Source organism: Nuphar pumila, chromosome 7, assembly GCF_984573655.1.
Source record: "Nuphar pumila chromosome 7, dmNupPumi1.hap1.1, whole genome shotgun sequence".
NCBI lineage: Eukaryota > Viridiplantae > Streptophyta > Magnoliopsida > Nymphaeales > Nymphaeaceae > Nuphar > Nuphar pumila.
In genome coordinates, this window is record NC_143255.1 from 109892609 (window position 1) to 109964697 (window position 72089).

At 35.7% G+C, this 72089-nt stretch overlaps 5 protein-coding genes across 5 annotated transcripts; 2 read left to right on the plus strand and 3 right to left on the minus strand.

Moving 5' to 3' along the window:
* The first annotated feature begins 1129 nt into the window (after positions 1 to 1129).
* LOC149832895 (uncharacterized) lies at positions 1130 to 1885 on the plus strand. The gene has a single exon (XM_090013332.1). It carries the CDS (start codon positions 1130 to 1132, stop codon positions 1883 to 1885), a length of 756 nt encoding a protein of 251 aa, XP_089869458.1.
* Positions 1886 to 8864: 6979 nt separating this feature from the next.
* LOC149832896 (uncharacterized) lies at positions 8865 to 9383 on the plus strand (the record flags this gene model as incomplete). The annotated part of the gene is made up of 1 exon (XM_090013333.1): positions 8865 to 9383. A coding segment is annotated over one exon (519 nt), but the record flags the coding sequence as incomplete, so codon positions are not given.
* Positions 9384 to 21853: 12470 nt separating this feature from the next.
* LOC149832897 (endochitinase-like) lies at positions 21854 to 24150 on the minus strand. The gene is made up of 3 exons (XM_090014766.1): positions 23491 to 24150; positions 23022 to 23175; positions 21854 to 22349 (listed from the first exon to the last, which is right to left on the minus strand). The coding sequence occupies exons 1-3, from the start codon at positions 24080 to 24082 to the stop codon at positions 21980 to 21982; spliced, it is 1116 nt and encodes a 371-aa protein (XP_089870892.1). The 5' UTR covers positions 24083 to 24150; the 3' UTR covers positions 21854 to 21979.
* A 7769-nt stretch (positions 24151 to 31919) lies between these two features.
* LOC149832898 (endochitinase-like) lies at positions 31920 to 34155 on the minus strand. Its single transcript, XM_090014767.1, has 3 exons — positions 33641 to 34155; positions 33191 to 33344; positions 31920 to 32424 (listed from the first exon to the last, which is right to left on the minus strand). Exons 1-3 carry the CDS (start codon positions 34035 to 34037, stop codon positions 32055 to 32057), a joined length of 921 nt encoding a protein of 306 aa, XP_089870893.1. The 5' UTR covers positions 34038 to 34155; the 3' UTR covers positions 31920 to 32054.
* Positions 34156 to 59800: 25645 nt separating this feature from the next.
* LOC149832899 (endochitinase-like) lies at positions 59801 to 62006 on the minus strand. The gene is made up of 3 exons (XM_090012630.1): positions 61501 to 62006; positions 61051 to 61204; positions 59801 to 60305 (listed from the first exon to the last, which is right to left on the minus strand). Exons 1-3 carry the CDS (start codon positions 61895 to 61897, stop codon positions 59936 to 59938), a joined length of 921 nt encoding a protein of 306 aa, XP_089868756.1. The 5' UTR covers positions 61898 to 62006; the 3' UTR covers positions 59801 to 59935.
* Between the last annotated feature and the right edge of the window lie 10083 nt (positions 62007 to 72089).

The window sequence follows — 72089 nt, forward strand, 5'->3', positions numbered from 1 at the left end:
AAAGACTTATCATTCTATTTCATTGCAAACTGATCAATTTTATGCTTCCAGTTTATAAATGACTCTACTTTCAAGCTTCCTCTTCACAACAATAAAAAGAAGCCGACCGATGCTAAAGAGTGCCATAAAATGTCCATAGACTTTGCATAAATGGAAAGACTTCTTGGCAAAATCCAATTCAAGTGATAATAACTTTTTAATAAAAAGAGCAACTTTTTTTAAAAATTTTATTTTTTAGATTTTCAAGATTTTTAATTTTTTTAATTTTTGATTTTTCAATTCTTTTGGCTTTTTGAATAATAATGTATGAGATCTAGGTCAGTATCAATTGCCTGGTTTCTGGGTATGAGAACCCCATTGCTAATCCTTTGAGGGTCCATGATTTTTCCTGTTATTGGTGAAGATTACATGGTAGAATTTTGTGCATCAAGAGAGAGATCAGAAAAACATATTTCCAAACCTAGGGTTTCAAGATCCGAATCCCAAGAGGGATTCAACCAAGACATTAGACTCACTAGACTGTTGGACCGTCATGAGGATATGATATATTCCTTGAAAATGATCCATCTCATCAGAGTTGGTTGGGTATTTCTCTCAATCCCTATACAAAACTTGAAAATTTGATAGGGTCACTTTGTTCAAATGCCTTTGATGAAACTTGACCCATTCTTCTCCAACATATTCTGACAAGACTTCTCAAATTTCATATTCTGCCTCAACTTTAAATTCTAATTCCAGATCTCCAATCCAATTATGATATGGCATCATTATCAAAAGTGATGACTTCAAGTTGGATATGGGCTCAGAAGACTACGGCTGGGACAGGTTCCTTTGATTCATTAGCTCAGTGATGTAACCCTTTTTTGCATACTAATCAAGGAATGGTGCAGCTTAAAATGGCCCCCATCTGACCTCACCTAGCTGGGCCAAGATCGGATTGGTTCAGCCAGACATTCGGCTGATGCCTAAGCTTTGTACTCTTACTCTTATTGTTTTTGTTTGATGGCTCAATAACCTTGGCTTTTCGTTATGTTGTCACTGGTGATGACTTGTCGCCAGTGCTGTGCTCTATACTTCTTCCCATCTATTAATACATAACGACAATTTTTCTTTAAAAAAACAAACTACAATGCAAGTTACTCCTCCCATCGTGCAAGTGCAAGAGTGCCTCCATTTGGTTAAGGCTTGGGAAGCCTCCCCTACAAGGAAGGCACAATTGGCCACTGGACTTGTTCACCTCAAGGATTTGTTCAGTTCCATTAAGGACTTTATCCAATTCCCTCTCACCCAACAGGCTCTATGTGGCAAAGAGAGCTTGGTGAGAGAGTTGTTGGATGACTTCCTCAACCTGTTGGATGTCTGTGGGATGGTGGACTCCTTGTTGCACTTGATGGAGCAACACCCATCCCTTCGTTCCATGCTTCGTAGAGGTGATGCTGGTCTGGAAGCTGGCATTTGTGCCTATCAGTGCTCCAGGAAGAGAATGAAAAAGGACATGATCAAGTGTCTAAGATTATTGAAAAGTATGGAAAAACATGTATGCTCTTCAAATGACACCCTTGACATGGTTGATCAAGTCTTCAAGGATGCAATGGTTGCTGCAGTCTCCATCTTCAGCAGCCTTAGCTTGATCACCTCCGGTCGAAGGGCAACACAATCCATTTTCTCAAGATTGAGATTATTGGGTTCCAAGGGCCATGAAGATCAGGAAGGTGATCAAGATGACACTAGTGAAATAGAGAGGGCAGATATGGCTATACTCGCACTTTATAGCTATTCATCCAAGACAGTGAAGAATGACAATGTTCAAGATGCACAAAGACTAATGGAATCATTGGATCTTACCTTGAGGAAATATGAAGTAGAGTTGGTGTTGGAATTATAAGCTAGACTCTTCGTATTCCTCCCTCATTTTTGGGAAACTCATTTTACTTTAAGGCTTATTGGAATTATAAGCTAGACTCTTCGTATTCCTCCCTTATTTTGGGAACTCGTTTTACATTAAGGCTATTTGCATTTTTCTATGCAACTCTTTGGGTTCCCCTCTCATTTAATTTTTCTCCTTGAAAATATAATAGTCTTTTAGTTTTCTTATGGTAGAAATTTACTATGTAATTAAATTCTGGTTGAGCTTGAATGCTATATATATAACAGCCATGTATCATCATTTGGACAAGTCATTGGAATGTATTGAAGCCTTTTGTAGCCTTCTCTTTCTCTTGCACCATTTCTGTGTGTTTTTTATTCTAGAGAACAATCTTCTTCTCTAGTTTATTGTTTTATTTCCAACATAGTGGTATCAAAGCTAGGATGACTTCCAACAATATGGTGCAACCACAAGTTCCTTGCTTTGCTGGGAAAAATTACAACAAGTGGAGTATTCAAATGAAGGCATTCTTTGGTTCTCAAGATCTATGTGACATCGTTGAAAGTGGCTTCGATGAGATGGACAATATGGAGGGCATCACTCAACGACAACAAACTGAGTTGAAGGAAAACCGGAAGAAGAACAATAATGCTTTGTTTTATATTTATCAAGTTGTTGATGAAGTCATTTTCGAAAGGATATCCTCGGCGGAGTCGGCAAAGGTAGCATGAGATACTCTCTATACAACATACAAAGGAGAAGACAAGGTAAAAATGGTGAGACTACAAACTCTAAGAAGTGAATTTGATTCTTTAAGAATGAAGAAATCTGAAACGATTGAAACTTTTTTCAATCGAGTCTTCTCCATTGTTAATCAAATGCGAGTAAATAGTGAAAAACTTGAAGATCAAAGAGTTGTTGAAAAATTATTGAGGAGCTTAACTCGCAAGTTTGAACATATTGTTGTTGCTATAGAAGAATCCGAAGACTTATCCACCTTGTCCATTGATAGTTTAATGGGATCACTTCAATCTCATGAACTTCGTATAAAGCAATTTGATTCTCCTCCAATCGAACAAGCTTTTCAGACACAACTCTCTATTCGTGGTGGTGCTCGAGGACGAAGTGGAAGGGGAAGAGGATATGGAGGTGGTAGAAATCAAGAAACGGAAGAAGATGATTGTGATTCATCTTATTCTATGCGAGGAAGAGGTCAAGGTAGAGGTCGAGGTCGTGGTTGCTCTCTCTCACAAGTTCAATGCTTTCATTGTCAGAAGTATGGTCACACCATAAAATTTTGTAGAAAGCGATTGGCAGAAGAAAACCAAAAGGAGGTAACTTTCATGCATGAGAAAAATGAAATTCTTGATGATGATATTCTCTTTCTTGCTTGTGATACCAAAGAAGAAACACATGATGAAGTATGGTATATTGATAGTGGTTGTAGTAACCACATGACTGGAAACAAAAAATTATTTGTAGACTTAAATGAAACGGTTCAAACTGAAGTTAGAACAGGTGATGATAATAGGCTTGCTGTCAAGGGACGTGGTGATATTCTTTTTAAAACTAACCATGGCAGCAAACACGTCGCCAATGTTTTCTATGTTTCAGGCCTCAAACACAATCTTTTGAGTGTTGGGCAACTTATTCTAAAAGGATATGATCTTCATTTCAAAGGAGAAATATGTGAAATCAAGGACAAGAAGAATATTCTCATAACCGAGGTGAAAATGACTCAAAACAAAATGTTTCCATTTACATTTCAAAGTGTTATTCTTCCTTGTATCAATACTATTATTAAAGATCCACCATGGTTATGGCATCTTCGATATGGGCATTTGAATTTCAGTTCTTTATCTCTCATGTGCAAAAAACATATGGTCAGAGGCATGCCTAACATTCATCAGCAAGACAAAATTTGTGAAGGTTGTGTTCTTGGAAAACATCACAGAGACTCTTTCCCTGGTGGCAAATCTTGGCGAGCATCAAAACCACTTGAGTTGGTTCATTCTGATCTATGCGGCCCTATGCGCTCCACATCTATTGGAGGTAATCGTTATTTTTTAACATTCATTGATGACTTCAGTCATAAGACATGGGTTTATTTTCTAAAAGAAAAATCTGAGGTGTTTAAATATTTTAAGCAATTTATGACATTTATTGAAAAGCAAAGTGATCTTTCTATTAAAACCTTGCGTACTGATCGTGGGGCTGAATATATGTCCAATGAGTTCGAGGAATTCTTGAAAAAGAAGGGCATCCGTCATCAGTTGACTACTCGGTACACACCTCAACAAAACGGCATTGCGGAAAGGAAGAATCACACGATCATGGAGATGGCAAGAAGTATGTTGAAATCTAAAGGCATGCCTAACATATTCTGGGTTGAATCAGTGGCATGTGCTATCTATCTTCTTAATCGTGCCCCCACTAAAAGTGTTCAAGACCTAACTCCTCCAAAGCTTGGAGTGAGCAAAAACCATGTGTTGCTCATTTGAAAGTATTTGGCAGCATATGTTATTTTCATATTCCCGATGAACGAAGGAGCAAGCTTGAAGATAAATCTGAAAAATGTATCCTTGTTGGGTACAGTGAATGCTCAAAAGCTTATAAGCTTTACAATCCAATCACCAAGAAAATTATCATAAGTAGAGATGTAAAATTCATTGAAGAGGAATCTTGGAATTGGGATGGCGAGAATGAAAATAAAAATTCACATTTCATTAATAAGGAGGAGAGTCATGAACCAAGTGGTGATGGAGATACTTCACTCTCCTCTCCATCTACACATTTATCACCATCTTCCTCATCTTAAAGGAGTTCTGAATCTCCTCCTATGAAGACAAGAAGTCTTCAAGAAATTTATGAAACATCAAGAAGAAATCTTGAGGAAGACTTGGTGAATTTTGCTTTATTTGCGGACGCCGATTCAATTACTTATGAAGAAGCATCTCAAGAAGAGAAGTGGAGAATTGCTATGAATCAAGAAACGGACTCCATTAAAAGAAATCATACTTGGGAGTTGACTAAGCTCCCAAATGAACACAAATCTATTGGCGTCAAGTGGGTATATAAAACAAAATTCAACTCAAATGGAGAAGTTGAAAAATGCAAAGCTCGGCTGGTGGTAAAAGGTTACAAGCAAAGGTATGGCGTTGATTTTAATGAAGTTTTTGCTCCTGTGGCTCGCCTTGAAACAATTCGCATGGTGTTAGCTTTGGCTGCTGAAAGAAAATGGAAGGTCTTTCAAATGGATGTAAAATCAGCATTCTTGAATGGTCTCCTTGAAGAAGAAGTGTATATTGATCAACCTCCGGGTTATGTAAAGAAGGGTGAAGAAAACAAAGTGTGTCGATTGAAGAAGGCTATATGGGCTGAAACAAGCGCCAAGGGCTTGGTATAGTCGCATTGATGGATACTTCTTGAGGAATGGTTTCAAGCAGTGTCCTTTTGAGCATACTCTGTTCATTAAAGAAGGCAATTAAGGGGAATTCTTAGTCATATGCTTATATGTTGATGATTTAATAATTACTGGCACTAATGCAACCATGTGTGAAAATTTTAAGAAGGATATGATGCACGAATTCAAAATGACTGACATGGGGCTTCTCCATTTTTTTCTGGGCATTGAGGTAAAGCAAGCCGAAGATGAAATATTCATATCTCAAAAAAGGTATGCTGAAAATATATTGAAGAAGTTCAGAATGAAAGGTGCTACACCTCTTAATACTCCCATGGAAGTTGGATTGAAACTTAGCAAAAATGATGGTGAGAGAAAGATCGATGCAACTCTCTATAGAAGCCTTGTTGGTAGTCTTATGTACTTGACTGCTACAAGACCTGATCTTATGTTTGCTGTCAGCATGATTAGCAGATTCATGGAATCTCCTTCTAATACTCATTGGGACATAGGCAAAAGAATTTTGAGATATGTGTGTGGCACTATCAATTATGAAATTCATTATAAATGTGTCAAAGATTCAAAATTGGTGGGTTTTTGTGATAGTGATTGGGGTGAAAATAGAGATGATAGTAAAAGCACTTCAGGTTTCGTTTTTCACATTGGCTTAGGTGCAATCTCGTGGGCATCGAAGAAGCAAGCTGTTGTTGCTCTCTCCACATCCGAAGCTGAGTATATTTCATTGGCTCTTTCTAGTTGTCAAGGTCTTTGGCTAAGGTGGATTCTTCATGAGCTGAAGCATCCTCAATGGGAAAGCACTCCTTTGTTTTGTGACAATAGTTCAGCCATAGCACTCACCAAAAATCCAGTTTTTCATGGCAAAAGCAAGCATATTCAAATCAAGTATCATTTCATTAGAGACTTGGTCAAAGATGGAGATGTCAATGTCAAGTTCTGCAAGACCCAAGACCAAGTGGCTGATATCTTTACAAAAGCATTGAAGAATGAAACTTTCAATAAATTGAGAGAGAAATTAGGTGTCGTTATAGTCTAGCTTAAGAGGGGTTGTTGGAATTATAAGCTAGACTCTTCGTATTCCTCCCTTATTTTGGGAACTCGTTTTACATTAAGGCTATTTGCAGTTTTCTGTGCAACTCTTTGGGTTCCCCTCTCATTTAATTTTTCTCCTTGAAAATGTAATAGTCTTTTAGTTTTCCTATGGTAGAAATTTACTATGTAATTAAATTCTTGTTAAGCTTGAATGCTATATATATAACAGCCATGTATCATCATTTGGACAAGTCATTGGAATGTATTGAAGCCTTTTATAGCCTTCTCCTTCTTTTGCACCATTTCTGTGTGTTTTTCATTCTAGAGAACAATCTTCTTCTCTAGTTTATTGTTTTATTTCCAACAGTTGGAGGATGTTTTCAGGTGTTTGATCCAAGCCAGGGTCTCCCTCCTTAACATTGTTACAGGGTGTTGAGCCAGACTGCTCGTTTGCTCAATTAAACCTTGGCATCTGCATTTTACAAGATTGCTAAGGAACACAATTGTGATTTTTGTAGATTCACAAGTATATGAAAACATTACCATATTAAAGACATAATTTGCTTCTTTTACTTATTCTGCTTTATAATGAGTGGATCACACGTTACAAGTATGTGCTTGGATAAAAAAACTTCAGTAAATTTCTTGAAATTTGTTCTCTTACAACGTATTTTCAATAGACTTGATGTTCTAATTGGTGGATGGAAGACATATCTAATTAGATTGTTGTATGCGTGGCCTTCCATACTATGCGGCATAAGTGTCAAAATTTTAAAATAGCACATTTTTGTTGCCAAGATTTTCGTAGATATTTTCGTAGAGATTTTCAAACTTTTATTTTATTTCAGTTTTATTGGTACATTCTCACAAAAAAAGGTGTATGAAAAGTGCATCAAAAACAATATATTTGATAAAAATTTTCAAAAAAATAATTGGTACAAATTTGAATTGAAGGCTTTTCTGTGATATTTTACTAATAAAAAATATCATGATATATTCATATTTTAAGATAATAGATTATATGTTGATATTATCGACATTTTTCATGTTTTGAAAATAATTAGGTATTTAAAAATATCACAAACATATGTTGCCAAGGCTCAGAATACTATCGAATTTGGAAACAACATATAATTAAGGCATTTAAATTAGGGCAAGATTGGTGTCTAAGAATCTCAACACATCAACCAATACTGCACCACAAACTCCACCCATACAATTAAAGAAAAACTTAAAAAAAGAAAAAAGGGGGAAGAAGCTCAATTGCCCCAATTAAATAAGCAGGCAATAAACTTGGGAAAGAAAGAAACTGGGTCCATGATATTTCTTTATCCTGATGACGTTCTATTTGGAATTAAATTTATTGCCATGGGCTCCTCTAAAAAAAATGCAATAGGCCCTTCCTAACTGCAAATTTTTGTTGGCATTGTTGACGAATCACATGGATATGAAACCGATGCAAATGATGCACATGGAGCTTTAGGAATATGCCTGATAATGAGGAAGGGAAGTCAGATCAAATTGTTGGCGAGAAAAGTTGTAGATGCCTACCATGAGTAAATAGGTGTTTTTGGGCTATTTTTCTCAAATCTGACCTTATTGTGTCGGTTTGCTCAGAAACAATACTTGGATCATGTTTTTTTGATAAAAACATATGATTTTTTAAGCCTTGAATATTTATAAGAGTTTTGGACCATCATTTTTAAACCTTATAAAAACCTACCTTTATGTCAGAATCAAACAATCCAAGAGTCTATTCATATTGGATCAAACATGTAGAACACATCTATATGACCATATTTAAGGAAAACATAGAAAAAACCTTTCAAAGCCTGGTAGGCTTACAGTAGGCTAGGAAAGTGGTAGGCAGGTACCACCCATTCGTTGTATGTGACTGCATCATTGGTTATATTTAATCTCCACCACAGATCGCAATTGATGGGGATGCACATGGGCCCTACTCTCTCAGTTATCATGTGAGTTTTTTCTTGCCCCCGCAAACTTGACGGAACTTTCAAGATCCGTGATTTTTCATTTGATTGCTAGCCCTCCGATCAATTTAATCTCTATGCCTAGTTAAATAATTTTTTTCCTTTATTAAAAAAGGGTTGATTTAATGGTCAGTTCCTTTTAGAGATGATTCAAAAGTAAGACCACACGAAGCAGTCTACTTTGAAAACCAATGATATGTTAATGGACCAATGACTGATGGGCCCCATTTGCTTTAATAGTCGGTCACGTATTGAGAGAGAGAGAGAGAGAGAGAGAGAGAGAGAGAGAGAGAGAGAGAGAGAGAGAGAGAGAGAGAGAGAGAGAGAGAGATTCTGCCCAAATTACCACGTCTTGCTAGATTATTTTTTTTTTAGAACCTGTAAAGAGGCCAATGAGGCTTGGGCCTCACGGCCCCTAGGCCCAAAAAAATTTTACGGACCCATTTTTAAGGCCCGATCTCCCCATTTGTTTAGAAAAGGTTCGGATAAAGGATTAAACGATGTAACACTATCAAGTGAAGAATCTTTTAGAGTAGAATAATTTTTGTTTATAATTGATCAAGCTCGATCTTTCCTTCAACTCCGGTTTGAACAATTTAAACAATATGAAGAGACTTTTGGTTTTTTGTTAAACTTAGAGAAGTTGAAGACTGAAGATGATCCCTTAAATAGCTTAAAGAAGTATTGTGAGAAGCTTGAGAATTTTTTAAGCCATGATGGACGTTCAGATATTGATGGTTATGATTTATCTATAGAGTTGATGACCCTGAGGTGTTATTTAACCACTGAAAGAACGACAATTGATGTACTACATTATTTGGCGAAACTGAATGGTTTATTCCCAAATGCTTATAAGATTTTGCTAACAATACCAGTTTCCGTTGCATCAGCAGAAAGAAGTTTCTCAAAATTGAAGTTAATCAAGAATTATCTTAGATCAACTATGTCTCAGGACAGATTGAATGGATTGGCTATGTTGTCAATTGAGAAAGAAATGGTTGAACAACTTGATTATATTGATTTGATAAATATTTTTGCATCTAAAATAGCTAGACGAGTAGTGTTTAAGTAGTTTATATAAATATTTTATACATTGTTATTTGATATAATATAAATATTTAGAATATCATATTTGTTTAGTAAAAATATAAATCTTATCATTATTTGAATGATGATACTATCAGGTCAGAGCCGTACCTGTGTTTTATGGGGCCTGAGGCAGAGAGAAAAAAGGCCCCCCTATTAATAGTAGGAGTTCAGGGGCATCCCCTTTGAATTTTTTTTAAAGAATCAAAATGACAATAAAATTTGCATTCACATTAAAAAAATATAATATTCCAAATATTTATATTATATTAAATAAAAATGTATAAAATATTTATATAAACTACCTAAACAATACTCGTTTGATTGTTTTAGAGGCAAAAATAGTTATCAAATCAGTTTAATCAAGTTGTTCAACATTAATTAATAGAGATTAACTAATACAAATATTTATATTATTTTTAGATTTAACTAGCAATAACATCAATTAACATAAATTAACTAACAATAATTAATAGTAATTAACTAACAAAAATTAATTGCTAATATAAATTAGAATTCAGAAATCAGAAATTACAGTGAAACAAGAAAGTCAAGAGAATAAGACACAACCTGATAGTATCATCATTCAAATAACGATAAGATTTATATTTTTACTAAACAAATATGATGTTCTAAATATATATATTATATCAAATAACAATGTATAAAATATTTATATAAACTACTTAAACACTACTCGTCTAGCTGTTTTAGATGCAAAAATATTTATCAAATTAGTATAATCAAGTTGTTCAACCATTTCTTTCTCAATTGACAACATAGCCAATCCATTCAATCTGTCCTGAGACATAATTGATTTAAGATAATTCTTGATTAACTTCAATTTTGAGAAACTTCTTTCTGCTGATGCAACGGTAACTAGTATTATTAGCAAAATCTTATAAGCAATATAAGCATTTGGGAATAAATCATTCAGTTTCGCCAAATAACGTAGTACATCAATTGTCGTTCTTTCAGTGGTTAAATAACACCTCAGGGTCATCAACTCTGTAGATAAATCATAACCATCAATATCTGAACGTCCATACAACAACAACTACGCCTTCATCCCAAAACAATTGGGGTCGGTGATATGAACCAAAAAAGGAAATCATTCTGGGTCTTCCACATCAATCCTTCTCCTCCAATCATTTCTATCCAATGCCATGTCCTCGGTGAGGTTCAAAGCATTCATATCATTTCCTATCATCTCCATCCAAGTCTTCCTAGGCCTACCCCGACCTCTTTTAACTAATATATTTTCCCATTTCTCCATCCTTCTAACTGGAGCATCATTAGGCCTTCGTCGAATATGTCCAAACCACCATAAACGATTCTCTCTCATCTTATTTTCAATGGGTGCAACGCCTACCTTCTTACGTATCTCCTCATTCTAAATCTTATCTTTTATTGTATTTCCACACATCCATCTAAGCATACACATCTCAGCTACACTCATTTTTTGAATATGATGTCTCTTGGCAGCCCAACATTCCGTACCATATAGTAAAGCAGGCCTAATAGTCGTCCTATAAAACTTTCCCTTCAACCGCAATAGCATTCTACGATCGCACAACACTCCAGTTGCACTTTTCCATTTCATTCACCCAACCTTTATCCTATGATTTACATCTCCATCAATTTCTCCATACTTTTGAATGATAGATCCCAAATATTTGAAACAATCATCCACTGGTATTTCTTGCTCACCAAGCTTTACTACACTCCCATCACTACTTCATTGCTTACTAAACTGACATTTCATATATTCTATCTTACTCTTACTAAACTTAAAACCTCTTGCTTCCAATGTCTGTCTCCATAATTCTAACTTAGCATTAACCCCAACTCTAGACTCATCAATCAAAACAATATCATCTGCAAACAACATACACCATGGCACATTTTCTTGAATTGATCTCGTAAGCTTATCCATCACAATAGCAAATAGGAAACAACTTAAAACAAATCCTTGATGTAACCCAACCGTTATAGGAAAATTGGTTGTCACCCCTCCACAAGTGTGAACATTGGTTACTACTCCTTCATACATATCTTTAATTATACTAATGTACTTGAGAGAAACACCTTTCTTCATCATTGTCCAGCAGAGAACGTCCCTAGGTACTCTATCGTATGCCTTCTCCAAATCAATAAAAACCATATGCAAATCTTTGTTGTTCCTCTCTCTATATCTCTCAATAAGTTGTCTAAGAAAATGTATAGCTTCCATAGTTGATCTTCCAGGCATAAAATCAAATTGATTCTCCGATATCATGACAACCTTCCTCAACCTAGACCCAATCACCCTCTCCCAAAGTTTCATAGTATGACTCATGAGTTTTATACCACAATAGTTTGTGCAATCTTGTATATCACCTTTATTCTTATATAGAGGCACCAAAGTATTCTTCCTCCACTCACTAGGCATCTTATTTGTCCGCTAAATCTTGTTAAAAATATTTGTCAACCATTCTAAACCTTTCTCTCCCAAGCATTTCCAAGCCTCGATAGGTATACCATCTAGGCCAACTGCCCTTCTTGATTTCATTTTCTTCAAAGCCTCTGCAATTTCTTTCTTTTGAATCTTGCGCATGAAGTCACAATTTATCTCATGAAAATGAATGGAGAAGTCTCCAAGATCCTGAGCATGACTTTCATTAAATAGCTTATCAAAATAATCTTTCCATCTCTCCTTAATCTCCTCATCTTTGACTAAAACCGTTTGTGTTTCATCTTTAATACATCTAACCATACCCAGATCCGTCGATTTCCTATCTCTCATCTTTGCAAGCCTATAAATATCCTTCTCGCCCTCTTTGGTATCCAACTTGTCATAAACATCCTTATATACCTTATCCCTCGCATTTTGAACTACATTTTTAGCTTCCTTCTTTGCTATCATATACTTCTCCAAATTCTCATTATCACGACTCTTAGATTTCTATAACACTCTTTTTTAACCTTAATAGCTAAATTGACATCCTCGTTTCACCATGATGTATCCTTACCTAGCGATGCACCGCCTTTAAACTCACCCAATACCTCCTTAGCCACCTTTCTCATGCCACTCGCTATCTTATTCCACATTGATTCTGAATCCTCCTCGAGACACCAATCAGCTTCCTTAACTACCTGCTCTAGAAACATTCCTTGTTCAGCTCCTTTCAGTGCCCACCACTTAATTCTAGGATCTATCTTATGTCTATCCCTTTTGCGGCATTGTCTAATTCTAAGATCTAAAATTAAGACTCTATGTTGTGTAGCTATACTTTCTCCCGGTATAACCTTACAATTGATGCAACAACCCCTATCTCTCTTTCTAAGTAGGAAAAAATCTATCTGACTCATATTAACCCCACTTTTAAATGTTACTAGGTGAGACTCCCTCTTCCTAAACCAAGTGTTTGCTAAGATCATATCATAGGACAAACCAAAATAAAAAATCCTTTCTCCACTTTCGTTTCTTTCTCCTATACCATAGCCTCCATGGATACTCTCAAATTCATCCCTACTAATGCCTACATGTCCATTAAGGTCACCACCGATGAAAAGCTTTTCTCCATAAGATATCCTTTGTACTACTCCATCTAAATCTTCCCACAATTGATGCTTAATGGAATCATCTAAACCTACTTGAGGTGCATAAACACTAATAATATTAATAATATTCGTACGCAATACTAATTTAATAAGTAAAATCCTATCGCCCTTCCTATGGACCTCAACTACATTATCTATAAACTCACGACTCATAACAATCCCTACTCCATTTCTATTCCTATTTATTCCTGTATACCAAATCTTATATCCCCAAGGTTCTATCACTTTTGCTTTCTCACCTACCCATTTGGTCTCTTGTAGACATAAAATATCAATCATATCTGAACGTTCATCATGACTTAAAAATTTCTCAAGCTTCTCACAATACTTCTTTAAGCTATTTAAGGAACCGACTTCAGTCTTCAACTTCTCTAAGTTTAACAAAAATCCAAAAGTCTCTTCATATTGTTTAAATTGTTCAAACCAGAGTTGAAGGGAAGATCAAGCTTGATCAATTATAAAAAAAAAATATTCTACTCTAAAAGATTCTTCACTTGATAGTGTTACATCGTCTAATCCTTTACCCGAACCTTTTCTAAACAAATGGAGAGCTCGAGCCTTAAAAATGGGCCCCTAAATTTTTTTTGGGCTCAGGGGCCCTGAGGCCCAAGCCTCATTGGCCTCTTTACAGGTCCGACTCTATTTCAAGTTGTGTCTTATTCTCTTGACTTTCTTGTTTCACTGTAATTTCTGTTAGCAGTTAATTTTTTTTAGTTAATTACTATTAATTATTGTTAGTTAATTTCTGTTAATTGATGTTATTGCTAGTTAAATCTCAAAATAATATAAATATTTGTATTAGTTAATCTCTGTTAATTAATGTTAAACAAGTTGATTAAACTGATTTGATAACTATTTTTGCCTCTAAAACAATCAGACGAGTATTTTTTAGGTAGTTTATATAAATATTTTATACATTTTTATTTAATATAATATAAATATTTGGAATATTATATTTGTTTAATGTGAATGCAAATTTTATTGTTATTTTGTTTCTTTAAAAAAAATTTGAGGCGCTGCCCCCGAACTCCTACTATTAATATGGGCCCCATTTTTTTTTCCTCCGCCTTAGGCCCCATAAAACACAGGTACGGCTCTGACTTTATTGTTCATCTGCAGCTATTGGATATCGTAAGATTTACTTGCTATGGTTTTGGAAAGCATATACACTGCATGAATTTGCACACAATTAGATGCACTAATTAGATGTTTATTAACGCCCATAGGTTCTACATATTATCCTTGGAGGCATCCCCAAATAATAATATATCATCTGCAAAAAGTAAATGAGATAAAGATAAATTGTTCATCAATTTCACCCCTCTAAACAATCCTTTAACTTCTTCCATTATTAGCATAGAAGTCCCTCCATGGCCGTTATGAACAATAACGGTGAAAGGGAGTCTTTTTGTCGAAGGCACCTCTTCGGTTTAAAGAACTCACCAATTTTTCCATTGATTGTTACCGCAATTGACCCACATCAATGATCCCTGTAATCCAAGTAGTCGACCTAGGTCTTAGACCAAACATGTCAATAAATTGAGAAGGAAACTCCAATCCAAAGAGTCAAAGGCCTTCTCAAGATCAATTTTCAGAACAAAAGCCATTTTCCCCGAATTCTTTATAGAGTGAACGGCCAATACAAGTGAATCGTGAAGCTGTCTTCCCAGAATGAATGTATTTTGATTTGGTGAAATGAGGTCCCCGATCACCACCTTCAACCTCCTTGCCACTGACTTCATTATGATTTTGAAGATTGTCCCAAGAAGTGTGAGAGGTTTGAACCTATTGATGTCTTCACACTTGCTTTCATTGGGGATAAGAGTGAGGAGTGGTCCAAGAATTTCGTGCAATGAAGTCATGAACATAAATTAAAATTCTCACCGATATTTATGGCTTTGATCCTACCTGATTTCGGCTAGTATTCAATTATTCATGCTTTGAAGACTTTGGATATGGGTTTGAAGTATTCATACCAAGGTTGGGACCAAATTGAATTTGGATCCTATGCTAACCTAACCGAATAAGCTTATTAAAGACCCTAGGGCTATAATGGTTTCTGACTCTGCATGGCCCCAAGCGAGTCAAATTCAATCACTATAATAGGCTCTATAAGCTAAGATGCAATAATCTTAAACCATAAGCTTGATGAAAGATAATTGAATATTGGAAAAAAAAAAGGCCATGTTGTTTTTCTTTGAGAATATATAATAGCCATTCATCTCCACGAGTTTCGTTCAAGAAGTAGAAAAAAACAAGAGTGAGTGTTCAATGAATGAGAATCAGAGAAGCATCTTTTCTTTGGTCAATGACTCAATTGGGGAGGGGGGTGGTACTTCTTTCTCTAAATGGCTTGACTTGTTAGTGGCCTTTTCTGGCGTGGCTTGTTGGGAAATACTTTATAGGAGGCTAAAAGCAATCCTGAGTCCTGACTTAGAATAGGGTTGGATAATGTTATCCATTGTTTTTTATGAACTTTTCATGCATCAGCTTTTCTTACACTTTTTTATTTTATTTTGTCGTGCTGGCTCAGCCTGCCATACCTACACTTTTTATGCCGGCAGCTTAAAAGTCCGAGGCTAGGACCCCTACCTTCGGGACCTATGCAAAGCATTGGTTTGGGCAAAAGGGCGATTCCCATGAGAATCGAACCTTGACTGCCTGTGCAGCCAAGGCCCCCACCCCACTACTTTAACCACGTAGTGCAGTCCCCGTTGGAGCAGCTTTTCTTACACTTGCTTTAAAATATTATATGCCTCAAACATAACAACCACGTAGTGCAGTCCACGAAAGGGTAAATTAATGGAGTGAGCAACAAACAGATGCAAAAGGGTAGACAAAAGTAGAAATATGATAGACTTGGACGAAAAGAAACATCATTTTTCTAGTTTACACTTTACATAAAACAATTTTTAATGTGCTTTAAAACAATTTTTAATGTACTTCAACCACCTTTTTTTTGTTAGATATTTGCAAAACACATCTAATTCATTAATTGCAACTATACTCTAGAAGTGGTAGTAAGGACACTTGAAAAATATCATGTTAGTAACATACTGTTCTCTTTCAATATGGAGTTTGGCCACATGGGATATTCTTCTATACATAGTATTTAGATGTTATGCTCTAAAAAAAAAGTATTTAGATCTTTTTATTTTTTCATCATTGACTTACTGCAATGCATTGTTTTCAATGAAAAAAAAACTCTAAGGAGCTGTGTGGGGCCACAAACACAAACAGTTTCTTCCACTGCAGAGCTCCCCCCTCCCTAAACAATTGTTTTTAGTGCTTATCCTGATATCGTTGTTCTGGCCTTGGTTTTTAGTGCACATGGATCGATCACTAGATGGGATTATAAAGCTCTCTCCACTATGTCAGTTGGGACTATAAAAGGTTGTACCACTACACTAGTTGCTCCTCCCACTTGCAACTAACATATCACCAAATCCACATTTCAGGACCAGAAGCCTTTACAATGGGCCGGAGTCTTAAGGTGGTAGGTGCATGAAAACCAGAGAGAGAGAGAACAGGGAAACCGAGTTTTACGTGGTTCTGTGATCAAACTTACATCCACGCTGCAACCGCTATTTATGGTTGCAGTGCTATGTTTCCTTTTTTGCTGTGTTGTGGTGAGAGATTGATGTCTTTATCTTATCTGAGTTTCTATATCAGCAGCAGTATGTGATACTTTATCACTGTCTGTTGGTCTGTATTTTGCTCTGTATTTCTCATTTTCATCAATGAGACTTCCATAAAAAGAAAATACTTTCACACCAGAATGTTAAAGATTATACAAGTCCAGTTCCAGTTCTATCGAAGAGTCCAAATGAACCAACATCAAAGAATCCTAATGATACAAGGCTGTGCAAAAAGATAGGATCGACTATGAGGCAAGTATACATTGTTGAAAAGGATAAAGATAAAGAAGATAAGGTAGTTGAGAAGGATAGAGAGACCTGAAAAACTGGTTCTACCTGTAATGCCTATCAGCTAAAAATGTGGCTTCGTATCTGGATATCTAATCTTCAAGATAGATCTCCCTTGATCCGGTAAAGACTTCATTTTATAAGGAAACCTCCCTCTCATAAAATCGTTGAGAACAAGAGTATTGTGGATGTAGGCTTTAGCCGAACTACATTTAAGGCTTTTTTGTTCTGTTTTGTTTCTTCCTTATTGTGTTTCTCTGTTTGGCGTATTTGAGGAATGTTGGGTGATTGTTCACACCCTTTCATGGTATCAGAGCTAAGGACGTCTTCTTCCTCAGTTCCCTCAGGACCATTGGTTACAAATCAGGCCATTCAATAAAACACTTTCTTGAGTTTAGTCTTCATCAAACGCGATCGCAACAACTATATCTTGTGCAAATCTCAGATCCAGTTTGTCATGTACTCTCAAGATATGATAAAGCATGTGGATGGGATGTCTCAGGCCCCTCATTTAAGGTTCTGACTCCTCTTAAAATCCTAATCTGAAATATGCTATGTGGAAGAGAGCAAATCAGCTTGCTTTGAGTTGGATCAAAGCCACAATATGTGAATATGTGCTCTCTCAAATTATTTGCATACCTTCTGCTCATGAGGCATGGATTGCCTTGGAACACTCATATGTGTCCCACTCAAGTCTACACATATTGCAACTCAAGCAAGATTTACAAAACATTAAGAAAAATGACAAACCCATGGCTGATTATCTGAATGAGATTAAGTTCCTGGTGGACTCATTGTGTGTCGTCGATGAACGAGTGTCTGACAATGATCTTTTTAGCTATACTCTTAATGGAATGTCATGACTATGGTCACCACTATGACTCATCTTCCATGTTTTGTTGATATTTATGAAATGCTATTGAATAAAGAAAAGAGACTTCAAATCCTAGCTCCTAAGCTTCATGTTAATAACCAAAATTCTAACACGACTTTTTTCACGCAAAGAGGAAGAGGTCATGGTAATTTCTACCACGGTCATGATCATGGTCATGGTCATGGTATAAATAGGAATTTTGGCCAAGGAAATCAAAACTTTTATCAAATGATGATGATCAACAAGCTTGAACTAATGGCAAAAATCATGGCGAGTCTCATCATTTGCTAGTTCAGTGGAAGAAGAAATCACACTGTGCGACAGTGTTATGACATACCCAAGGCCTTTGCAACTATGGCCATGAATAACACAATATATATGAATTGGTACCCTGATAGTGGAGAATCACATCATATGATTGCCAATGATGCCAATCTGACCAACAAGGAAGATTATCATGGCATGGATGGTATAATGGTAGCCAATGTCAACAACTTAACCATATCAGAAATTAGTAATGTTCTCTTACCTTCCAAGAATGATTGTTTGCTTTTGAAAAATGTGTTATATGTGCCCAGTATTAAGAAAAATTTGATCTCGGTTTCTAAGTGTGCCATAGATCATAGATGTTTTTTTGAGTTTCATTTTCATGGTTCATATACGAAGGATTGTCAGAAAGAAAGAATAATTCAAAGCGGGCTGATTAAGGCTGTCATGCACGTATGGCCAACATAAAAGGACATCCCTCATTTAATGAACACAACATATGTGGCAGAAAAACTCACTTCTTCAAAAGTCTGGCATGCTAGGCTTGGCCACCCTGGATACAAAACTTTATCTGTTTTGAAGCAAAACAATTATTTGAATTTTATTGATGATAATAATGATAATTTATGTTCTACATGCATGATTATGAAAATGCATAAGATTCCTTTCGATAAGTCTGAACATGTCTTTGGTACTCCACTAGAGATCATACATGTCGATCTTTGGGGGTCGACTCCAATCCCATCAAGACAAGGGTATAAGTATTATTTTCTAATGATTGATGATTTTTCAAGATTTTCTTGGTTATTTCCTTTGGTTAAGAAATCATTTGCTTTCAGCTATTTTCAAAACTTCAAAAGTATAGTTGAAAAGTAAGTAGGACACTCTATCAAAATCTTTCAAAGTGATGGAGGAGGTGAATCTGTCAATAGAGCTTTTCATGAGTTTTTAAATGATTGTGGAATTAAAAGAAGGTTATCATGACCACACACACACTACAACAAAATGATTGATTTCTGGGTGAATGTCTTTAGATATGTTGTTCATTTGATTAATCATCTACCAAGCCCTAATACGAAGGGAAAGACACCCTATGAACTGTTACTTGGAAAATGTCCTAGCTATGATCTCTTGAAAACTTTTGGAAGCACATGTAATCCTTATCTTGTCCCCTATAATGATTTAAAGATGAAACCAAAGTCTAAGGCATGCATTTTTATTGGTGTTGGTACTTCATAAAAGGGTTTTCTATGTTTTGACCTGGTTTCTAAAAGAAATTATATTTCTTGACATGTGACATCTGATGAAATAGATTTCATGTATGCTGAAACTCAAACTCTGATGACCACTGAGAAAGTGTCAAGATGGTTGAGAAATGAGTCTCAACTTAGGTTTGATCGTAGTTTGGGGCATCCTCAAGGGTCGGTTAATGTTGATGACCCTAAGATCAAGACCAATCATGATGATCGACCAGTCTTTCTGCTCCCACCTAGATTTGATGCCTAGTTTTCTCATGATGAGTCTATTCAAAATATTATTAATGAGGAAATCAAGGTCTAGGAAATAATAAAAAGATTGTTGAATTGCTTAATGATAACAATATTGATGGTAATGAGGTGTTTGATCAACCCATTTAGAATCAAACTCACCCAATGGTAACTCGGTCTAAGGATAGTACTCTAAGACCAAAATTTACTAGTTTGTCTCCTTATATTTTTGGTCTTGGTCAGGTTAACCAATTTGTTCAAGAAAGTGAACCTATTGATTTTTATCAATCTTATAAGGAAGCAAAATGGTGTCAAGCTATGAAATAAGAGTATGATGCTCTTATCAAGAGCAATACTTAGACTCTTATTTTTTTTAAGAAAATGTTCAATATTATTGGATGCAAGTAGGTTTTCAAAATCAAGAAATATGCAGATAGAACCATAGCAAGGTATAAAGCTCGCCTTTTAGCTAAGGGCTATTGCCAACAAGAAGGGATAGATTATTTCAAGACCTACAGTCATGTAGTTAAACCCACAACTATTCACACGGTACTCTCTATTTCTATGAGTCATGGTTGGGTCATACATCAACTTGATGTAAACAATGCTTGTCTCTATAGACTTTTAAAAGAAGAGGTGTATTTGTCTCAACCCCCTAGTATTGAAAATAAACAAGTTCCTCACTTCAATTTCAAATTAAATTGTGCTCTTTATGAGTTGAAGCAGGCCCCAAGAGCCTGCTTTGAGAGACTCAAACAATACTTAGAGAAATTGGGTTTTACTAGTTCTAAGATTGACACATCTTTATTTATTAAAATTTTACATGAAGTGACTCTATATGTGTTAGTTTATGTTGATGGCAAAATAATAACAGGTAGTTCTCAATATATAGTTCAACAACTCATCAAGGAGTTTGGTGTATAATTTTCTATTAAAGATTTAGGTGCCTTACATTTTTTTTTTGGGTATAGAAGTTGTTATGAATGACTCAAGAATTCTTCTTATATATATGATCTTCTTATTAGAACGAGAATGGAAAATTGTAAGTCTCTCTTGACTCCTTCAATACCAAACATCCAAGTATCCAGATACGGAGGTGAGAAACTTAAAGACCCAACTCAATATCGCAGTATTGTAAGGGCTCTTCAATATATGACTTTCACTAGACCAAACTTGTCATATGATGTAAATAAGGCTTGCCAATTTGTGCATGATCCTATGGATATCCATTGGTTGTTGGTGAAGCGTATTCTTAAATATCTCAAGGGTACCATTAATTTGGGTCTTCAAATCTCCAAATCAAATAGTTGTATGTTGTCCACCTACACTGATGCCAAATGGGTCGTATGCCCAGATGATTGAAGGTCCACTAATGGTTATTTGTCATATCTTGGCTTGAATCTATTGTCCTGGAAGTTCTTTAAGCAACAAACTGTCGCTAAGTCTAGTACTGAAGCTGAGTATAAAGCATTAGCTGGAGTAATCTCAGAACTTCTTTGGTGGTATTCGAGAATCAATCAGAATCTCCAATCATATGGTGTGATAATCTTGGGGAAACCTTATCTATCTGTCAATCCTTTTTTTCATGCCAGGACCAAACACATAGAAGTAAATTTTCATTTTGTTAGAGAAAAGGTGGCAAAACAAGAAATTGAGGTCAAGTTTGTTCTTTCACAAGAGCAACTAACAAATATTCTCACAAAACCGTTAAGTGATCCAAGATTCAATTATTTGAGAGACAAGCTTAATTTTGAGGAGATTAGCTTGAGAGGGTGGGTTAAAAGATGATACAAGTCTGGCTCCATATGATGATTCAGTTTTATCAAAGAGTCCAAATGAACCAACATCAAAAAGTCCTAATGATACAAGGTTGTGCAAACAGATAAGATCGGCTATGAGGCAAGTATACATTGTTGAAAAGGATAAGGATAAAGAAGATAAGGCAGTTGAGAAAGATAGAGAGACTTGAAAAACCGATTCTACCTGTAATGCCTATCAGCTAAAAATGTGGCCTGGAGATCTAATCTTCAAGATAAATCTCCCTTGATCCTGTAAAGAGTTCATTTTATAAAGGAACCTCCCTCTCATGAAATCGTTGAGAGAAGGAGAGAAGTAGTACTGTGGACGTAGGATCTTGCCGAACCATATTAAAAGTTTTTTTTTCCTGTTTTGTTTCTTCCTTAGCGTTTTACTCTGTTTGGCGTGTTTGAGGAACATTGGGTGACTGTTCACACCCTTTCACAGAGAGAGAGAGAGAGAGAGAGAGAGAGAGAGAGAGAGAGAGAGAGAGAGAGAGTTGTAACATTCTTATTGCGAACTCTTATTAGAGTTTGCTACAAAAGCAGCAAGGAGTCGTCGGATATTATTTATCCTAAGTCATATGGACTATCCAAATCGGTGCTCCCGCCTTCACTATGAGGTGTTACTATGCGAAGGGCGTCTGGTTGTAGCAGTCAAGGTTGCTGCCATAGCTCGCCCCAAGTATGTCACAGTACCGCTTGTAGAATCCAATCCGATCTGCAACCCTGGAATCAGTTCCACGGCCACATTCCAGGCCTCCATTGATGATGTTTGTGATTACACCGTAGCCGGGAAGTCGCCCTGCGGCCGTGTCCGCAGATGAAGGAGTCCATTGCCCAGTGATGACAGCGTGTGATGAAGGCTTTGGTGATTGAGGAGTCATCCAGAACCATATCGCTGTCTTGAATGCAATTACTGGATCAGTAGCAACTGCATCAGGGTTGTTCAGCAAATCATTCCCTATTGCTGCCCCAGCAGGCCCATAGTTATAGTTGCTGCAAAATTGAAACAGATATGTTTTAGGCCGGGTTTTTTAGCTATCCCATTACTGACGTTAGGAGATAAGGCCCATCGATGAGAAGCCAAACTGGTCTTGGTGTCTATGAACCAGTTCCAATTTGGAAAATATGTGCATATATATTACCCATCCCAATATATAGAGGGAGGACAAGGTGCATTCTGATTGCACACTTTTGTGTGCTGCACATGAACACCTACCATCTGTGGGGGCCAACGACAGATGATGGGCGATGAAGTGCAGCAGCAGACTTAAATTGTGCAATCACATTGTAACTGATCTCAATTCCAATATATATTGGCCAACCTGTCCCCTTCGGAAGACGATAGATGTCTCCTTCCTAAAAGTGGCTAATCAGTACGCATAAGACTCGCTATGTCGAAAGGAGAGGATTTAATTAGCTAGACAAAAATACAATTTTCAATTATAAATCGCTTATCAAGCAAGTGAATTTTGCAGATCCGAAGTTTATGATATAACATTTAAGAACAGACGTGTCCCCATTTAGAGGGCGCGATCGCTTTTGAAGGTGATCACTCCAGTTACTGGACGCATATTCTATGTATCCTACTCAACTTTGAACTTCTCAACCTGTCTAGAATTATTTTTCAATATGAAAACTGAAGTCAGAACTTAGAAGAGGTCTTACTATGAGATTTGCATGGGTCCTCTGCCATAGTATTTCTTTCCAGGAGCACAAGGCCATTGCGTATTGGCAACACAGTAGTCGCCTGGGTTACCCTGCTCTTGGAGAAAGCAGTACCCCCAAGAGTAGGGTCCATCTGGTGCAGTTGCCCATCCACCTGCGTGAAGAATTTACAAATGTCATATTGGCCCTTGTATTACAAAAGATCGATCAAAAGATATGTCTACTTATGCAGATTTCTAAGGGAAAAATATTCGACTATAAGTATGGCAGGCTAAGACCAGTGCGACTAGGTCTCTAATCCCGAGTGTGGTTTCTTTACTAAACGAAAGAAAAAAAATCTACACCATGGTTTCATTCCAAAAGATGACAGATAAAGAAGGATCAGTCTTGAACATCACAAACTCAAGATTAGCAATCCTCATTAACTTGTGTAGCCATATTTCGGTTGGGGTCATTCATCTTCTCATACCTGTTGTTTCATGGGATGTCTGGCCAAGGAAGGCAGCAATTTCTCTTTTACGAGTGGCATCATCACCTGTAGTGCCAAATTGGCTAAACCCTTTAGCGGCCGTAATGAAGGCATTGTAAGTGTAGAATCCTTTAGCAGGACAAGCGGCATCATTCCGATGCAACAGCATCTGGTTGAAGGTAGCCTCTGAAATGACAGAACTCAAGTCACCACCACCACTGCCACCACCACCACCACCACCACCACCACCACCACCGCCTCCGCCACTGCCAGTGCACTGGCTCTGGCAACCAGCTCCACAGTAAGCACTGGTGCTGCCACAGTAACCCCACTGGCTACAACATAACCCTCCAGGACATACCGCACCTCCTCCTTGACTTCCACATCTTTGAACTGATCCAGTAGTCCCACACTGACTCTGGCACCCAGTTCCACAGTAGGCACTGGTGCTGCCACAGTAGCCCCATTGGCTGCAGCACGATCCTCCTGCACACACAGCACCCCCTGCTTGACGGCCACATTGCTGTGCTAGTGCAGGCAATGCACCTAATAACAGAGAAAAGAGGAACAATGGCGAAGGGAAGAACCTCATGACAGAAAGATATAGTAGAAAGAAGAGGAAAATCTGAGTAGGGAAGAATTTATCTTATTCTTCCATGCTTGGATGGGATTGATGACAAGGGGGAGCACCTATAAATAGACACCCTCCTCTTGTGAAATATCTGTATTTCGTAAAATAGGGTGTGTGCTTGACCCATCATGTCAACCTTCATTATCTTTGACCTCAATGGGAACACTTGAAGCCTGACACGGCCAAGCAACAAACAAACCATTTGTTTTTTGTTCTCAAAGTCTTCGGTTTGTGTGGTAATGACTCATTACTCGGTTTGGTTTGTCTATAGAGACGTGCACAGACTTGTGACTCTGAATATTGGTTCCCGCAATGATGACAGATTCAGCTCCTAAGTTCATTCAGGGAGAAACCTTAAACCACAAAATCATCATAAGAGTTATCCTTGAAGAGCCATCAAAGGAATTAGGCCTCGAGGGTCTGACATCCCTTTTCCAGAACACCGATCTACGTGACAACATGATAGCTACCTTCAGCCAAAAAAGCCAAAAGACAGAATATGTCTAGCCTTGATGGCACCAGGTGTGAACTCTTCATAGCATGAACTGGATACATTTTAGCAAATTAGAGACAGAATTAGATCTTAAGAATCAACATTGATGGACCAAATTATTTTGCTTCATTAACCCAATCAAAAATCTACTTCAGTAATGTGCTTGGATATCAAAATTAGATTGGGCAATATGATTTAGAATATGTGGTGCAAGCTAGGTTCCACAATTGGACTAATTAGGTTTGGAAGGATTTCTTTTTTAATTCTCTAGAAGAAACTGGGAAGAATATCTCCAGCAATGCATTAACCAAATGACCCAAGATGCGAATCGGTCGATAGTTCCCAAGAGAAGAAAACCCAAAGTCTGACCAAAGATCAGAAGAATTGCATACACATTGGGTCATACACATTGGACTGGCCATCCAAGATGTCAAGCCTTGGTGGAGGCAAATTCTGATCAATTGAAAACGAAAATTTGAACCCAATATAATGAGGACCTCATGGCCTTAGAATAAGAGTCTTACATGGATTGTGCACTCAGAGGCCAGAAACTTGAAAAAGATGAAGTCAAGCCTATCAGAAAACTCTAAGAATGACTTGATATATCAAAAATATCGGACTACATGACTTGGATGGTCCATGAAGGTTGTAAGATCGAAAGAAGTTGGCCCAAGTGTCAGGCCAGAAGTTAGAAACTTTTCAAATCACTTGGGCTATACTCACTAGGAGAGTGATTCTGAGCAAGAACAAATTGTCAACCGAGACTATGATGAATAAGAGGATCAACAAAGAGCATGATGAGCCCAAGGCATAATGAGAGAAAGTTCTTAAACCAAGCTCTCAATGGACTCTATCATGAGCAACAGTGGTACAGATCACTTGAACTCTTTCTTCAAGATCTATATAGTCAAAAGAGGTGGGCCAATTTTTTTTGGCCTGATGCTCACATGGATAATCATCTTGATCTCTTCTTAGAAGATCCATATCTTTGAATAATTGAAATTCCAAGAAAAATCAAAGAATAAAAAAAGAAGGAACCAATAGATGAAACCTCAGGTCTCCCATTTGAGCCTAACCCTCTCTCCAATGAAGCTAGTATTTGTGGCATCTATAAATAACAGTCTTATGGATTGACTTGTTACCTAGATATGGCTATCAAAATCCAAGCAAAATATGAGGAATGGGTCAAAGAGCAAAGAGCACAATTCACCACAAAGGTAGAAGCCCAGGATCACATCCAACAAGAATTTGATCGCATGAGGGATAAAAATAAGGAAATCCCTCTTCCCCCTTTGGATTTGAATGATCCTTGGATGGATTGACATCCTCCAGATCCCATGGATCCCTACGTTGTCCACTTGAAAACTCGAGGATGAAGCTGGGAACATATGCTTAGGATGGGTTTAGATCTAGAGGAAAAACTTCATAGGCTAGTAGAAGCCATCAAATTGCATTAGAGATAATGTCTTGCATTCTACAAAAGACTGACTGGTACACACATTTTGAGAACCATTGTTTAGCATATTCGTTCATCAAGGCTCTTACAATAGATAATGGAAAAGTTTACTAAGGCCCTTTGATTCATAATGGGCCAATTTTGGGATGCGTGACCTTTTCCAAATGGATTCTTCAAAAAATAGGACCTATCCCCATTCCACCTAATTAGATGAATCACAATTTCTTATTTCCTCAGGAAAACTCAGAAAACCAAGGGGATAACATGGTCATAGACTCAGATCTTGAAACCTTAGAATTGGATTCTATGTTTTCTGCTATGTCTTTTGATGCAGGTTCTCCTTCTATAGCTGGAGACTCCAATAAGGCGAATGATCATGAGCCCAATCAAGAACTGGGTAGTGATACCTAATTTTTAGGTAGGTGATTTTGATCTTGACTTTTTACCTTATCATTCAAAAACTCAAAAAAATTGAAAAACCAAAAAATATAATTGTTCTTTTATCTCGAGATGGCATAGACCCAATCTTTTTTCAAAGGTGCATCTTTGAAAATGGCATCATCCATCCCCTTTTCAAATAAAACATCGTAATCTTTTTTATGTTTTTTACCCCAAAAAGCTTGTCTCTGTCTTTGTCTTTTCAAAAGAAAGTCTATGCCTTAATAAAAAATCATCAGTCGTATTTCGTACAATTTTCAACGACAAGATACTTGTTTTATCTTTATCTAACCTCGCTCAGCAAAACTTCTCGCTCACAATCACCGAGTTCAAGGAAAGCCCTCGTGTAAAACAAGGTATTAGCTTAGTCTCCAGACTAACCTCGTTTGGCTAGACCTCTCTACCTATAAAACATGCATCACAGAGAGACCCTCATGTTGAGCTATATGCATTTAGCTATCATCTTGCATCATTAAGTCGTCTATGTTTTTGTTATTTATAAGATTTTTTTTTAAAGAAAACTTGGTCAGAGTCAATCTTTCACTCTTTTTCAAAGCTAATGTATCTACTTTTTTGTTATCAATCAAGCTTCACACACACTCGACAACAAAGATATGCATTTGTAAACACTTAATTTTTTACTGAGATTTTTTTCATACCAAAAATTCATATCTTTAAGGTTACTCCAAAATAAAGTTAACTTCAATTTGATTTTTGGCCTTTAAAATAACTTTTTTAGGTTTTTTTACCAAAAGAAGAATTAAAGAGAAGATTTTCTGCTTATTAAATAAACAAAAATTAAGTCAATTCGACATCAGGATCAAAAGTTATAGGGAAAACAAGCTTTCAGCTGCTAAAGACACAATAATTGTCATCATCACTGTCATGTTGAATTGTCTTCCGTAGTTAACCACTTTCTCAGAAGTGACATCAACATCTTATCGTCTGATGTAACACATTTGAACGATCTCGAAGAGGACGTTTTGAAGACATGTTCAGGAAAGATTTATCATCAAACCCGAATACGAAAGCCAAGCTCATGTCAGAATCAAACTTGTAGGACCAAAATGTTAATTTTGGGCTTCTAAAATTTATTTTGGCAACTCCATATATTAATTTTTGTTCAAAAATTATTATTTGAGTATCTAGTAAATATTTAGGATTTATGATAATTTTAGTAATTAAAAATTTTAACTTTTTGGTTTTTTTTGGATTCCCTCTGTGGACCCAGATTTGGCTTCAATATCATGTTAGGATCCATTTAGACTATTGATGGGTGCAATGGTTTGTCTGAGTAGATTTTTCTGTATTGGATTTGGGTATGTTTATGTACTTTACTATTCCGATCTCCTTGGGTTCCCAAAAATAGTTGTTGGGAACTAAGAGAGCTCATTAGGTCCAAAAATAGTTGTTGGACCTTGGATCCCTCTTATTGGCTCCAGGGGTGGCAACCCTAGTCCCCCCAAAAAAGAATGTTGTTCCTCGTCTCCATTGCTGCCTGTAAATAGTCAGGAAAGTAAAGAAGAAGGGGACCCTTCTTGCTTGGTTATTGTGAAATCACCAATTGAGAAATCGATTGCGTGGTGTCTGCCCCATCGGCTTCAGCTCTTTGGGAGTTCAACGTCGAGTGTGGACTGTCATAGGGAAGAATGGCCGGACGTCGACTATTGGACTGGTCCATCCGCATGTTGTTGAAGGAAGGTGTGAGGATTGAATCTTTGCCAGCATTTTCCATCGCCAGAGCTATGCTCGTTTAACTTTCTTCTCTTCTTGGTTGTTTATTATATTGTTTGATTGGAATGTTTTTTATCAAAACATGTATTGTTATATTAGCCGACTATTATACAACTTTATTTTGGCTTATGTGGAATGAAATATATGAATACCTTCTTAGTATCCCTGTTAGGGAAAGGGATATTGATCTTTCACAAATTTTTTGTGGTATATAATCTGGTCCAAGTGTTGTTCCCAAATTGTTTGTTGGTACATAATCTTTAATGCACACCAGTTGTTTGGTGAAACATCCCAACGACTCTGTTGATCCCAGTCAGTTCAGTTTTTGGACATTCTTTTCTTTTTATTTTGTCAGTGTTGTCACTGTTAATTTTTGTGCAACACTCCTTGGATGCCCAAAGCGTTGCCTATCCATTGATGTTGGCTATCGGTCCCGTGTCTGAATTCTATGCCTTATATTAGTCTGACATTGTGACTTAGTTGAACTGTTCTGGGTTTGATGACCGAAGCTATTGGTTGCCCAAAAGGCAGTGAGGAACAAGGACTGTTAACGCCTTGGATATTGAATTTACAATTTGATTATTGGCTGAAGATTGTTCAAAAAACTTACTTTGAATATTCGTCTAAGCTCCTTCAATTATCTTGTTATGTGCTTGACTACTTGATGAGGTCATTTTTGCGAGCATATTGTCTTTATGCTTGTACCCAACAGTCGTCATCATCATCAGCTATCACTAATGACAAATCACATTTGTCGTCAGCAACATTTGACGTCACAACAATTGTCGTAAGTAGTTTTCACTAGTTTCAGAAAATATGTCATCGACACCTTCCAAAGTCGGAATGGAATATTCTGAGTTCTAAACCTCTTTATAAAAATTAATCTCCTATTTTAGGCATCATGCCTTGGATAAATTTCAACCCTTAGTTAAAAAAATGTTCATTAGGAGTCGTTCATCAGAATATGAATCGGATCCAAAATAACAGATCTCAAATATGTAATAAATATATTTGGATCCGCCATAAAAACTATAAATTAGGGAGGCACCCTCCTATTTTACTATATGGAGTCCAAAACCCTAGCTATAGTCCTACTTTGCCAAAAAATCTCTGTACGACTAGCCAAGTTGAACCTACTTAGCTTAGCCTAGGTCCCAATCTCTTATCTAATCTCTTTTTGGAGCCCGTGCCTAGCTGAAGTGTCACTTGTGTTCTCTCGTGCTTATCAACAACATAGGACGAGCTACCTAAGCCCAAAGGTGAAAATTCGGTTTTCTTTATTGCTCATTTTGTTTATTAATTGTTGAAAGCCTTAACATTTGTATATTTCTTTATTTTCATATTTTTCTTGATCTTTGATGACTCTTGCCATTGAGCTCGCATTTTTGTATAGAATTCGCATACGAGGTACGAACACTTGCGAGCTGTCACCCCGAAACAAAGATTTGGAGCTTCTGGTTTGACTGATCTCTTCTCATTGGAGGAAGAAAAGCACATAACCTTGAAGAACATACCCCACAATTTCTAAAATTCAGATCCGAATTTTAGATCCTTTTCTAAATTTTTTTCCTGAAACCCCTTCTTTTTGGTTTCAAAAATTTTAAGGATCCACAATTAGGGCCACCTTTGCTAGCTTCTCATATGATTCAAGGTCACGTCATTTCATCTAGTGTGAACTAAAATCATGTAATTCCAAATAACAAGGTGGATAACGTCATTTCGAATCATATGATGAGTGGAAAAAATGATGCCAAAAGTGATTTTGAATTTTGCTACCTCATTGTCTCATGCTTGCTTGCATGTGAGAAATGAGTTAAATGGGAATCATTCTTACAACCACGAGAGAAGGATTTTCATTTGAGGCCAAGCAGACATATACGAGATAGAATTGCATGTGATTTTGATCCCACGAGATGCAAGCAAATCGTATGAACTTTTCACACGGATATTGTTGCTAATTGAGATCAGGCACAATGTGATTGCACACTTTATGTGTGCTGCACCTAATCACCCACCACCTGCTGTTGAGCCTCACAGATGACATGCTGTATCCCAAAGATGGCCAGTCATCAGGTACAACAGCACACTAAAAGTGTATGATCACATTGCACCTGATCCTCCCTCTACTTTTGCTATTAATAGATAGGTTGATTTTAAACTCAATTTGATCATAACGTACTCATTGTTTTAGTGAACCACATTCTAAGATTGAATGGATAGAAAATAAAAGAGTGGCTCCAACCATGATGGTCAATGCCATCTTACCAGCTTTTGACCAATCTACTTCTAGGTGATACCGAAAAATACTAGTGCGCCATAGTTTGTTAAACACAAAGTCCATATGAACATTTTCTGCTACACTCCTATCTCCAAGGCAGACTTTAATGATAAATTAAAGGAGCAAAATAAAGTGAGGGAACATGTTTTTTGGGTTTTTTCCATAATCATCCTCTTATCCTATCACTGATGAACAAATCCGCCCCTGCCTTGTTTCATTTCTCAAATTCATCTTTATCTTCCTACAATCATTCCTGAAACATCATAGATGCAGATTGACTCCCGTCAGAAAATCACATTGTACATTCCAAATGTGCTGCTGCACTTAAGCACCCACCATCTGCAGTTGGACCCCACAGTTGACAGGCTGTTATGGAAAAGGTGGAGGGTGCTCAAGCGGCAACACATAAAAAATGTGCAATATTTTTATGACCTTGATTGTTGATTGGCGAAATTGAGGAGTCTTTTGTGGAATTAGGATTTCTAATTGTTGGTGGTGAAAATTTAGGGTTTCCGGTTGGAATTCGAAGGGAGAATGCACATGGAAAGGAGTGTTTAGGTGTTTCGAGATATCTACGTGAGGTTTTTTTTTCCAACAGAGATATGGAGCATGTGATTGGTGGCATGTTTTGGCTCTGTAGAAAGATCAGAAGCAGATCTTTCGGTGAGTTTTATCTAGGCCTTAATATTCAAACAGGAGAATAAGTTGCTATTAAGTTGGAATCTGTGAAGACTAATTGCATTCTCAAATTCACTATGAAACTAAATTGTATATCCTTCTCCAAAGAGGAACGACCATTCCTCTCTGTTTTCCATTCTCTCTAGCTAGACACCACCATGGACGATCGATCGGAAGATGGACCGTGTTCGAATAAACTCATCTTAAAGTAGGCGATTGGGCTATCTTCTGTATGATTTGTTTACTTTTGAGAAATTCTTTGAAACTGGTTGATTCTTGCTTTTGTTTTAGAGTGAGATATGTAGTCATTTGCTAGGTGGTGTTGGATTGCACAAAATTTCATGAAGCATTGAGTTCGATAATTAAATGGAATGCATAGCTTTGACCAAAATATAAATTGGAGATGCCAAAAAACTCTAGGATGCCCTACAAAGTTACACATAAAACAATGAAATCTTGTGAGAAATAGCATGTTTCCTTCAAACTCCATATTGTCTTAAGACAGTATAATCAGAAAAAAAATTGGTTCAAATGCCAAGTTTCTGCACCTCGAGTTTGCGAACATGGTTATGGTACCCCTTGATTGAACACATCGTTTAGAGTCACATCCCATGGCCGATAAATTGCATGGCGTTTTAAACTTTTGTCACTACGTACGCTTGCACCTTTTATGATGTGGCCGTATATGTGTGTGTGTGTGTGTGAGAGAGAGAGAGAGAGAGAGAGAGTTAACATTCTTATTGCCAACTGTTATTAGAGTTTGCTACAGAAAGCAGCAAGGAGTCGTCGGATATTATTTATCCTAAGTCATATGGACTATCCAAATCTGTGCTCCCGCCTTCACTATGAGGTCTTACTATGCGAAGGATGTCTGACTGTAGCAGTCAAGGTTGCTGCCATAGCTCACCCCAAGTATGTCACAGTACCGCTTGTAGAACCCAATCCTATCTGCAACCCTGGAATCAGTTCCATGGCCACATTCCAGGCCTCCATTGATGATGTTTGTGATTACACCGTAGCCGGGAAGTCTCCCTGCAGCCGTGTCCGCAGACGTAGGAGTCCATTGCCCAGTGATGACAGCGTGTGGTGAAGGCTTTGGTGATTGAGGAGTCATCCAAAACCATATGGCTGTCTTGAATGAAATTACTGGATCGGTAGCAACTGCATCAGGGTTGTTCAGCAAATCAGACCCTATTGCTACCCCAGCAGGCCCATAGTTATAGTTGCTGCAAAATTGAAACAGATAATGTTTTAGGCAGTTTTTTTTAGCTATACCATTACTGACATTAAGAGATAAGGCCTCTAGATGAGAAGCCAAACTGGTCTTGGTGTCTATGAACCAGTTCCAATTTGGAAAATGTGTGCATATATACAACCCATCCCAATATATAGAGGGAGGACAAGGTGCATTGTGATTGGACAGTTTTGTGTGCTTCTGCACCTGAACACCTACAATCTTTGGGGTAACAGCCTATCTGCTGTGGGGCCAACAGCAGATGATGGGTCCATCAGGTGCAACAGCAGATTTTGCAATTGATCTCAATAACAATAACTATATATATATATATATATATATATATATATATATATATATATATATATATATATATATATATATATATATATATATATATATATATATATATATATATATATAGGCCAGCACTTGTCCCCATCGGAAGCCGATAGATGTCTCCTTAAAAGTGGCTAATCAGTACGTATGTGACTCGCTAGGTTGAAGGGAGAGGATTTAATCAGCTAGACAAAAAGAGGCTTTTCAATTATAAATCGCTTATCAAGCGAGTGAATTTTGCAGATCCGAAGTTAATGACATAACATTTAAGAAAAGACACGTGTCCACATTTAGAAGGCGTGATCGCTTTTGAAGGCGATCACTCCAGTTACGTATCCTACTCAACTTTGACCTTCTCAACCTGTCTAGAATTAATTTTCAATAAGAAAACTGAAGTGAAAACTTAGAAGAGGTCTTACTATGAGATTTGCATTGGTCCTCTGCCATAGTATTTCTTTCCAGAGGCACAAGGCCATTGAGTACTGGCAACACAGTAGTCGCCTGGGTTACCTTGCTCTTGGAGAAAGCAGTACCCCCAAGAGTAGGCTCCATCTGGTGCAGTTGCCCATCCACCTGCATGAAGAATTTACAAATGTCATATTGGTCCTTGTATTACAAAAGATCGATGGAAAGATATGTCTAATTTTGCAGATTTCTAAAGGGAAAATATTCGACAGTGACGCTAGCATGCTAATCCTGAGTGTGGTTTCTTTCTGTGGTAAACGAAAGAAAAAAAATCTACACAATGGTTTCATGCAAAAAGATGACAGTTAAAGAAGGATCAGTCTTGAACATCACATACTCAAGATTAGCAATCCTCATTAAGTTGTGTAGCCATATTTCCTTTGGGGTTATTCATCTTCTCATACCTGTTGTTTCATGGGATGTCTGGCCAAGGAAGGCAGCAATTTCTCTTTTACGAGTGGCATCATCACCTGTAGTGCCGAAGCCGCTAAACGCATTAGCGGCGGTAATGAAGGCATTGTAAGTGTAGAATCCATGAGCAGGACAAGCCGAATCATTCCGATGCAACAGCATCTGGTTGAAGATAGCCTCTGAAATGAAAGAACTCAAGCCACTAGTGCACTGGCTCTGGCACCCAGTTCCACAGTAGGCACTGGTGCTGCCACAATAACCATATTGGCTGCAGCACAACCCTCCTGAACACACAGCACCCCCTGCTTGACTACCACATTGCTGTGCTAATGCAGGCAATGCACCTAATAACAGAGAAAAGAGCAGCAATGTCAAAGAGAAGAACCCCATGACAGAAAGATACAGTAGAAAGAAGAAGGAAATCTGAGTAGGGAAGAATTTATAATTATTCTTCTATGCTTGGATGAGATTGATGCACCTATAAATAGGCACCCTTCGCTTGTGAAATGACTGTATTTTCTTAAAATAGGATATGTGCTGGACCCAGCAAGTCAACCTAAATTATCTTTGTAATTATATAATGGGAACACTTGAAGCCCAAGCAACAAACAAACCATTTGTTTTTTGTTTTCAAAGTCTTCAGTTTGTGTGGTCTTGACTCAGGACTCCGCCATAGAGACTTGCACAGACCTCTTGTCTCAGTGAATATTGGTTCTGTGATGATGACAGATTCGACTCCAATCGTGCAATGGATGTTAACTGACTTTAGGGTGTTTTTAAATGTACCTCGATCTGGAGTCAAAAATTTGTTTATTAAGCACCCCCATCACCCTCCATCAGGTCCTGGGTCCCACACCTGACAGGCCCTGCCCCCAAGATGGAGGGAGGTGAGGTGCTTAATGCACAAATATTTGTGCAATCATATTGCACTTTGATCTTTTCACCTCGATGCTATGGATTCACAAAAGAAAATGAAAAAACTGTGACGGTTTACACTCGGTCACTGTTGAGTTTATTTATAGTGACAATCAGAACTGTCACTAAAATGTAAAATAAAAAATAGTTGAAGATGGGTGGGGCAAAATTATTTCGCATACTCGTTTCTCTTGTAAAAGTTGTTAGATGTTAACTGAATCAGAACTATGGTTGTTAATGATCAGGGCTGGTATACTGCCGAATGAATGGAACACAGACAGTTTTGGCTTGCTAGACTCGTTTGTTTCTAGATCCAGTTCGGACTTGGTCTCTAGGTGAGTTGAGCTAAGATCGAGCCAGATGAGACAAGTCTGCACTGGCTTGTGCAGAAATACTTGTGTTTTATGGAGTGAGAACAAAAAGATTCGAACCAACTGTTCTACACTGTTTTTTGTAACATAACTTTTTTTATTACACTTAAATCATATATATTATGTGTGAGCAACCAAGCTATCCATGTAGAAACATATATATCAAACCGAAAAATGTAATGAAATTTATGTTTTGGGTGTGTCAATATTGTAAGTTTGTAAAAGTGTCCAACTCGGGTCGGATCTAGTTATTACTGAATCTAACCTTATTGGATCTAGCCAAACTGGATTCAAGCTAACAGAGTCGGATGGAATGGAAAAAGAAGGTAACACAAAGATAGCTAATTGGATGTATTTTTATATGTAATCAGGTTGACACACAGGCTGTTTGGTTTCAGATTCATTTCGGTCTCAGATTTATATGTAAATCTACATGCCGAATTAATTGGATTAATTAGGATTCATTTCCGTCTCAGATTCAGATACAAATCTACATACCAAACTAATTGGATTTCAGATTCAGTCAGTTATCAGATCTAAATCCGATCCGATTACATCCCTAATTGTGCTACAGTACTGTTACAGTGCTACTGATGCACAATACTTCCTTCACCTTCTATCTATACTTAATTTTAGAAAACGTGATGATTAAATTTTCGATCTAATAATTGAGATTTATTCAATGTAGACTACTTATTAGCCAAGTCAATTCAATAAAAATGAAGTAATTAGAAAGAAAAAAAAATTGTGGATAACATCACCTCTCCAAGTCAATTCAATAAAAATGAAGTAATTAAAAACAAAAGCTGTACATGACATCACCTCTCTCTCTCTAGCGTATTGTGTTTAAGATTGTAGGCGGCTCATACTCTGGATGGATCTAGGCATTACTGAATCCGATCTTCTGTGATCTATCCTAATGGGATTCAGATTCACGGAGTCGGATGGGGAAAAGGCAATACCTACTCCAAATCCAATTAGCTAATTGGATAGATATTATATTTAATTAGGTTGGATACTCATATTCAAATGCAAATCTGTACATCCAACTAATCGGATTTCAGATTCAGTCAGTTATCAGATCTAAATCCAATCTGTTGGAATCCCCAACTGTGTTAAACAGTCACTACTAGTGCACAATACCTCACCGATTGATTGGCAAGATTGTGAATCTCAATAAGATATATTAAGGGTGGGCGAAAATGCGAATTTTATCATGATTTGAAACAGAATTTTATCATGATTTGAATCGGAATCAGACTCTAAGTAGCCAATAACCAATTAGTTGGATCAGACACTAGAGTGTAGTAGGATCCACAAGCTAAGCTGCAATATTCATAATCAGAATATAAGGAAAAAAAAAAATGGAGGGCATGATATGTTTTCTTGGTCACAACATAAAATAGCAATTTTATCTCGACGTCTTAATTTTATTTTTACTATACCATTGGGTTTTGAACCTGTAACGTCCCAACACAAGGTGAGGTGCATTAGCTGCTCCTACCAGACAACCGGAGCCTAGTACATCTCCACTAGTCTGGTTTAAGCTCAATGAATAGGAATCAGAAACACTTCTTTTCTTTGTCAATGGGTCGGGTTTGTGTCGTACGGATACTCAACATATTATGAGTGCAAATACCGGAGTATGTGCATAATTTTTTTTTTACCTAATTATTATTTGTGTTGACCCGAACCTTACCCGAGCAATATGTGGGGCGGTTTTGGAATGCAAGTTTTCTTGGATATCGGACCCAACCCAGCTGACCCGTCTTTTATATGTAGTAAATTTGGAAGCATGATAAATTTGGAAGAAACATCATTTTCTAGATTACGTAAAACATGGAGCCAGGTATGGTTTGTGAAATTTCATACTAAGACCAGGCCCCGACCTGAGTTCCAATTAAGATCCATAATTTTTTAATATAAAAAAAGATAAAAACTATTATTTACTGGGTATGATGGGTTCTGGTTCATATAATCCATATAAATATAGGACCCGGGTATGGTTTTTCTTATGATGGGTCTGGTTAGACCCCAAACTGAACCCAGTACTAAAAGCATAAATCAGATCCGGGTTGTTTTTTTTGGAACGAAGAAAGGAAAACCCCAGGTGGGACCTTGTTTTCTTATCAGGTTGAGCAACCAAGCTATCCATGTAGAAACATAATATCAAACCGGAAAATGTAATGAAATTTATGTTTTGGGTGTGTCAATATTGTAAGTTTGTAAAAGTGTCCAACTCGGGTCGGATCTAGTTATTACTGAATCTAACCTTATTGGATCTAGCCAAACTGGATTCAAGCTAGCAAAGTCGGATGGAATGGAAAAAGAAGGTAACACACAGATAGCTAATTGGATGTATTTTTATATGTAATCAGGTTGACACACAGGCTGTTTGGTTTCAGATTCATTTCGGTCTCAGATTTATATGTAAATCTACATGCCGAATTAATTGGATTAATTAGGATTCATTTCCGTCTCAGATTCAGATACAAATCTACATACCAAACTAATTGGATTTCAGATTCAGTCAGTTATCAGATCTAAATCCGATCCGATTACATCCCTAATTGTGCTACAGTACTGTTACAGTGCTACTGATGCACAATACTTCCTTCACCTTCTATCTATACTTAATTTGAGAAAACGTGATGATTAAATTTTCGATCTAATAATTGAGATTTATTCAATGTAGACTACTTATTAGCCAAGTCAATTCAATAAAAATGAAGTAATTAGAAAAAAAAAATTTGTGGATAACATCACCTCTCCAAGTCAATTCAATAAAAATGAAGTAATTAAAAACAAAAGTTGTACATGACATCACCTCTCTCTCTCTCTCTCTCTAGCGTATTGTGTTTAATATTGTAGGCGGGTCATACTCTGGATGGATCTAGGCATTACTGAATCCGATCTTCTGTGATCTATCCTAATGGGATTCAGATTCACGGAGTCGGATGGGGAAAAGGCAATACCTACTCCAAATCCAGAACCGGAGTATGTGCATAATTTTTTTTTTTTTACCTAATTACTATTTGTGTTGACCCGAACCCTACCCGAGCAATATGTGGGGCGGTTTTGGAATGCAAGTTTTCTTGGATATCGGACCCAACCCAGCTGACCCGTCTTTTATATGTAGTAAATTTGGAAGCATGATAAATTTGGAAGAAATTAACATCATTTTCTAGATTACATAAAACAAATTTTAATATGCTTCCACAGCCATTCATTCATTTTTTTTTTGTGAGATATTTAACATCTTTAATATTTAATTGCGGCCAGACTATGACAGTGGCAGTAACAGCACTTGAAAATTATCTAATAACAGACCAATCTTCTTTTTCAATATCGAGTTTGGCTTGAAGGGATATTCTACAATATATATAGCATGGAGGTATTTTGTATTCATCATTGACTACCCGCGTGGCCAGTGGGTGGTTGTGAAGGTGTTGAATTGAAGACGGGGGATATCAAACCCCGCTGGTGCACGAGTGTGTCGGTAGCTTGAAAAGCAAGGTGGTCATGAAGCTCCACCCGGGGTTTTCTCACCCTTCTTAAAAAAAAAATGTTCATCATTGACGTCATTTTGAATCATATGATGAGTGGAAAAAATGATGCCAAAAGTGATTTTGAATTTTTGCTACCTCATTGTCTCATGCTTACATCCACGAGAGAAGGTTTTTCATTTGAGGCCAAGCAGGCATATACGAGATAGAATTGCTTGTGATTTTCATCCCATGAGATGCAAGCAAATCGTATGAACTTTTCACGCAGATATTGTTGCTTGGTGTGCACTTTGAAAGTGTATTTTTAAAAGATGTTTTTATGAAAAGAGTTTATGAAAGTTGGTCACCAAATTAAAAAAATCCAACTCTCACAACTAGTGAGAACGGGGATCGAACACGAGGAACGGTTTGATACAACTTCGTATTCCATGAATGCTAACTATTTATTGCCTTAAAAAGGAAAATTAAACTAATTAAAAGTACTTACAACATAAGAATTAAATAATTATTAGAAATATCAAATGATGCTGAAATTGAAATTAATTACAAAATTCAAATGTGACAAAAAAGACTCCAATTAACTAAGAATTGAAAATACGAAAAAAAAAACTAAAAATGAAGCTTTTCCACCTTTGCTTCTTCACTTTAACTTTAAATTTACTTCATTTCAATCATATGAAATCAGCAAATGGCACCACCTCCAGCAAAAATAATACAAAAACACACGAAATCCAAAATCTACTCTAATTTAAACTTCTACTTGAAATTACAATTTTGCTACTAGATATTGCATAAATTCTTATCAGAACAGGATTTTGTAATTTGATTGAATCAAAAAGCAATTGGATTCCAATACTCCACATTCTTTCCAAATATATTCTCAAAACATTAATGAAGAGGATCCAATTTACAGAATTAAAAAATTCAAAGTAGAACTTGATTACTAACCAATGAACAACAACTCCCAAAATCTGGAAATTGCTGTCAAAACTTCTGATAGCTTCCACAATTTAACAAATTTAGTCTAGCAAAATAGATTAAAAATTAATGAAAAATTCACAACAGAAATTAGATTCATTCATGAATCCAATCCATTTTACAAATTTAGATTTGGATTCTGAAAACTCTAGATATAACAAAAACTAGAAAAAATGCAAAAAATAAAAGTTGCAGAAAATAAAGATGCCAAAATATATGGCAAAAAAAAGAAGCTCAAAACGAAACATCAATCAGACTCCGATCATGCTGAATTTTTTTAAAGAGCAGCTAGACTTAAGCACAAATCATATCCAATTTATGAATCATGATTTGGATTCCAAAATCTATAGATACACTAAAAACAAAAGGACAAAAAAATCAAGAAAAATGAAATTCTAGAATTTGACACTTTAATCTATTGAATTAGATCAAAGAATGATCAATTCTAAATTCTTGGAATCAAATCTATTTATTTAACTAATCTAAGTTTAGAAAAAAAAATAAACAAGAATTAAATTATAGAAATTAAAATCTAATCTATTAGATGGATTGATCTAATGCTCTAATTGAATTAAAATCAATCAAGAATAGATCCCCATCTTGTTTTTAGATTTTCTTAAGAACAAAAAAAAAATATAGCAAAAGAGAAATTGCAACAAACAAATTTCAAAATGAACAAAAGAAATCAAAGAAGAAAGACAAGAAAAAATAAAGAGAATTCATAGGGAATTAAGAAAAAAAGAGGGATTGGAAAACTCACCAAACCTTAGATCTAGTGAATTTGATTGATCATCAACCTTGTAAATGTATGCAACTCCACTCCAGATTTGGCTCCAAGTACTCCTCCATTGTTGATTTAGAAGAAGAAGAAGAGAAAGGAGAGAGAAAACAAGAAAGCAATGGAAAAATTACTTGAAAAGGAGAAAGAAGGGGAAATGAAGGAATGTAGTTGGCTTGAAATGGGCTAAGATGCCCTTCACTCCAGCCCATTAGTGCTAGTTAAACTAAAAATTAGGTTTAATTAACAATTATAAATTAACTACCTAAAGTTTTCTTATTTACATTTTAGTACCTAACTAATAAAAAATTCTAAAAAGGGGGTGGCACTATTTTTAAAAAGGGTTTTAAAGAATTTATGAAATGGATTTGGGATTTAACATTTGCTGAACACATTGGCATTGGATCCATAATACAATTAATGTGTTTAAGACTGGATCAAGGAAAGAATTGCCTTGGGATTCGGTTTAGAATCATAAAACGGCCATAATTTCCTCATTTAAACTCTGAAATCTGCACGATTCGAACCGTGACTTCTTTAACCTTGAAACATCATAAGAATAAAATATAAACCAATAAAACATACTTAAATACATGATTTATATGATAAAATAAATGCATATTCATGCAATATCAAATTTCCCCATGCTTATTATTCTTAGTCCTCGAGCAAACACTAATCCTAAAGTAAAGTGAAAGCTAAAAACTCTGTTCTAAAGAATGTAAAAACCAAAGTAAAATTTCCTAACTCACTTTCTTGAGAATCATAGTTGTATTTAGCATATGCAATAAGCCCTTTAAACCCCTAGGTTACCCTAGTGGACGAGTAAGGTCTCGTGAGGGTTTCCAGTGCTGATACCCACAAACATCTGTATCATGCATAATTTTCTCAATTCTCTCAAATATCAGGCAAGTAAAAAGCTCTTTTTAACAAATATATTTTTGCTATTCACATTTTTTTTTCATTTATTGAATCATCCATGCCTCTACAGTAGAAAAGCTTCTTTCTATCTTTTTAGATTTCTAGGTTATCTATGCTTTTTTTTTTTAGAAAAATGTGCTTACTCATGTCATCCTCTATTTATCCTTATATAAACATTTTTGTATTTTTTGTTGCTCCCTCTCTAAAAAATTTTCGTTGCTCCCTCTGTCCTTCAAGTTCTTCCTCTCCCTCCATTGCTGCAACAAAGGTGAGTCTTCTCTTCTTCTTTTTGTTTTATTTTATTTTTTTATTGATTTTCACCATTGTCGCCCCCATGTGTGAGCTTTTCTTTATTTTTTTTGTTCAAAATCCATGCTCTATGACCTAAGATGATGATCTACTGATCGTCCATAGTTTTTACAAGTTTTTGATCCATTGAAATCATTTATAGTTCGTTCATTTTATTAAACGTCAGAAAAAGACCAAGATTCTATCGTTCGATGGGTCAAATCTCTCTTTTAATGGCTAAATCAAAATTCAACCATGATTTTCATAAATTTTTTTATTTATTTTATCATGTCAATGCTTATTTTACATGTTCAAACATCAAAATATGAGTCGTTGCATATTTTATATTTTGTATGGTTTTTGCATGTTTAAATTAGGTTTATTCATGTGCTTTTTAGATAATACGCGTTTTTGATTCCAGGCACACGAGAACAATGTTATTTCATGTTTGTTTTCTGGCAAAAATATCTGATTATTTTAGGGTTAAACCATGAATATGCCAGTGATTTCCTGTAAAAAAATGGGGTTATATTGGGTTCTGGAACCCTGTCAAAAAAACAGAAAACCAAGCTTATTTTTTAAACCATGAATTCGCTATGTGGATTTAGGAATAACTTGCCAAGGCAATATCTCCCTCGTCAGAGATCTGATTGATGATCTGTAAGTTGCAATAGTTTTGGTTTTGATGTCTAGTATTTCCTATTAAATTTTTCTATTTTTCCATGGTTTGATATTTTTCCTCTATCAGAAATCAGAATCTGTTTCTATCAAGCTGTTACGTATTATTCAAACCCTAGGCCAACTTACGTGAATCGTACCACCCTAACCGAAAATCTGATTGATGATCCATAAAAAGTCATGGATTCAACAACATGTCTAATTTTATCAGTCTCATTTATATAATTTTTGAATACTGTTTGTTATTTTTAATTAAACCAAAATCAAAACTGCCTATTTTTGAGTTGTTACGTGTTTGCCAAAATTAAGCGCATATTGCCGGAGTGATATCTCCCTAACCAGAGATGCTTTTTCAAATCTATAAAATAGAAAAATCTTTATTATTTTGTCTAGTATCTTTGTGTAATAGTTTACAAATTTTTATGGTAGTTTGATACCATATTCGAGTATAAAACTTTGTGTATCTCACGTATTTTTTTCATTTTTATTCAATTTTTGTATTAGAATAACTTCAAAAATTCTATTTTTTAATTTTAGTTTAATTTTAGGGTTATCAAAAGTGTATATGCTTATTTTTTTTTATTTTGGGATTCGTTTGAGGCTTTATTTAATTAAACTACAAAAAAGAGGATGCCCACGAAGTCCCGGTTCAAGTAAAACACTGTAAAAAATTGCTCTTTTTGTAATATTTCGAATTTTTATGCATGTTTTTCAAATTTTTAGGGTTTTATCTTGTTTATAATTATGCTAAAGTGCTTCACCCCCGATTTGGTGTTTATTTGAATCTATTTGAGCCCTAAATCCAAAGTTTTACTAAAATCTTTTCTAAAAACCCTAATTTCAAGGCCATAGTCTTATTTTTAGGGATAATTTTGTCATTTTCTCCAAATTCTAAATTTTAAAGTTATTTATTTTTTATTATTTACTCAATTTTATATCATCTTTTATTATGTTTATCTCAGGGAAACATGAAAAAATACTTATATCCAGATAAATCTAGTAATTTCTAGATATTATTGGATAAATCCAGAAAACCCGACATATTTTCACTAACAAGTTTTCTATTTTTGCAGGGATATTCAAGACTGTATTTTCTTTTATTTTAATTCAATTAGTAATGTAAATTAAATGTAAATTTAGAATAAGAATTTACTTTTTTTGCTTAGAATAGGGTTGCATTGCATATAGTTTATTTTTCAATAAATGATGTTAGTGTGTGATGAATGATGATTTATGCATATTCAAACTCACAATGGTCTACACGAATGACATGTGCACTAGATTCTAAGGAGTTGATAAACTCGTTGGGTTTCGTATTTGTAGCAATAGTCAGAATACGAACGAAACCCAAATTTATCATCTTTTTCTAAGCCACAATCGGCCTACACTCTTAGGCTATCTTAAAAAACCATCGCATATTTCAAGAATTTCTAAATATTTTTCTCCCTTTAGAATCAAATGAACTATATTCCATACGTATTCGTGGCCATAGTCAGGGATATGTAGAGAATTTATTCTATGGAAATTCTATAAGGCACATAAATTCCTTTTTCAAATAATTTTCTCAAAATTTCTTCAAAAAGAATATTTTCACAAGATAGCATTCATTCATCATCTAGGTTAGAATGCATCATGAAAAGGATTTTAGAAGGCTACATGCGCCTTTTTTTGATCAAATCAAGAATCCAATTTCAAAAAAATCGATTTCTCAAAGTTGTCCAGAAATTTTTTCAGAAATTTATTTTTCCCAAAACATTAAGTTTTCTTTTTCATTAAAAACGATTTTCAAGGGATTTCCAAATGCTTTTCTAAATCTCAAAATCGATTTTCCAAGTTATAATATTCTTGATTTCAAAGTTTAAATTCAAAGAAATCTATTTTCTCTATGTCATTTTGAGTTCTCTTAAAAACTGATTTTCCTAAAATATCAAGATTTCTTCAGAAATCAATTTTCTTTCTCTCAACATGGTTCACGATTTTTAAGGTGTCTCCTGTTCCAAATATTTTAAAGTATTTCAAGCGTACATCATGTTTTTCAAATCAAAATCTTTCTAAGTCATAGTACATGTCTGATTCTTTATACATTTAGGAATAAAACATCAATTTAGATGGTTGAGTAAAGCAAAGCACGTGGTTGATCCTTGGTTCAATTATCCCTGGTTATGGTGCCAAGAATGGTTGAACCTCATACCGACAGATGAGTTCCATTCTTCGGAATTATCCTGCATCTTAAAACAGAGGTGAGTTATTTTCAATTTTTTTTTCAAAGATCAGTTTGACTTGCAAAAGTAAAATTTTGCAATGATAACAGATGCCCACAAAAAACAAAACTTTAATATGAATGTTGTTGTTCTATGGACAATTAGTGACTTCTCTACATATAGTATGTTATCTGGTTGGAGCACACATGGGAGGTTGGCGTGTCTGTACTGCATAGAGGATACATAATCTTTTAGATTGACGCATAGAAGGAAGTCATGTTGGTTTGATTGTCACCATCAATTTCTACCTAACGACCATTTGTTCTGACAACAAAAGAATGCGTTCAAAGCAGGCACAATTGAAATAGAAGGTTCACCTACATGGTTGTCTGGCATAAAGATTTTAGGACGATTGTGATACTTTCCATATGGACTGACAGATGCCTATAGTATGAGGCCCTTCCTTGGATTTGGGAAGGATCATAATTGGACAAAGAAACTTATATTTTGGGAACTACCATATTGGCCGACCTTATTGATACAACATAATTTGAATGTGATGCATGTAGAGAAAAATGTGTTTGATAATGTGTTCAATACATTAATGAATGTTAAAGGAAAAATGAAGGATAATCCGAAGGCCTGTATGAATTTAAAAGTAATATGTAAAAGACCAGAATTGGAACTCAAAGAGTATAATGGCAAAGTATTGAAACCAAAAGCAAGGTATGTGCTTGGACCAAATCAAGTAAAGCAGATATGCCAGTGATTGAGACAGTTGAGATTTCCATATGGATACGTCTTTAACATTGCTTGGGATGTGAAGATAGACGAGAGACAATTATATGGGTTTAAGAGCCATGATTGTCATGTTATCATGCAACGGTTGATTCCCCTAGCATTACATGACATGTTAGACAAACCTATATAAGGGGTATTATCCGAGTTGAGTAAATTTTTAAGAACATTGTATGCATCAGAAGTTATAGTAACTGAGGTAAAAAATCTAGAAAATTCTGTTGTCACTACTATTTGTCAACTAGAGAAGATATTTTCTCCAACATTTGTTCGACGTTATGGAACATGTGATCATACACTTGCCATATGAACTTATGGTTGGTGGTCCTGTGTAATATCGGTGGATGTACCCATTTGAAAGTTTTTTTTTTCTCTAATACTATTAGAAATTTATTGTATTATGAGATGTATATTATTGACAAATGCATGTTTGATCTCAAAAGAAAGGTTCAGAATAAAGCAAGAGTTGAAGGTTCAATTTGTGAGGCGTACACTTTAGAAGAGATTTCAAATTTCTCATCTATGTACTTTGAGCCTCACATTCCAACACATTACACTTGCCTACCTCGTAATGATGATGGAGAATAAGTTATTGTGGCTAACAAACTATCGATATTTAAACGAATTGATAATGCCTTTGGCAGTTGTTGGTCAAGACTCTTGGAAGATCGAGAGCGAGATGTAACACAAATCTATATTATTTTTAATTGCTTAAAGATCGACCCCTACATCAAGTAAGTATACATAATATGTTATACTAAGTTCTCTACCTATATGGTTCTGTAATATAATTATTTGTTAAGTGCAGACGATTTGATCTAGAGTTGCGAAGAGAACTTCCCCATCTCACTGATTCAGAATTATAAAAAGAACGTGAAAATAAGTTTGTGGTATGGTTGAAAGAGTTGGTAAGGACGATGACATGCATTCTTTTTATGTAAATAATAATATGTTATTTAATTGGTCGTAATTACAGTCATTGTTTATGCTTGTAGGTCCATCATGGTGATGTTAAGGACCAAGGAATACGTGATTTATAAAATGGTCTGACCAAAGTTGTGCAATGTTACAACAGATACATCGTAAATGGTTATCGATTCTATATAAAAGACTACGGTGTAAACAATAGGGGCGTATGTGTTAAGGGTTGCAGTTACAGTGAAAATGAACTTGACTACTATGGTGTTGTAGAATAAATAATAGAGTTGACTTACTTAGGTATAAATAACAGGGTAACTTTATTCAAGTGCCATTGGTTTGATCCCACAACAACAAGAGTCAACAAAGCTTCAGGTATTGTGGAGGTGAATCATAAATCAAGGTTTGAAACATATGAACCATTCATATTAGCATCGCAAGCTCAACAAGTTTACTATACTTCATATCCGAATACAAGAAATTCAGATAGAAATGAATGGTGAGCAGTTTGCAAGGTGAAGTCTAAACTATACCTCGAGTATGATCAATTACAGGAAGACAAGATTTTTGAAGAGGGTGATTACTATTAATCAGATGATATGTATAACTTCTCTTATGGTCACGATGTCACACATGGTCTGCATGTGACATCTCCATTGTCCGATGACATACATATGAAAGAATGTGATCCAAATGATATACTAAGTGGATGGGCGTCCAATGAAGAAGAAGAGGACGAACTGAAAAAAGAGGAAGAAAAAGAATATGAAAGTCAAATAAGTGATGATGAAGCATACTCGAGCTAGTGAAATACATTTTGTAATACATACCTTATGTTTGATGTGAATGATTTAAATGATTTGAATATATTGAAATGCATTGCAATGATTTGAATGTATGACAATGTTTGATATGAATGATTTAAATGTATTGCAATGTTTGATGTGAATGATTTAAATCATTGCAATATATTGCAATGATTTGATGTAAATGATTTGAATTATTTAAGTATATTGCAATGTAATGCAATGATTTGAATATATTGCATGAAGTTGTTTTCAATTTGATTATGTATCGATGATGATATAGATATGGTTCGTGTAGGTCATAGTGTTCGAGCACCCAGTGGTAGCTAGTCTCAGCCTTCATCTTCACAGGCTACTTCGATAGGTATATCATTTAACTAATTGTATACTTGATTAGTTTCAATGTGCATTGTGTGAATTTCTAACTCAATTTTCTATAGGTGATGTTTCGTCTACACATGACCCACCTACACCATCTATTCATACATGTCACGAGACAACGCCGGATACAGGGTCTTCTCAGTTTGACATACGCTGACTCATTCAAATAATGTATATCGATAGTCGACTATAAGTATTTCATTGTCATTTGTCCAATACTTATCTTATAAAGAGTGTATATCGATAGTCGATTGTTAATGTGTATCAATTCATGTGCAACGCAAGGTTCGAGCTACAAGAAGTAGTATAAAAAATTAAAAAGTCAGTACTGCAGCTTCTTTCAGGACTGATCGCTCAATGGAAACAGTACTCGAAGGAGGTGTTGGACAATTATTGTGCTCATTTATGGTATGCAATCGTTTATTATAACTAATGTGTTTCATATTTAATTTTTTGTTATAGTCATGTGTGTTAACTTTCTGAAAGTATTTTTAGGTTTCGCATCAATTCGCGACTGCGAACGAGGAGAAGAACGCCAGGATAGTGTGGCAGAAGGTGGTTGGTTGCCAATTGATTTACCAACATGCTGCATAATATGAATACTGCAACAATAAAAGCAGCTAGAGGGATAGATGATCCACTGTAGTGGAAGGGCCATGGCCCTTCTACCGTCAGGAGAGATTATTGGGAGGAAATGTGCGACAAGTGGGCGAGCAATGAATTTTGAAACCGCTCAGCAAAAGCTGCACAAAACCGAGTGAAGATGCCCAACTACACACAGATAGATCTAGGACTTTTGGGAGCCACCTGAAGAAAATGATAACTCATTAATATATATATATTGTCCAATTTATAAGTATTTCTGCATACTTTTTAATTGATTTTTTTATCATTTAACCTTACAGGAAGCAGAAAAAGGAGGCATTGTGCCTTACAAGGATGTGTTTGTTAAAACACATAAACGTAAGAGCATAAGAGAGTTTATATCAGAGAAGGCAAGAACGACATCGGTATGTATTTATTGTATTAATAAACATTATAATATACAAGTTACTATGAATTACAATATCATAAACATTGAAATTTTTAATTTATATTGTAATCATTACTTTGTAGGAGTCATACGAACAACAGATGATAGAGCGATATGACGATAACTCTACTCAGCATCCACCTTTAGATCCTGCAGCATGGGTGACTGTAACAGGTGAATCCACAAAAGGTCGTGTGTTTAGGTTTGAGAGTAACATGAACATCACACCAGTCGTTGCCTCCTACAACCAGGGCTCTGAGAGTTTTTCCTGCCAGCATCAACTCTCACCGTCCGATTGACCCTGTTATATCTTTGGATGGTGTTTGTCAGTGTCTTGAGGACAAAATGCATAACTTTTTACATGAAGTCATACTCAACCTTGTCCATAATGAGTTATGCAACTTTTTTTGGGACAGAGAAACTTTGTCTGAATTCAACATGAGCTCAAGTGTCCGTCAGGTATAAAGATTCATGTAATTTGTTTTATGTCATTAGATTTCAAGCTAGTATATGCATGATTGAATACATATAAGCATTGTTTCATCACTATAAAATTTTTTGACTGCCTTATAACACATATATGCATGATTGAATCACTATAATTTTTTTTGACAATCTTAGAACACATACAAGCATTCTTTCATCACTATGACAACTTTAGAACACATATGGGCATGATATTAGCATATATGAAAGTTTTTTGACTGCTTTATAACACATATATGCATGACTGAATCATTATGAAAGTTTTTTGACAACCTTAAAACACATATATGCATGATTGAATAACTATGAAAGATTTTTTACTGCCTTAGAACCTATATGAGCATGATTGAATCACTATGAAAGTTTTTTGACAACCTTAGAACACATATGAGCATGATATTAGCATATATGAAAGTTTTTTGACTGCCTTATAACACATATATGCATGATTGAATCAATATGAAAGTTTTTTGACAACTTTATAACACATATATGCATGATTGAATCACTATGAAAGTTTTTTGACAACCTTAGAACACATATAAGCATGATTTCATCACTATGAAATTGTTTTACTGCCTTAGAACACATATATGCATGATTGAATCACTATGAATTTTTTTTACTGCCTTAGAACACATATATGCATGATTGAATCACTATGAAAGTTTTTTGAAAACCTTAGAACACATATAAGCATGATTTCATCACTATGAAAGTTTTTTGACTGCCTTATAACATATATATGCATGATTGTGATACATAACACATTTATTTGACAACCTTATAAACATTATATGCATGTGTGAATCACTGTGACATTTTCTTGACAACCTTAGAACACATATCTGCATGATTGAATCACTATGATTTTTTTTTCAGTCTTAGAACACATATCTAAATTCTGTTATTGTCCTTTACTTTATTGCTGGTTTATGTGTCATTCAGCCATTTACTTTGATTGTATTAGACTAGGTGCATTGCATATAATTTATTTCATTATATTTTGTTTATCAATACTAACATTTCGGTTTTCTTGTAGGATGCTGGAGATGATCAACGTAGAGGAGCTGATAAAGGCATGGATGGAGGGGCAGATAGAGACAATAAAGAGGATGATGCTCCGAATCTTGGCAAGGATTAGATTCCTCAGTTTAATTTGTTTCACATACTTGTAACTAATTAGAACTTGGCAAGGACTGTACTGCAACTTATAACTTGTGTTAAATTTGTTTCACCTGCTTTGTATATGTATTTTTTATGTGTACTTTATTTTTTATATACAGGTTATATAAATTATATAACGAGAAATTCTTATCGATATTTATATTTCAAAAACTTTTTTATTTTTTTTTTTAAAATTTGCGATGGATTAGCGATGGATAATATTTGTCACTAATATTCGTTGCCAATTTAAATCAGTCAATGTTTTGTGATAGAATTTAATCCGTCGCTAATCCCTTTCTCAATTGGTGATGAACATTAGTGACAGATACATATTCATCATTAAATTTTAGCGACGGGATACATTCCTTTGCAAAACTAAACCTGTCTTTATTTAACGACAGTTAAGCGACAAACATTATCCATCACTAATTAGCGACGGATTGACGACATATAAATTATGTCGTATTTTAGCGACCAAGATTATATGACGGTCGATTTCCATCGTTAATCCATCGTTAAACACGTTAGCGATGGATTAACGACGGATAGCGTTCGTCGCTAATCCACTTTTTTCTTGTAGTGACTATTGATGGGTGTAGTGGTTTGTCTTAGTAGATTTTTCTGTATTGAATTTGGGTATGCTTATGTACATTACTATTTGGATCTCCTTAGGTTCCCAAAAATAGTTGTTGGGAACTAAGAGAGCTCATTGGGTCTAAAAATAGTTGTTGGACCCTGGATCCCTCTTATTGGCTCCAGGGGTGGCAACCCTAGTCCCCCAAAAAACGAATGTTGTTCCTCGTCTCCAATGTTGCGTGTAACTAGTCAGCAAAGTGAAGAAGAAGGGGACCCTTCTTGCTTGGTTATTGTGAAATCGCCAATTAAGAAATCGATTGAGTAGTGTCTGCCCCCATCAACTTCAGCTCTTTGGGAGATCAACGTCGAGTGTGGACTGTCATTGAATTGCGGACGTCGACTATTGGACCGGTCCATCCGCGTGTTGTTGAAGGAAGGTGTGAGGATTGAATCTTTGCCAACATTTTCCATCGCCCAAGCTATGCTTGTTTAACTTTCTTCTCTTTTTGGTCGTTTATTATATTGTTTGATTGGACCGTTTTTTATCAAAACATGTATTGTTATATTAGCCGACTATTATACAACTTTATTTTGGTTTAAGTGGAATGAAATGTATGAATGCCTTCTTAGTATTGTTCTTTAGGAAAGGGATATTGATCTTTCATGAATTTTTCGTGGTATATAATCTGGTCCAAGTGTTGTTCCCAAATTGTTTGGTGGTACATAATCTTTCACGCACACCAATTGTTTGGTGAAACATCCCAACGACCCTGTTGATCCCAGCCGGTTAAGTTTTTGGACATTCTTTTCTTTTTATTTTTCAGTGTTGTCACTGTTAATTTTCGTGCAACCCTCCTTGGATGCCCAAAGCGTTGCCTATCCCTTGATGCTGGCTATCGGTCCCATGTCTAAATTCTATGCCTTATATTAGTCTGGCATTGTGACTTAGTTTAATTGTTTTGGGTTTGATAACCGAAGCTATTGTCTGCCCAACAGGCAGTGAGGAACAAGGGCTGTTAACGCCTTGGATATTGAATTTACAATTTGATTATTGGCTGAAGATTGTTCATAAAACTTACTTCGAATATTGGTCTAAGCTCGTTGTTCAATTATCTTGTTATGTGCTTGACTACTTGATGAGTTCATTTTTTGCGAGCATATTGTCTTTAGTGCTTGTATCCTAGGTTGTTCCCGTACCCAACAGTCGTCATCATCATCAGCTGTCGCTGATGACAAATCACTTTTGTCGTCGGCAACATTTGATGTCACAACAATTGTTGTCAGTAGTTTTCACTAGCTTCAAAAAATATGTCATCGGCAAGTCAAAATGGAATATTCCGAGTTCAAAACCTTTTTATAAAAATTAATCTCCTATTTTAGGTAACATGCTTTGGATAAATTTTAACCCTTCGTTAAAAAGTTGTTCATTAGGAGTCGTTCATTAGAATATGAATTGGATCCAAAATAACAGATCTCAAATATTTAACAAATGTATTTGGATCCATCAAAAAATCTATAAAATAGGGAGGCACCCTCCTATTTTAGTATATGGAGTCCAAAACCCTAGCTACAATCCTACTTTGCCAAAAATCTCTGTACGACTAGCCAAATTGAACCTACTTAGCTTAGCCTAGGTCCTAGATCTCTTATCTGATCTCTTTTTGGAGCCCGTGCCTAGCTGAAGTGTCACTTGTGTTCTCTCATGCTCATCAACAACATAGGACGAGTTACCTAAGCCCGAAGGTGAAAATTCGGTTTTCCTTACTGCTCATTTTGTTTACTAATTGTTGAAAGCCTTAACATTCGTATATTTCTTTATTTCCATATTTTTCCTTATCTTTGATGACTCTTGCCATCGAGCTCGCATTTTCGTATAGAATTCTCATACGAGGTACGAACACTCGCGAGCTGCCACCCCGAAACAAAGATTTGGAGCTCCTGGTTTGACTGATCTCTTCTCATTGGAGGAAGAAAAGTACGTAACCTTGAAGAACATACCCCACAATTTCTAAAATTCATATATGGATTTCGGATCCTTTAATAAATTTTTCTCTTGAAACCCCTTCTTTTTGCTTTAAAAAATTTTGGGGTTCCACAATTAGGGCCACCTTTGCTATTCTCATGTGATTCAAGGTCACGTCATTTCATCTAGTGTGAACTAAAATCATGTAATTTCAAATCACAAGGTGGATAACGTCATTTCGAGAGTGGAAAAAATGATGCCAAAAGTGATTTTGAATTTTGATACCTCATTGTCTCATGTTGCTTGCAATGTGAGAAATGAGTTAAATGGGAATCACTCTTACAACCACGAGAGAAGGATTTTCATAGTTTGTTAAACACAAAGTCCATATGAACATTTTCTGGTACACTTCTACATCCAAGGTAGACTTTAATGGTAAATTAAAGGAACAAAATCAAGTGAGGGAACATGTTTTTTGGGTTTTTTCCATAATCATCCTCTTATCCTATCACTGATGGACAAATCCACCCCTGCCTTGTTTCATTTCTCAAATTCATCTTTATCTTCCTACAATCATTCTCGAAACGTCATAGATGCAGGTTAACTCCCGTCAGAAAATCACATTGTACATTTCAAATGTGCTGCTGCACTTAAGCACCCACCATCTGCAGTTGGACCCCACAGTTGACAGGCTGTTATGTTAAAGGTGAAGGGTGCTCAAGCGGCAACACATAAAAAATGTGCAATATTTTTATGACCTTGATTGTTGATTGGCGAAATTGAGGAGTCTTTTGTGGAATTAGGATTTCTAATTGTTGGTGGTGAAAATTTAGGGTTTCCGGTTGGAATTCGAAGGGAGAATGCACATGGAAAGGAGTGTTTAGGTGTTTCGAGATATCTACGTGAGGTTTTTTTTTCCAACAGAGATATGGAGCATGTGATTGGTGGCATGTTTTGGCTCTGTAGAAAGATTAGAAGCAGATCTTTCGGTGAGTTTTATCTAGGCCTTAATATTCAAACAGGAGAATAAGTTGCTATTAAGTTGGAATCTGTGAAGACTAATTGCATTCCCAAATTCACTATGAAACTAAATTGTATATCCTTCTCCAAAGGGGAACGACCATTCCTCTCTGTTTTCCATTCTCTCTAGCTGGACACCACCATGGACGATCGATCGGAAGATGGACCGTGTTCGAATAAACTCATCTTAAAGTAGGCGAGTGGGCCATCTTCTGTATGATTTGTTTAGTTTTGAGAAATTGGTTGATTCTTGCTTTTATTTTAGAGTGAGATATGTAGTCATTTGCTAGGTGGTGTTGGATTGCACAGAATTTCATGAAGCATTGAGTTCGATAATTAAATGGAATGCATAGCTTTGACCAAAATATAAATTGGAGATGCCAAAAAACTCTAGGATGCCCTACAAAGTTACACATAAAACAATGAAATCTTGTGAGAAATAGCATCTTTCCTTCAAACTCCATATTGTCTTAAGACAGTATAATCATGAAAAAATTTGGTTCAAATGCCAAGTTTCAAACTCCACATGGTTATGGTACACCTTGATTGAACACATGGTTTAGAGTCACATCCCATGGCAGATAAATTGCATGGCATTTTAAACATCACATCCCATGGCAGATAAGTTTACTAAGGCCCTTTGATTCATAATGGGCCAATTTTGGGATGCGTGACCTTTTCCAAATGGATTCTTCAAAAAATAGGACCTATCCCCATTCCACCTAATTAGATGAATCACAATTTCTTATTTCCTCAGGAAAACTCAGAAAACCAAGGGGATAACATGGTCATAGACTCAGATCTTTAAACCTTAGAATTGGATTCTATGTTTTCTGCTATGTCTTTTGATGCAGGTTCTCCTTCTATAGCTGGAGACTCCAATAAGGCGAATGATCATGAGCCCAATCAAGAACTGGGTAGTGATACCTAATTTTTAGGTAGGTGATTTTGATCTTGACTTTTTACCTTATCATTCAAAAACTCAAAAAAATTGAAAAACCAAAAAATATAATTGTTCTTTTATCTCGAGATGGCATAGACCCAATCTTTTTTCAAAGGTGCATCTTTGAAAATGGCATCATCCATCCCCTTTTCAAATAAAACATCGTAATCTTTTTTATGTTTTTTACCCCAAAAAGCTTGTCTCTGTCTTTGTCTTTTCAAAAGAAAGTCTATGCCTTAATAAAAAATCATCAGTCGTATTTCGTACAATTTTCAACGACAAGATACTTGTTTTATCTTTATCTAACCTCGCTCAGCAAAACTTCTCGCTCACAATCACCGAGTTCAAGGAAAGCCCTCGTGTAAAACAAGGTATTAGCTTAGTCTCCAGACTAACCTCGTTTGGCTAGACCTCTCTACCTATAAAACATGCATCACAGAGAGACCCTCATGTTGAGCTATATGCATTTAGCTATCATCTTGCATCATTAAGTCGTCTATGTTTTTGTTATTTATAAGATTTTTTTTTAAAGAAAACTTGGTCAGAGTCAATCTTTCACTCTTTTTCAAAGCTAATGTATCTACTTTTTTGTTATCAATCAAGCTTCACACACACTCGACAACAAAGATATGCATTTGTAAACACTTAATTTTTTACTGAGATTTTTTTCATACCAAAAATTCATATCTTTAAGGTTACTCCAAAATAAAGTTAACTTCAATTTGATTTTTGGCCTTTAAAATAACTTTTTTAGGTTTTTTTACCAAAAGAAGAATTAAAGAGAAGATTTTCTGCTTATTAAATAAACAAAAATTAAGTCAATTCGACATCAGGATCAAAAGTTATAGGGAAAACAAGCTTTCAGCTGCTAAAGACACAATAATTGTCATCATCACTGTCATGTTGAATTGTCTTCCGTAGTTAACCACTTTCTCAGAAGTGACATCAACATCTTATCGTCTGATGTAACACATTTGAACGATCTCGAAGAGGACGTTTTGAAGACATGTTCAGGAAAGATTTATCATCAAACCCGAATACGAAAGCCAAGCTCATGTCAGAATCAAACTTGTAGGACCAAAATGTTAATTTTGGGCTTCTAAAATTTATTTTGGCAACTCCATATATTAATTTTTGTTCAAAAATTATTATTTGAGTATCTAGTAAATATTTAGGATTTATGATAATTTTAGTAATTAAAAATTTTAACTTTTTGGTTTTTTTTGGATTCCCTCTGTGGACCCAGATTTGGCTTCAATATCATGTTAGGATCCATTTAGACTATTGATGGGTGCAATGGTTTGTCTGAGTAGATTTTTCTGTATTGGATTTGGGTATGTTTATGTACTTTACTATTCCGATCTCCTTGGGTTCCCAAAAATAGTTGTTGGGAACTAAGAGAGCTCATTAGGTCCAAAAATAGTTGTTGGACCTTGGATCCCTCTTATTGGCTCCAGGGGTGGCAACCCTAGTCCCCCCAAAAAAGAATGTTGTTCCTCGTCTCCATTGCTGCCTGTAAATAGTCAGGAAAGTAAAGAAGAAGGGGACCCTTCTTGCTTGGTTATTGTGAAATCACCAATTGAGAAATCGATTGCGTGGTGTCTGCCCCATCGGCTTCAGCTCTTTGGGAGTTCAACGTCGAGTGTGGACTGTCATAGGGAAGAATGGCCGGACGTCGACTATTGGACTGGTCCATCCGCATGTTGTTGAAGGAAGGTGTGAGGATTGAATCTTTGCCAGCATTTTCCATCGCCAGAGCTATGCTCGTTTAACTTTCTTCTCTTCTTGGTTGTTTATTATATTGTTTGATTGGAATGTTTTTTATCAAAACATGTATTGTTATATTAGCCGACTATTATACAACTTTATTTTGGCTTATGTGGAATGAAATATATGAATACCTTCTTAGTATCCCTGTTAGGGAAAGGGATATTGATCTTTCACAATTTTTTTGTGGTATATAATCTGGTCCAAGTGTTGTTCCCAAATTGTTTGTTGGTACATAATCTTTAATGCACACCAGTTGTTTGGTGAAACATCCCAACGACTCTGTTGATCCCAGTCAGTTCAGTTTTTGGACATTCTTTTCTTTTTATTTTGTCAGTGTTGTCACTGTTAATTTTTGTGCAACACTCCTTGGATGCCCAAAGCGTTGCCTATCCATTGATGTTGGCTATCGGTCCCGTGTCTGAATTCTATGCCTTATATTAGTCTGACATTGTGACTTAGTTGAACTGTTCTGGGTTTGATGACCGAAGCTATTGGTTGCCCAAAAGGCAGTGAGGAACAAGGACTGTTAACGCCTTGGATATTGAATTTACAATTTGATTATTGGCTGAAGATTGTTCAAAAAACTTACTTTGAATATTCGTCTAAGCTCCTTCAATTATCTTGTTATGTGCTTGACTACTTGATGAGGTCATTTTTGCGAGCATATTGTCTTTATGCTTGTACCCAACAGTCATCATCATCAGCAGCTATCGCTGATGACAAATCACATTTGTCGTCAGCAACATTTGACGTCACAACAATTGTCGTAAGTAGTTTTCACTAGTTTCAGAAAATATGTCATCGACACCTTCCAAAGTCGGAATGGAATATTCTGAGTTCTAAACCTCTTTATAAAAATTAATCTCCTATTTTAGGCATCATGCCTTGGATAAATTTCAACCCTTAGTTAAAAAAATGTTCATTAGGAGTCGTTCATCAGAATATGAATCGGATCCAAAATAACAGATCTCAAATATGTAATAAATATATTTGGATCCGCCATAAAAACTATAAATTAGGGAGGCACCCTCCTATTTTACTATCTGGAGTCCAAAACCCTAGCTATAGTCCTACTTTGCCAAAAAATCTCTGTACGACTAGCCAAGTTGAACCTACTTAGCTTGGCCTAGGTCCCAATCTCTTATCTAATCTCTTTTTGGAGCCCGTGCCTAGCTGAAGTGTCACTTGTGTTCTCTCGTGCTTATCAACAACATAGGACGAGCTACCTAAGCCCAAAGGTGAAAATTCGGTTTTCTTTATTGCTCATTTTGTTTATTAATTGTTGAAAGCCTTAACATTTGTATATTTCTTTATTTTCATATTTTTCTTGATCTTTGATGACTCTTGCCATTGAGCTCGCATTTTTGTATAGAATTCGCATACGAGGTACGAACACTTGCGAGCTGTCACCCCGAAACAAAGATTTGGAGCTTCTGGTTTGACTGATCTCTTCTCATTGGAGGAAGAAAAGCACATAACCTTGAAGAACATACCCCACAATTTCTAAAATTCAGATCCGAATTTTAGATCCTTTTCTAAATTTTTTTCCTGAAACCCCTTCTTTTTGGTTTCAAAAATTTTAAGGATCCACAATTAGGGCCACCTTTGCTAGCTTCTCATATGATTCAAGGTCACGTCATTTCATCTAGTGTGAACTAAAATCATGTAATTCCAAATAACAAGGTGGATAACGTCATTTCGAATCATATGATGAGTGGAAAAAATGATGCCAAAAGTGATTTTGAATTTTGCTACCTCATTGTCTCATGCTTGCTTGCATGTGAGAAATGAGTTAAATGGGAATCATTCTTACAACCACGAGAGAAGGATTTTCATTTGAGGCCAAGCAGACATATACGAGATAGAATTGCATGTGATTTTGATCCCACGAGATGCAAGCAAATCGTATGAACTTTTCACACGGATATTGTTGCTAATTGAGATCAGGCACAATGTGATTGCACACTTTATGTGTGCTGCACCTAATCACCCACCACCTGCTGTTGAGCCTCACAGATGACATGCTGTATCCCAAAGATGGCCAGTCATCAGGTACAACAGCACACTAAAAGTGTATGATCACATTGCACCTGATCCTCCCTCTACTTTTGCTATTAATAGATAGGTTGATTTTAAACTCAATTTGATCATAACGTACTCATTGTTTTAGTGAACCACATTCTAAGATTGAATGGATAGAAAATAAAAGAGTGGCTCCAACCATGATGGTCAATGCCATCTTACCAGCTTTTGACCAATCTACTTCTAGGTGATACCGAAAAATACTAGTGCGCCATAGTTTGTTAAACACAAAGTCCATATGAACATTTTCTGCTACACTCCTATCTCCAAGGCAGACTTTAATGATAAATTAAAGGAGCAAAATAAAGTGAGGGAACATGTTTTTTGGGTTTTTTCCATAATCATCCTCTTATCCTATCACTGATGAACAAATCCGCCCCTGCCTTGTTTCATTTCTCAAATTCATCTTTATCTTCCTACAATCATTCCTGAAACATCATAGATGCAGATTGACTCCCGTCAGAAAATCACATTGTACATTCCAAATGTGCTGCTGCACTTAAGCACCCACCATCTGCAGTTGGACCCCACAGTTGACAGGCTGTTATGGAAAAGGTGGAGGGTGCTCAAGCGGCAACACATAAAAAATGTGCAATATTTTTATGACCTTGATTGTTGATTGGCGAAATTGAGGAGTCTTTTGTGGAATTAGGATTTCTAATTGTTGGTGGTGAAAATTCAGGGTTTCCGGTTGGAATTCAAAGGGAGAATGCACATGGAAAGGAGTGTTTAGGTGTTTCGAGATATCTACGTGAGGTTTTTTTTTCCAACAGAGATATGGAGCATGTGATTGGTGGCATGTTTTGGCTCTGTAGAAAGATCAGAAGCAGATCTTTCGGTGAGTTTTATCTAGGCCTTAATATTCAAACAGGAGAATAAGTTGCTATTAAGTTGGAATCTGTGAAGACTAATTGCATTCTCAAATTCACTATGAAACTAAATTGTATATCCTTCTCCAAAGAGGAACGACCATTCCTCTCTGTTTTCCATTCTCTCTAGCTAGACACCACCATGGACGATCGATCGGAAGATGGACCGTGTTCGAATAAACTCATCTTAAAGTAGGCGATTGGGCTATCTTCTGTATGATTTGTTTACTTTTGAGAAATTCTTTGAAATTGGTTGATTCTTGCTTTTGTTTTAGAGTGAGATATGTAGTCATTTGCTAGGTGGTGTTGGATTGCACAAAATTTCATGAAGCATTGAGTTCGATAATTAAATGGAATGCATAGCTTTGACCAAAATATAAATTGGAGATGCCAAAAAACTCTAGGATGCGCTACAAAGTTACACATAAAACAATCAAATCATGTGAGAAATAGCATGTTTCCTTCAAACTCCATATTGTCTTAAGACAGTATAATCAGAAAAAAAATTGGTTCAAATGCCAAGTTTCTGCACCTCGAGTTTGCGAACATGGTTATGGTACCCCTTGATTGAACACATCGTTTAGAGTCACATCCCATGGCCGATAAATTGCATGGCGTTTTAAACTTTTGTCACTACGTACGCTTGCACCTTTTATGATGTGGCCGTATATGTGTGTGTGTGTGTGTGAGAGAGAGAGAGAGAGAGAGAGAGTTAACATTCTTATTGCCAACTGTTATTAGAGTTTGCTACAGAAAGCAGCAAGGAGTCGTCGGATATTATTTATCCTAAGTCATATGGACTATCCAAATCTGTGCTCCCGCCTTCACTATGAGGTCTTACTATGCGAAGGATGTCTGACTGTAGCAGTCAAGGTTGCTGCCATAGCTCACCCCAAGTATGTCACAGTACCGCTTGTAGAACCCAATCCTATCTGCAACCCTGGAATCAGTTCCATGGCCACATTCCAGGCCTCCATTGATGATGTTTGTGATTACACCGTAGCCGGGAAGTCTCCCTGCAGCCGTGTCCGCAGACGTAGGAGTCCATTGCCCAGTGATGACAGCGTGTGGTGAAGGCTTTGGTGATTGAGGAGTCATCCAAAACCATATGGCTGTCTTGAATGAAATTACTGGATCGGTAGCAACTGCATCAGGGTTGTTCAGCAAATCAGACCCTATTGCTACCCCAGCAGGCCCATAGTTATAGTTGCTGCAAAATTGAAACAGATAATGTTTTAGGCAGTTTTTTTTAGCTATACCATTACTGACATTAAGAGATAAGGCCTCTAGATGAGAAGCCAAACTGGTCTTGGTGTCTATGAACCAGTTCCAATTTGGAAAATGTGTGCATATATACAACCCATCCCAATATATAGAGGGAGGACAAGGTGCATTGTGATTGGACAGTTTTGTGTGCTTCTGCACCTGAACACCTACAATCTTTGGGGTAACAGCCTATCTGCTGTGGGGCCAACAGCAGATGATGGGTCCATCAGGTGCAACAGCAGATTTTGCAATTGATCTCAATAACAATAACTATAATATATATATATATATATATATATATATATATATATATATATATATATATATATATATATATATATATATATATATATAGGCCAGCACTTGTCCCCATCGGAAGCCGATAGATGTCTCCTTAAAAGTGGCTAATCAGTACGTATGTGACTCGCTAGGTTGAAGGGAGAGGATTTAATCAGCTAGACAAAAAGAGGCTTTTCAATTATAAATCGCTTATCAAGCGAGTGAATTTTGCAGATCCGAAGTTAATGACATAACATTTAAGAAAAGACACGTGTCCACATTTAGAAGGCGTGATCGCTTTTGAAGGCGATCACTCCAGTTACGTATCCTACTCAACTTTGACCTTCTCAACCTGTCTAGAATTAATTTTCAATAAGAAAACTGAAGTGAAAACTTAGAAGAGGTCTTACTATGAGATTTGCATTGGTCCTCTGCCATAGTATTTCTTTCCAGAGGCACAAGGCCATTGAGTACTGGCAACACAGTAGTCGCCTGGGTTACCTTGCTCTTGGAGAAAGCAGTACCCCCAAGAGTAGGCTCCATCTGGTGCAGTTGCCCATCCACCTGCATGAAGAATTTACAAATGTCATATTGGTCCTTGTATTACAAAAGATCGATGGAAAGATATGTCTAATTTTGCAGATTTCTAAAGGGAAAATATTCGACAGTGACGCTAGCATGCTAATCCTGAGTGTGGTTTCTTTCTGTGGTAAACGAAAGAAAAAAAATCTACACAATGGTTTCATGCAAAAAGATGACAGTTAAAGAAGGATCAGTCTTGAACATCACATACTCAAGATTAGCAATCCTCATTAAGTTGTGTAGCCATATTTCCTTTGGGGTTATTCATCTTCTCATACCTGTTGTTTCATGGGATGTCTGGCCAAGGAAGGCAGCAATTTCTCTTTTACGAGTGGCATCATCACCTGTAGTGCCGAAGCCGCTAAACGCATTAGCGGCGGTAATGAAGGCATTGTAAGTGTAGAATCCATGAGCAGGACAAGCCGAATCATTCCGATGCAACAGCATCTGGTTGAAGATAGCCTCTGAAATGAAAGAACTCAAGCCACTAGTGCACTGGCTCTGGCACCCAGTTCCACAGTAGGCACTGGTGCTGCCACAATAACCATATTGGCTGCAGCACAACCCTCCTGAACACACAGCACCCCCTGCTTGACTACCACATTGCTGTGCTAATGCAGGCAATGCACCTAATAACAGAGAAAAGAGCAGCAATGTCAAAGAGAAGAACCCCATGACAGAAAGATACAGTAGAAAGAAGAAGGAAATCTGAGTAGGGAAGAATTTATAATTATTCTTCTATGCTTGGATGAGATTGATGCACCTATAAATAGGCACCCTTCGCTTGTGAAATGACTGTATTTTCTTAAAATAGGATATGTGCTGGACCCAGCAAGTCAACCTAAATTATCTTTGTAATTATATAATGGGAACACTTGAAGCCCAAGCAACAAACAAACCATTTGTTTTTTGTTTTCAAAGTCTTCAGTTTGTGTGGTCTTGACTCAGGACTCCGCCATAGAGACTTGCACAGACCTCTTGTCTCAGTGAATATTGGTTCTGTGATGATGACAGATTCGACTCCAATCGTGCAATGGATGTTAACTGACTTTAGGGTGTTTTTAAATGTACCTCGATCTGGAGTCAAAAATTTGTTTATTAAGCACCCCCATCACCCTCCATCAGGTCCTGGGTCCCACACCTGACAGGCCCTGCCCCCAAGATGGAGGGAGGTGAGGTGCTTAATGCACAAATATTTGTGCAATCATATTGCACTTTGATCTTTTCACCTCGATGCTATGGATTCACAAAAGAAAATGAAAAAACTGTGACGGTTTACACTCGGTCACTGTTGAGTTTATTTATAGTGACAATCAGAACTGTCACTAAAATGTAAAATAAAAAATAGTTGAAGATGGGTGGGGCAAAATTATTTCGCATACTCGTTTCTCTTGTAAAAGTTGTTAGATGTTAACTGAATCAGAACTATGGTTGTTAATGATCAGGGCTGGTATACTGCCGAATGAATGGAACACAGACAGTTTTGGCTTGCTAGACTCGTTTGTTTCTAGATCCAGTTCGGACTTGGTCTCTAGGTGAGTTGAGCTAAGATCGAGCCAGATGAGACAAGTCTGCACTGGCTTGTGCAGAAATACTTGTGTTTTATGGAGTGAGAACAAAAAGATTCGAACCAACTGTTCTACACTGTTTTTTGTAACATAACTTTTTTTATTACACTTAAATCATATATATTATGTGTGAGCAACCAAGCTATCCATGTAGAAACATATATATCAAACCGAAAAATGTAATGAAATTTATGTTTTGGGTGTGTCAATATTGTAAGTTTGTAAAAGTGTCCAACTCGGGTCGGATCTAGTTATTACTGAATCTAACCTTATTGGATCTAGCCAAACTGGATTCAAGCTAACAGAGTCGGATGGAATGGAAAAAGAAGGTAACACAAAGATAGCTAATTGGATGTATTTTTATATGTAATCAGGTTGACACACAGGCTGTTTGGTTTCAGATTCATTTCGGTCTCAGATTTATATGTAAATCTACATGCCGAATTAATTGGATTAATTAGGATTCATTTCCGTCTCAGATTCAGATACAAATCTACATACCAAACTAATTGGATTTCAGATTCAGTCAGTTATCAGATCTAAATCCGATCCGATTACATCCCTAATTGTGCTACAGTACTGTTACAGTGCTACTGATGCACAATACTTCCTTCACCTTCTATCTATACTTAATTTTAGAAAACGTGATGATTAAATTTTCGATCTAATAATTGAGATTTATTCAATGTAGACTACTTATTAGCCAAGTCAATTCAATAAAAATGAAGTAATTAGAAAGAAAAAAAAATTGTGGATAACATCACCTCTCCAAGTCAATTCAATAAAAATGAAGTAATTAAAAACAAAAGCTGTACATGACATCACCTCTCTCTCTCTAGCGTATTGTGTTTAAGATTGTAGGCGGCTCATACTCTGGATGGATCTAGGCATTACTGAATCCGATCTTCTGTGATCTATCCTAATGGGATTCAGATTCACGGAGTCGGATGGGGAAAAGGCAATACCTACTCCAAATCCAATTAGCTAATTGGATAGATATTATATTTAATTAGGTTGGATACTCATATTCAAATGCAAATCTGTACATCCAACTAATCGGATTTCAGATTCAGTCAGTTATCAGATCTAAATCCAATCTGTTGGAATCCCCAACTGTGTTAAACAGTCACTACTAGTGCACAATACCTCACCGATTGATTGGCAAGATTGTGAATCTCAATAAGATATATTAAGGGTGGGCGAAAATGCGAATTTTATCATGATTTGAAACAGAATTTTATCATGATTTGAATCGGAATCAGACTCTAAGTAGCCAATAACCAATTAGTTGGATCAGACACTAGAGTGTAGTAGGATCCACAAGCTAAGCTGCAATATTCATAATCAGAATATAAGGAAAAAAAAAATGGAGGGCATGATATGTTTTCTTGGTCACAACATAAAATAGCAATTTTATCTCGACGTCTTAATTTTATTTTTACTATACCATTGGGTTTTGAACCTGTAACGTCCCAACACAAGGTGAGGTGCATTAGCTGCTCCTACCAGACAACCGGAGCCTAGTACATCTCCACTAGTCTGGTTTAAGCTCAATGAATAGGAATCAGAAACACTTCTTTTCTTTGTCAATGGGTCGGGTTTGTGTCGTACGGATACTCAACATATTATGAGTGCAAATACCGGAGTATGTGCATAAATTTTTTTTTACCTAATTATTATTTGTGTTGACCCGAACCTTACCCGAGCAATATGTGGGGCGGTTTTGGAATGCAAGTTTTCTTGGATATCGGACCCAACCCAGCTGACCCGTCTTTTATATGTAGTAAATTTGGAAGCATGATAAATTTGGAAGAAACATCATTTTCTAGATTACGTAAAACATGGAGCCAGGTATGGTTTGTGAAATTTCATACTAAGACCAGGCCCCGACCTGAGTTCCAATTAAGATCCATAATTTTTTAATATAAAAAAAGATAAAAACTATTATTTACTGGGTATGATGGGTTCTGGTTCATATAATCCATATAAATATAGGACCCGGGTATGGTTTTTCTTATGATGGGTCTGGTTAGACCCCAAACTGAACCCAGTACTAAAAGCATAAATCAGATCCGGGTTGTTTTTTTTGGAACGAAGAAAGGAAAACCCCAGGTGGGACCTTGTTTTCTTATCAGGTTGAGCAACCAAGCTATCCATGTAGAAACATAATATCAAACCGGAAAATGTAATGAAATTTATGTTTTGGGTGTGTCAATATTGTAAGTTTGTAAAAGTGTCCAACTCGGGTCGGATCTAGTTATTACTGAATCTAACCTTATTGGATCTAGCCAAACTGGATTCAAGCTAGCAAAGTCGGATGGAATGGAAAAAGAAGGTAACACACAGATAGCTAATTGGATGTATTTTTATATGTAATCAGGTTGACACACAGGCTGTTTGGTTTCAGATTCATTTCGGTCTCAGATTTATATGTAAATCTACATGCCGAATTAATTGGATTAATTAGGATTCATTTCCGTCTCAGATTCAGATACAAATCTACATACCAAACTAATTGGATTTCAGATTCAGTCAGTTATCAGATCTAAATCCGATCCGATTACATCCCTAATTGTGCTACAGTACTGTTACAGTGCTACTGATGCACAATACTTCCTTCACCTTCTATCTATACTTAATTTGAGAAAACGTGATGATTAAATTTTCGATCTAATAATTGAGATTTATTCAATGTAGACTACTTATTAGCCAAGTCAATTCAATAAAAATGAAGTAATTAGAAAAAAAAAATTTGTGGATAACATCACCTCTCCAAGTCAATTCAATAAAAATGAAGTAATTAAAAACAAAAGTTGTACATGACATCACCTCTCTCTCTCTCTCTCTCTAGCGTATTGTGTTTAATATTGTAGGCGGGTCATACTCTGGATGGATCTAGGCATTACTGAATCCGATCTTCTGTGATCTATCCTAATGGGATTCAGATTCACGGAGTCGGATGGGGAAAAGGCAATACCTACTCCAAATCCAGAACCGGAGTATGTGCATAATTTTTTTTTTTTTACCTAATTACTATTTGTGTTGACCCGAACCCTACCCGAGCAATATGTGGGGCGGTTTTGGAATGCAAGTTTTCTTGGATATCGGACCCAACCCAGCTGACCCGTCTTTTATATGTAGTAAATTTGGAAGCATGATAAATTTGGAAGAAATTAACATCATTTTCTAGATTACATAAAACAAATTTTAATATGCTTCCACAGCCATTCATTCATTTTTTTTTTGTGAGATATTTAACATCTTTAATATTTAATTGCGGCCAGACTATGACAGTGGCAGTAACAGCACTTGAAAATTATCTAATAACAGACCAATCTTCTTTTTCAATATCGAGTTTGGCTTGAAGGGATATTCTACAATATATATAGCATGGAGGTATTTTGTATTCATCATTGACTACCCGCGTGGCCAGTGGGTGGTTGTGAAGGTGTTGAATTGAAGACGGGGGATATCAAACCCCGCTGGTGCACGAGTGTGTCGGTAGCTTGAAAAGCAAGGTGGTCATGAAGCTCCACCCGGGGTTTTCTCACCCTTCTTAAAAAAAAAATGTTCATCATTGACGTCATTTTGAATCATATGATGAGTGGAAAAAATGATGCCAAAAGTGATTTTGAATTTTTGCTACCTCATTGTCTCATGCTTACATCCACGAGAGAAGGTTTTTCATTTGAGGCCAAGCAGGCATATACGAGATAGAATTGCTTGTGATTTTCATCCCATGAGATGCAAGCAAATCGTATGAACTTTTCACGCAGATATTGTTGCTTGGTGTGCACTTTGAAAGTGTATTTTTAAAAGATGTTTTTATGAAAAGAGTTTATGAAAGTTGGTCACCAAATTAAAAAAATCCAACTCTCACAACTAGTGAGAACGGGGATCGAACACGAGGAACGGTTTGATACAACTTCGTATTCCATGAATGCTAACTATTTATTGCCTTAAAAAGGAAAATTAAACTAATTAAAAGTACTTACAACATAAGAATTAAATAATTATTAGAAATATCAAATGATGCTGAAATTGAAATTAATTACAAAATTCAAATGTGACAAAAAAGACTCCAATTAACTAAGAATTGAAAATACGAAAAAAAAAACTAAAAATGAAGCTTTTCCACCTTTGCTTCTTCACTTTAACTTTAAATTTACTTCATTTCAATCATATGAAATCAGCAAATGGCACCACCTCCAGCAAAAATAATACAAAAACACACGAAATCCAAAATCTACTCTAATTTAAACTTCTACTTGAAATTACAATTTTGCTACTAGATATTGCATAAATTCTTATCAGAACAGGATTTTGTAATTTGATTGAATCAAAAAGCAATTGGATTCCAATACTCCACATTCTTTCCAAATATATTCTCAAAACATTAATGAAGAGGATCCAATTTACAGAATTAAAAAATTCAAAGTAGAACTTGATTACTAACCAATGAACAACAACTCCCAAAATCTGGAAATTGCTGTCAAAACTTCTGATAGCTTCCACAATTTAACAAATTTAGTCTAGCAAAATAGATTAAAAATTAATGAAAAATTCACAACAGAAATTAGATTCATTCATGAATCCAATCCATTTTACAAATTTAGATTTGGATTCTGAAAACTCTAGATATAACAAAAACTAGAAAAAATGCAAAAAATAAAAGTTGCAGAAAATAAAGATGCCAAAATATATGGCAAAAAAAAGAAGCTCAAAACGAAACATCAATCAGACTCCGATCATGCTGAATTTTTTTAAAGAGCAGCTAGACTTAAGCACAAATCATATCCAATTTATGAATCATGATTTGGATTCCAAAATCTATAGATACACTAAAAACAAAAGGACAAAAAAATCAAGAAAAATGAAATTCTAGAATTTGACACTTTAATCTATTGAATTAGATCAAAGAATGATCAATTCTAAATTCTTGGAATCAAATCTATTTATTTAACTAATCTAAGTTTAGAAAAAAAAATAAACAAGAATTAAATTATAGAAATTAAAATCTAATCTATTAGATGGATTGATCTAATGCTCTAATTGAATTAAAATCAATCAAGAATAGATCCCCATCTTGTTTTTAGATTTTCTTAAGAACAAAAAAAAAATATAGCAAAAGAGAAATTGCAACAAACAAATTTCAAAATGAACAAAAGAAATCAAAGAAGAAAGACAAGAAAAAATAAAGAGAATTCATAGGGAATTAAGAAAAAAAGAGGGATTGGAAAACTCACCAAACCTTAGATCTAGTGAATTTGATTGATCATCAACCTTGTAAATGTATGCAACTCCACTCCAGATTTGGCTCCAAGTACTCCTCCATTGTTGATTTAGAAGAAGAAGAAGAGAAAGGAGAGAGAAAACAAGAAAGCAATGGAAAAATTACTTGAAAAGGAGAAAGAAGGGGAAATGAAGGAATGTAGTTGGCTTGAAATGGGCTAAGATGCCCTTCACTCCAGCCCATTAGTGCTAGTTAAACTAAAAATTAGGTTTAATTAACAATTATAAATTAACTACCTAAAGTTTTCTTATTTACATTTTAGTACCTAACTAATAAAAAATTCTAAAAAGGGGGTGGCACTATTTTTAAAAAGGGTTTTAAAGAATTTATGAAATGGATTTGGGATTTAACATTTGCTGAACACATTGGCATTGGATCCATAATACAATTAATGTGTTTAAGACTGGATCAAGGAAAGAATTGCCTTGGGATTCGGTTTAGAATCATAAAACGGCCATAATTTCCTCATTTAAACTCTGAAATCTGCACGATTCGAACCGTGACTTCTTTAACCTTGAAACATCATAAGAATAAAATATAAACCAATAAAACATACTTAAATACATGATTTATATGATAAAATAAATGCATATTCATGCAATATCAAATTTCCCCATGCTTATTATTCTTAGTCCTCGAGCAAACACTAATCCTAAAGTAAAGTGAAAGCTAAAAACTCTGTTCTAAAGAATGTAAAAACCAAAGTAAAATTTCCTAACTCACTTTCTTGAGAATCATAGTTGTATTTAGCATATGCAATAAGCCCTTTAAACCCCTAGGTTACCCTAGTGGACGAGTAAGGTCTCGTGAGGGTTTCCAGTGCTGATACCCACAAACATCTGTATCATGCATAATTTTCTCAATTCTCTCAAATATCAGGCAAGTAAAAAGCTCTTTTTAACAAATATATTTTTGCTATTCACATTTTTTTTCATTTATTGAATCATCCATGCCTCTACAGTAGAAAAGCTTCTTTCTATCTTTTTAGATTTCTAGGTTATCTATGCTTTTTTTTTTTAGAAAAATGTGCTTACTCATGTCATCCTCTATTTATCCTTATATAAACATTTTTGTATTTTTTGTTGCTCCCTCTCTAAAAAATTTTCGTTGCTCCCTCTGTCCTTCAAGTTCTTCCTCTCCCTCCATTGCTGCAACAAAGGTGAGTCTTCTCTTCTTCTTTTTGTTTTATTTTATTTTTTTATTGATTTTCACCATTGTCGCCCCCATGTGTGAGCTTTTCTTTATTTTTTTTGTTCAAAATCCATGCTCTATGACCTAAGATGATGATCTACTGATCGTCCATAGTTTTTACAAGTTTTTGATCCATTGAAATCATTTATAGTTCGTTCATTTTATTAAACGTCAGAAAAAGACCAAGATTCTATCGTTCGATGGGTCAAATCTCTCTTTTAATGGCTAAATCAAAATTCAACCATGATTTTCATAAATTTTTTTATTTATTTTATCATGTCAATGCTTATTTTACATGTTCAAACATCAAAATATGAGTCGTTGCATATTTTATATTTTGTATGGTTTTTGCATGTTTAAATTAGGTTTATTCATGTGCTTTTTAGATAATACGCGTTTTTGATTCCAGGCACACGAGAACAATGTTATTTCATGTTTGTTTTCTGGCAAAAATATCTGATTATTTTAGGGTTAAACCATGAATATGCCAGTGATTTCCTGTAAAAAAATGGGGTTATATTGGGTTCTGGAACCCTGTCAAAAAAACAGAAAACCAAGCTTATTTTTTAAACCATGAATTCGCTATGTGGATTTAGGAATAACTTGCCAAGGCAATATCTCCCTCGTCAGAGATCTGATTGATGATCTGTAAGTTGCAATAGTTTTGGTTTTGATGTCTAGTATTTCCTATTAAATTTTTCTATTTTTCCATGGTTTGATATTTTTCCTCTATCAGAAATCAGAATCTGTTTCTATCAAGCTGTTACGTATTATTCAAACCCTAGGCCAACTTACGTGAATCGTACCACCCTAACCGAAAATCTGATTGATGATCCATAAAAAGTCATGGATTCAACAACATGTCTAATTTTATCAGTCTCATTTATATAATTTTTGAATACTGTTTGTTATTTTTAATTAAACCAAAATCAAAACTGCCTATTTTTGAGTTGTTACGTGTTTGCCAAAATTAAGCGCATATTGCCGGAGTGATATCTCCCTAACCAGAGATGCTTTTTCAAATCTATAAAATAGAAAAATCTTTATTATTTTGTCTAGTATCTTTGTGTAATAGTTTACAAATTTTTATGGTAGTTTGATACCATATTCGAGTATAAAACTTTGTGTATCTCACGTATTTTTTTCATTTTTATTCAATTTTTGTATTAGAATAACTTCAAAAATTCTATTTTTTAATTTTAGTTTAATTTTAGGGTTATCAAAAGTGTATATGCTTATTTTTTTTTATTTTGGGATTCGTTTGAGGCTTTATTTAATTAAACTACAAAAAAGAGGATGCCCACGAAGTCCCGGTTCAAGTAAAACACTGTAAAAAATTGCTCTTTTTGTAATATTTCGAATTTTTATGCATGTTTTTCAAATTTTTAGGGTTTTATCTTGTTTATAATTATGCTAAAGTGCTTCACCCCCGATTTGGTGTTTATTTGAATCTATTTGAGCCCTAAATCCAAAGTTTTACTAAAATCTTTTCTAAAAACCCTAATTTCAAGGCCATAGTCTTATTTTTAGGGATAATTTTGTCATTTTCTCCAAATTCTAAATTTTAAAGTTATTTATTTTTTATTATTTACTCAATTTTATATCATCTTTTATTATGTTTATCTCAGGGAAACATGAAAAAATACTTATATCCAGATAAATCTAGTAATTTCTAGATATTATTGGATAAATCCAGAAAACCCGACATATTTTCACTAACAAGTTTTCTATTTTTGCAGGGATATTCAAGACTGTATTTTCTTTTATTTTAATTCAATTAGTAATGTAAATTAAATGTAAATTTAGAATAAGAATTTACTTTTTTTGCTTAGAATAGGGTTGCATTGCATATAGTTTATTTTTCAATAAATGATGTTAGTGTGTGATGAATGATGATTTATGCATATTCAAACTCACAATGGTCTACACGAATGACATGTGCACTAGATTCTAAGGAGTTGATAAACTCGTTGGGTTTCGTATTTGTAGCAATAGTCAGAATACGAACGAAACCCAAATTTATCATCTTTTTCTAAGCCACAATCGGCCTACACTCTTAGGCTATCTTAAAAAACCATCGCATATTTCAAGAATTTCTAAATATTTTTCTCCCTTTAGAATCAAATGAACTATATTCCATACGTATTCGTGGCCATAGTCAGGGATATGTAGAGAATTTATTCTATGGAAATTCTATAAGGCACATAAATTCCTTTTTCAAATAATTTTCTCAAAATTTCTTCAAAAAGAATATTTTCACAAGATAGCATTCATTCATCATCTAGGTTAGAATGCATCATGAAAAGGATTTTAGAAGGCTACATGCGCCTTTTTTTGATCAAATCAAGAATCCAATTTCAAAAAAATCGATTTCTCAAAGTTGTCCAGAAATTTTTTCAGAAATTTATTTTTCCCAAAACATTAAGTTTTCTTTTTCATTAAAAACGATTTTCAAGGGATTTCCAAATGCTTTTCTAAATCTCAAAATCGATTTTCCAAGTTATAATATTCTTGATTTCAAAGTTTAAATTCAAAGAAATCTATTTTCTCTATGTCATTTTGAGTTCTCTTAAAAACTGATTTTCCTAAAATATCAAGATTTCTTCAGAAATCAATTTTCTTTCTCTCAACATGGTTCACGATTTTTAAGGTGTCTCCTGTTCCAAATATTTTAAAGTATTTCAAGCGTACATCATGTTTTTCAAATCAAAATCTTTCTAAGTCATAGTACATGTCTGATTCTTTATACATTTAGGAATAAAACATCAATTTAGATGGTTGAGTAAAGCAAAGCACGTGGTTGATCCTTGGTTCA

Bases quoted from the DNA above. Each gene is read 5' to 3' on its own strand.
- LOC149832899 (XM_090012630.1), bottom strand. From the start codon at position 61,897: ATGGGGTTCTTCTCTTTGACATTGCTGCTCTTTTCTCTGTTATTAGGT. The intron at 61,205-61,500 runs GTATGAGAAGAT...TTCTTCATGCAG, and splicing joins GACATCCCATGAAACAACAG to GTGGATGGGCAACTGCACCA. The intron at 60,306-61,050 runs GTAAGACCTCTT...TCAATTTTGCAG, and splicing joins GGACCAATGCAAATCTCATA to CAACTATAACTATGGGCCTG.
- LOC149832895 (XM_090013332.1), top strand. From the start codon at position 1,130: ATGCAAGTTACTCCTCCCATCGTGCAAGTGCAAGAGTGCCTCCATTTG.
- LOC149832898 (XM_090014767.1), bottom strand. From the start codon at position 34,037: ATGGGGTTCTTCTCTTTGACATTGCTGCTCTTTTCTCTGTTATTAGGT. The intron at 33,345-33,640 runs GTATGAGAAGAT...TTCTTCATGCAG, and splicing joins GACATCCCATGAAACAACAG to GTGGATGGGCAACTGCACCA. The intron at 32,425-33,190 runs GTAAGACCTCTT...TCAATTTTGCAG, and splicing joins GGACCAATGCAAATCTCATA to CAACTATAACTATGGGCCTG.
- LOC149832897 (XM_090014766.1), bottom strand. From the start codon at position 24,082: ATGAGGTTCTTCCCTTCGCCATTGTTCCTCTTTTCTCTGTTATTAGGT. The intron at 23,176-23,490 runs GTATGAGAAGAT...TTCTTCACGCAG, and splicing joins GACATCCCATGAAACAACAG to GTGGATGGGCAACTGCACCA. The intron at 22,350-23,021 runs GTAAGACCTCTT...TCAATTTTGCAG, and splicing joins GGACCCATGCAAATCTCATA to CAACTATAACTATGGGCCTG.